Raw genomic sequence first — 69,488 nt, 5'->3', positions numbered from 1 at the left:
TTTTTACTTTTTTATATCAAACATTCCATGCTCTATATCATGTCTATTGAAAAAAAAAATCGTATTCTAAACAAAATCTGTTATTTCTTCTAACATTATTTTACTTTATATACATTCTAAGTATGTTCCAAGAGATGGAGTTCGACACTCCCTTCAACATAAAGAATTCATTGTTGTGCAATGTGCACACTGTCAAATTTTGGTTAAGTGCAAGATTTCTCCCGCTACTAGAGATGACAACAACACTGAGAAATACATTACCACCGGATGGAATGACTTTGTTAAGCATAAGAAACCAAAAGTTGATGACAAAATGGAGTTTGAATTGAATCAGGCTGGAACTGTTCTGCGTGTCAAATTTGTTAACAATGACACAAATAACTAATATGATGTTGTTTCCGGAGTCACGGATTTGTGCTTTAATCTACTATATCAAGCTGTCAACATTCCCTAAATCTACTATATGAAGGATGTGTGTCTTTTGTTGTTACAAATTCAGTTTGTAATATTTTTAATGCTTCTGTCTATGAACAACTTGAATTAATGTTTTGTATTAATGCAATTTCAATTTATGAGTTCATCTTTATTTTAATTTTCCATTTGCGTGTTTATATATTTTTCTCATTTGCGTATTTATAGTTATTGTTTTCAAAAATTTAAAAATTGCATATAATATTCTCACATTTCTATATGTCGTTTATAAATTTTGCAAAGTTATAAGGTAATTTTAACCCGTGCGAAGCACGGGTTCATAACTAGTGAATCATTTCAATGACAGAAATAACTATTTTATCTCCTGAACATAAATCATAAGCATCCCTCAAATATCTTCACCTAAGAAAAGAAAGTCAGTCCAAACGATACCTACTTCCTGAACCTTGAATTTGAAATTTATATGAATGTTGTGATTCAGTGAGAAGGAAAAAGTATGTTATAAAAAGGATTCCTCCACTAGATATTTGGTCAAACAAACACTGGCCTTTTACTATTTCCACCCTCATTGCAGCTACAAAACCAATCATCATAGCCAATCTTCCATTTCTCTTTCTTCTGTTCTTGAATAATGTAATGAATCATTATTATAAATGACAGAAATAACTATTTTATCTCATGAACATAAATCATAAGCATCCCTCAAATATCTTCACCTCAGAAAAAAAAGTCAGTCAAACTATACTAAGTCCTGAACCTTGAATTTAAAATATATATGAATGTTGTGATTCAGTGAGAAGGAAAAAGTATGTTAAAAAAATGATTCCTCCATTGGTCAAACAAACACTGGCCTTTTACTATTTTCACCCTCACTGCAGCTACAAAACCAATCATCATAGCCAATCTTTCATTGCTCTTTATTCTGTTCTTGAATAATGTAATGAATCATTATTATCAATGACAGAAATAACTATTTTATCTGGTGAACATAAATCATAAGCATCCCTCAAATATCTTCACCTCAGGATCCAATGTTGTTTTCAAAGTTCTATACAGTTTAGTAATCCCTCTTCACGGCCATTACACCCTCCTCCGACCATAAATTCACATTAATAATAATAATAATAATAATAATATATAGTAGTTCACAAGTTGAGGAAAAGTTGTCAATACATAGTGCACGTTCAACAAAACAAAAGGATGCTTAACAAAATTTGCTATTACTTAGGTGCACCTTTCCTAAATATTTGGCAACATGATAAACTAGAGTTAATACTCGGTCAGTTCTATGAAAATTAATTCTAAATTAAATTAATTAAATTTGATCAAAATAAAATGTAGAATAAAAATTAATTTTATAATTTTTTTTAGAGGCCCCTATTTTTATGAGACCTTATGCCGTCGCACATGTCGTACATGTGGAAACGACGCCTCTGATCATTGGATTTAAGATGAAGCTGGTGAAAAGATATCTCACTTTGAATCCCGTCCGCTCTACACAATATTAACATATTTTTTAAATTATATTTTTTGAGTCGGTTTTAAACTTATCTTTTTGTTTGTATATAATTATCTTTTTATTCACACTTATTTTTTTAAAAGTATCTCACTTTTTTTTTTTTAAGTTCATCTTTTTGGATCTAAACCTTTAGGAAGTATGACCCCTTCATCAACCTTCCGAGCTTCGGTATTTGATGTAGTAGACTTAGCAACAGGTTGCACTGAATTATGCAAGCAGTAACAATGTTTGTTGTTGTTCTGGTAAAAAACAAAGGGGTTTGTATTATTGATCAAATGGTGTGATTACACTCAGTTCAATCCCAACAACCCTGGGAGTTTAATAAGTCCGAATTCGATCTTCTTACAAAATGAGAATATGGAACTATTTATAGAGCTTCTAGTCTTCTTCTCCAAGCAAGGGTTCCTAAAAATCCGGCCCTTAGCATCTTCTTCGGTGGTATGGCGTGAAAATAGGGATGAGAACCTTGGTCTCCAAGCTATGGCAGTTGCGAGAAGTTTATTTCTTTCTTCTCAAGGTAGCGGTTGATACAAGGAAGGAGAAGATTTTTTCAGTAACACAGAGTCCACCCTTTTTGGCGTTGCCCTAGAGATGCAGGTCGCGCCCTAGCTCTAATCGCCTATTGGGTTTTTTAGGGTTTACTTGATTTTGGGCTTATCGTCCTTTTTACTTTAATTGGGCTCACCGGATATTCACTTAAGCCCATTGCCCAGTCCACAGCCCCCCAAGCACGAGGTCCAAAGGAATGAAGTGCTTGAGTAGGATTCGAATTTTCCCTCTAAAACCTGTAGCGCGGGAAGAACTTCATCACGTTCCTCCCACTTTCTGGCACACGTTCTTGTGCTCCTAAACCATATCTATCAACCGCTTCTCCACTCGCCGATACCACGATGGGATATTTTCTCTATAAAATGGAGCATTTGATAGAACTAACTTGTCACATTCTCACCTGCTCTCTTAAAAGTTTTCCTTCTGCAGTATGTCTCCTAAAAGCCTTCCCTTTGAATGTGGACAATCCCCTGCCTCCCCCGTCATCAAGCGGCTCCGCCGTATGTTGACCCTGAGTACGGAGGACTTAATGGATGATTTTGGTGAATTCTCGGAATTTGTCAAAGAGCTGAACGATTATTGCTGGAGGCTGACCAAGGAGGAGAAGCGTTTTCTTGACAGTGTGCTGCGTCTAGAGAAAGAGTTGAAGGATAGTGCATCCTTTGTGATTGCTGTGGAGAATGTCAAAGAATGCCATGCCGAAGTTACCGAAGCTGTCGACAGCCAGATAGAGATCACGAAAGAGACCATGGGTGTGCAGGAGGAAATCCTAGGGATATGCTTCAACGAGGAGCGTAGAGTGGACGATCGTTTGGCGCTGCTGAACAAGGAGATGAAGCCGCTCGTGAAGAGGAAGAGGGCTCTCCAAGGCGAGATTAGGGACGATGTTGCCAAGCTGATTTCAAGGCGCCATTCTTTGATGGACCTTTTAGACAAGCAGAACGAGCTGAGGGAGGATCTGAAGCCCATTGACGAGAATATGGTGAAGGCGAAGAGGGTGAAACGGGCATTGGAGGAAATGCACCGTATCGCCGTTGCCGATGCTGGTGAATTGGGGAGTTCTACCACGCCATGAAGTCTTTTGTTTGCTCATCTTTCCGTTTTGTGCTTTTCTTTCTAGTATTTGTAATTTGCTTCCGGATTTTGGGATCTTTGTTATTTTTATTCTGTTTCTTTGCTTCCGTTGTATTTCTTTTGTACGAACTTGAATGCTTAAGCAATTTCCTTTACTTATGTGTTGCTCTTCTGTCCTTTCTAGTACCGCCTTCCTCTAAAATCTCCATTAACTTAAACGGGTCAAACATTGACTCCTTGGAAAGATAAAAAATAACGGTTCTCAAGATAGTCAAACCAAAGTAGTTGCGACTGTCCAAGCATTAATTACGACCGTTAATAACGATGTTAGGGTTGGGCAAGATTGGCTATAAATATCAACTGTTGTTCTCATATTTCATCAACTTGTTTTGAATCTTTATTATGGAAAATAACAATGCAAAAAAACCTGTTGTCAGAAGTACTCCGCCTCAGCGGAGGAAGAAAAGAGTTGAGGTTTCAACCTCTCACTCCACTCGCTCCCGAAGGTCTAAGGATGTCAAAAAGGTGGAGGTTATCGTTCTTTCTTCGGATACCTCCGATTCTGGTAGTGGTGATGAGGACTACGTTTCGTTTCTGGAGACCTATGTTCCTCCTGAGCTTCGTGCTTCCTCATCCAGTGAAGAAGGGGGGTCCCGGGTCACCGTGGAATCCAAGATGACTTTCCCTGAGCCTGTGCAAAAGGATTCGGAGTCTGATTGATAGGATTTTAGGATTTCTCTATGTAACCTTGGTTTCTCCTCGCTGTACTTTCCATTTTCTGCTAATAATAAAGATTTTTCTTTCTTGCTTTGAGTAGAATGCATTATTTTATGTCTTGTCCTTCCTTGATTTTTGGCTTTTTCTCGTTTGGCGTTGTATTGGATATCTTTGTCGCGCCCCTAAGGCGAATCAAACTTCAAAGAATGGCGCCACTCTCCCCGCCTGTAGGCGTCGTGTTTAATTATCTGACGATAAATCTTCTAAGGTTTATTCTCGAGATACGCGCTTTGACACGTATTTAATCCGACGACGCGTGCGTTACCTCTTGCTTCAACTTCTGGACTTCGAACAACCGAAAAGGTTTTTCTCTTTAAATATTACCTCTGTTTCCTTCCCTTTGCTTGTTTCTTCTCGCAAATCCGTACTCTTTTTCGCGTATCCTTCTTCGATTCTCCAGCAAGCCTTTGTTCAACGCTACGTGTTAGGACGCTCCCAGCTTTGTCAATTTCTTTGAGGTATTCTTTCTTTTATACCTTATTCCTTTTCGCCGATTTGGCCTGTTTTGCGTAGGAACCCTAGTTTTCTGATTTAGGTTTAGGAAGATGGTTATTTTGAGAGAGTTAGACGATAATGATGGGAGGGTTCCTATTTCTGCTCCTAGTTATCTCGAATGGGCGCAACAAGTTCGCGCCCATTATACTAGGGCTAATGGTGTACTCAATAGCCGAGGATTTTACTCGGAATTATGGGGTTTTGATGTTGGGAGTAGTAGTAGTGATAGTGATAGTGATAGTAGTAGTGTTGATAGTGGTAATGACAGTGATTGCGTCATAATCTCCCCTTCCTCTTTCACAGGAAAGCGGAAGAATCCTTGTCGAGATCTGGTTGTTGCTGGTTATACTCCCGTCACCATGGAAGTTTCTTCAAAGTATACCAACACGGAAATGGTGAGGAGCTTTAGGAAAGCCGTCAAGCTTTCAGACCCCTCTCATGAAGACCTTATTATAACCGAACCCGTCAGAGAGGACGAGTTTGTATTTTCCAAGAATGACAACCCGCCGCATTATTTCTATCTTTATACCGGCGTAATACAACCCCTTAACATTTGGTTACCTTTTACTTCTTTTGAGGCGGAGATATTGAAGGTTCTCAACGTCGCCCCCACCCAACTCCATCCTAATAGTTGGGCCTTTATCAAAGCCTATGAGGTAATGTGTTCTGGCTTCGAATTGGAGCCTTCAATTGGCGTTTTTTTCTCTTTCTACCACATAAAGAACTTGAAGCCGCAAACTTTGGTCTCTCTTAGCAGTCAACCTAACCGTCGCCTTCTGAGTCTATACGCTTCCAACTTCAAGAACTTTAAGGATTCTTTCTTTCGAGTTCGTAGTGCTGAGAAATTTTCTGACTTGATGTATGATGAGGTTGATGATCCTCTATTCCCTTTCTACTGGACTGATAACCCTAGGCTTATCAAGGGTGCTATCTTTGAGGCCTTAAGCGATTTTGAGCAAGATACCGTCAACTTCCTTGACTCCTATGCCCTTATGGATACCGCCGATATCCTTAGGTGTGAGGGTAATAGTGAAGTCCTGACAGAGTATTTACGTAAGTAGCGCATTTGGTATTTTTCTACTTCTGTTCAATGTTGATCTCGCCTCATTATTAACTCTTGTGTTTTTTTTTTTTTTTTGTCTCTTTTTACTTTTGCAGAGAGAATGAGGACTATTTCTAATGAGGAGAGGCTGGCATTCTTGGCTAAGGCTCGCCAGCAAAAGGCCAATCCTGTTGTCGCCGTGACTGATCCACTGAAAAAGCTGCAAGTGGAGGAAGCTGCTATGAAGGAAGGGCGGAGCAAGAAGAAGCATGAGGGGCGTATCCGTGTTGAGATCCCGGGAAAGACGGCCTCTGGAGTAGAGGAGACTGAGGGTGTTGCTCCTCCTCCTCCCAAAAAGCAAAAAGTTGAGAAGATTACTCAGAAGGCTGGGGGCGCTGACAAGGGCAAAGGCGCGGCTTCCAGTTCTTCTCAGCCTCCTGCTCAAGACGCTGAAACCGCTGCGCCCCTTTCCTGGAGCTCCTTCGATCCTTTGGAGTTTATTGAGAGAGGAGTAACTATGGTGGGCGACATGACTCGCTTCACCGACACTTCGACGGAAGACCTAAGGAAGAAGGCCTTAGAGTATGAAGTCAAGGGTACTCTTCTTAATTATCTACTGACAAACCGCCAAGAGCAAGAGGTTCTAGAGGCGAGGCAAAAGGTGAAGCTGGTTGATGATAATCTCGCTGACATTGAGAAGAGGTATTCCGAAACTAAGGCAAAGTTGGAAGGCGACATTAAGAAGCTGAAAGAAGAACGGGAGGGCGAGACAGAGAGACTGAAGAAAGAGTATGAGGAAAAGCTGTCTAAAGTTAAAGAAGGCTATGCCGCTTCGGAGGCCAAACTCAAAGAGAATGCTGCTGCCCAGGCTGAGAGACTCTCCAAGCTATCCGAGGAGAAGGATGAAGCGGTACAGTCTGTAGGGACCTTAGCTGATGAGAAAGCTAGGTTGGAGAATGATGTCACAGAGCTTCAGCTCTATGCCGCCAACCAATATGACGAGGGCTTTTCTTTTGCTATAGAACAGGTTAAGCTTCTTTTTCCGGATCTCGATGCTAAGCGCCTTGGCGAAGCTGATGCAATGAATCAAATTGTTGACGGCAAGCTCGTTCCCTATGTTCCTCCTCAGTGAATGATCTTTTTGTAATGATTTTGTTTCTGCCCTTCTGTGGCTTTTTGTAATTATTTTGTATGCCCTTTTTGTGGCTTTGAACAATTTACCCCTTGGCTGGGTCCTTTATAAATTTCTTTATTTGCCTGATTTCTTCTCTTCATAACTTTATGGATTTGCATTACGTTGAGAGGTAACGCCTTTTGTCGTTCTCGCTTAGGAAACTTTATCCTTGCACCTGCGACATCTTCGATTTTCTATAATAATTGTAAATTGATACAAATAACTTTATACCTGTTGTTTTTTGGTGGTTGCAAATGATTTGGCGTTGTGATGAATCGCCTTGCTTTGGTTATGTATAAGCTTTTTTCTGGCGGCGTCAATAATCTCGCCTTTCTTCACTGTATCTTTTTCTGACGTACCCAACTCGTAAGACTTACAGGTAACGCCAAGGCACTGTAACCCTTGTTTAGTATTTTTTTTTTTTCTGACGTACCCAACTCGTAGGTGACGCCAAGGCATTGTAACCCTTGTTTAATATTTTTTTTTTTTTCTGACGTACCCAACTCGTAGGTGACGCCAAGGCATTGTAACCCTTGTTTAATAAAAAAAATTTTTTCTGACGTACCCAACTCGTAAGACTTACAGGTAACGCCAAGGCACTGTAACCCTTGTTTAGTATTTTTTTTTTTTCTGACGTACCCAACTCGTAGGTGACGCCAAGGCATTGTAACCCTTGTTTAATATTTTTTTTTTTCTGACGTACCCAACTCGTAAGACTTACAGGTAACGCCAAGGCACTGTAACCCTTGTTTAGTATTTTTTTTTTTTCTGACGTACCCAACTCGTAGGTGACGCCAAGGCATTGTAACCCTTGTTTAATAAAAATTTTTTTCTGACGTACCCAACTCGTAAGACTTACAGGTAACGCCAAGGCACTGTAACCCTTGTTTAATAAAAAAATTTTTCTGACGTACCCAACTCGTAAGACTTACAGGTAACGCCAAGGCACTGTAACCCTTGTTTAATAAAAATTTTTTTCTGACGTACCCAACTCGTAGGTGACGCCAAGGCACTGTAACCCTTGTTTTTGGTTCAGCGCTCACATCTGAGTTGATCTTTAATTAAAGATTCAGAGCTCAAGTTTGAGATAACCATTTTTGTTGGTTCAGAGCCCGTAACTTAATCAGGTTGACCTTTATTTGGGATATGCAGGATGATATAAACTACTGGAATTTTGAAATTCAATGAGCCTCGATAAAAACCCCCGTTGAAACAGGGGAAAAGAGTGTCTCATTGTTTTTTATTCATTTATGAAAATGGTTCTTATACATCATTTAAAAATATTGCTAAAAGAAGAGAATGGTTTTACTTATTCTTCCATCGATAAAGTGATGCTCCGTGATTAGCTATAGTAGAACTTTAGGTTTGCTACGTTCCATGTCCTTGGGAGGACTTTTCCTTCCATGGTCTCTAGGCGATATGCTCCTCCTTCGAAAGCTTCTTGCACCCGAAAGGGGCCTTCCCAGTTTGCTGCGAACTTTCCTCCTTTATCCTTTCCCATAGGTCTTTTCAGCACCAGGTCGCCTTCTTGAAAACTCCTTTGTTTGACTCTCGTATTATAACGCCTAGCGGCTCTTTGCTTTATGGCGAATTCCCTGAAATGCGCTCTTTCTCTTCTTTCCTCGATCATGTCTAGGTTCTCTTCCAGAGCTCTGTTGTTCTCTTCCTGTGTCGTGGTTTCTCTGCGCCAACTAGGAGGATTTATTTCCACCGGGATCATCGCGTCCGAACCATAGACCATTGTAAATGGCGCTTCTCCTGTCGAGGATTGGGGATTGGTGTGATACGACCAGAGGATGGGTGAAATGTGGGCTACCCAAGCTTCGCCTTTACTATCTAGCCTTCTTTTTAAGGCTCTTAGTATCACCTTATTTGCTGACTCTGCTTGTCCGTTAGCTTGTGGATGTTCCACTGATATAAAGGTGTTTTTGATTCCTTTGCTTCGACAGAATTCAACGACCTTTTCGCTGGCGAACTGTGTACCGTTGTCGGATACGATGTATTTGGGCAATCCAAATCTGCAGATGATTTTCTTCCAATAAAAGATTTTTACCTGTTCCGCCGAGATGCTGGATACCGGCTCTGCTTCAATCCATTTTGTAAAGTAGTCTACGGCGAGGATGATCCATCGCGCTTGTTTATAGCCAACCGGAAATGGACCAACGATATCTACACCCCACATAAAAAAGGGCCAAGGGGATAATACTGACTTCAGTGGCTCCCCCGGAACGTGATGCAGGTTGGCGTGTCTTTGGCATTTGTCACAGTTTCTTACATACATGGCGGTATCATCATGTATATCTGGCCAATAAAATCCTGCTCTCAATATCTTTCCTGCTAATGCTCTTGAACCGATATGACTACCACATGATCCTTCGTGTACTTCATTCATGATGCGCTTGGCTTCTTCAGTACTGACGCATAAAAGGAGGGGGGACGCGAATCCTCTTTTATATAGCTTATTTCCTACCATTGAATACCATGCCGCCATTTTTCTCAGTTTAAAAGCCTTTTCCCTTTCTTTCGGTAGCTCATCCTTTTGGAGGTACCGGATAATGGGCGATCTCCAGTCTTCTTCTTCTATTACCATCATTACCTCTTCCCCGTTGATGCTGGGAGTTTTTATGGTTTCTTGGATAACGGTTCTATGACTTCCTGGTTTTTTGGTGCTCGCCAGCTTTGACAATAGATCTGCTCTCATGTTTTGTTCGCGGGGAACGTAAACTAATTCGAAGGAATCGAAATGCTTAGCTAGGTTTTGCACCTTCTCCACGTATTTGATTAACTGCGGCTCCTTCGTTTGAAACTTCCCTGACACTTGGTTGGTTACCAGTTGGGAATCACTCATGGCCTTTAGTTCTTTTACCTCCATATCGCTTGCCAACTTCATTCCTGCTATCAAAGCCTCATATTCCGCTTGGTTGTTGCTAGCTTTGAAGGCGAAACGTAGTGATTGTTCTATCATCACGCCATCCGGTCCTTCCAGTACTATTCCGGCTCCACTTCCTCGCACATTGGAGGCCCCGTCAACTGAGAGTGTCCAAAACGCCGTTTTCTCTGTTGTTGGCGGAGTAGACATCTCCAATACAAAATCAGCTAGTCTTTGTGACTTAATGGCCCCTCTAGGTGAGAAGGTGATGTCAAATTCCGATAATTCCACGGACCACGCCACCATCCTTCCTGCCAAGTCTGGCTTTCGGAGGACATTCTTGATAGGGTAATCTGTTTTAACAACTACCTGGTGGCTTTGAAAATACTGCCTTAACTTTCTGGCTGTGACAACTACCGCGAGAGATAACCTCTCTATTCTTTGATACCTAGTTTCTGCTCCCCTTAAGGTTCTACTTACAAAATATATAGGTTTTTCTTCGCCCTCTATTTCTTGAACTAGAGCTGAACTCAAAGCTCTATCCGAGACTGCGAGATATAGGTAAAGGGTGTTACCTGGTAATGGGCGTGTCAAGATGGGCGGTGATGCCAGGAACTCTTTTAGTTGTTTGAAGGCTTCTTCGCATTCTGGTGTCCAGGAAAATCTCTCATTTTTCCTAAGAGATGCGAAGAAGTGGAAACCCTTTTCGCCCGCACATGATAGGAATCTGGATAGTGCGGCTATTCTGCCTGTCAAGGTCTGTACCTCTTTCACGGATGTGGGGCTCCTCATGTCTATGATGGCTTGGCATTTTTCGGGGTTAGCCTCTATTCCTCTGCTGGTGAGCATAAACCCTAAGAATTTTCCGGCTTGTACCCCAAAGGAACACTTTGCTGGGTTTAGTCTCATGTTGTACTTTCTTACTGATCCCATGATGTCCAACAGATCATCATCATGGCGACTTCCCTCGGAAGTTTTTACTACCATGTCGTCGATATATACCTCTAAATTCTTCCCTATTTGCTCAGCAAAAACCCTGTCCATCAACCTTTGGTATGTTGCTCCCGCATTCTTCAGTCCAAAAGGCATGACGTTGTAAAAATAGTTGCAGGTATTCGACATAAAGGCTGTATGGCGGGCGTCGGAAGGGTTCATCTTTATTTGATTGTATCCGGAGTAGGCGTCCATAAAACTCAACATCTTACACCCCGAGGCGCCATCAATTAACCTGTCTATGTTAGGTAGGGGGTATGGGTCTTTGGGACACGCCTTGTTTAAGTCTGTGAAGTCCACGCACATTCTCCACTTCCCGTTGGCCTTTTTCACCATGACGACATTTGCCAACCATGAGGGATATTTTATTTCTTCGATGAATCCTGCTTCCTTTAGTTTCTCTACTTCCTCTGCTATAGCGACTCGCCTTTCTTCTCCCACCTTCCTTTTTCTTTGGGAAACTGGTTTTGTGCTGGGTGATATTGAGAGTTTATGTGTTATCACCCCTTCGTCAATCCCTGGCATATCTGAAGGTTTCCATGCGAATAGGTCAGCGTTATCCTTCAAGATTTTGATGATTCGTCTCCTCTCCTCGCTGGGCAACGCTGTTCCCAAGCTAGTTGTCTGGTGAGGGTAATCGCCAATTTGAACCTGCTCTAGGTCTTCTATAGGGCTTACCCTTCGATCTTGGAATTCCTCCCTTGGATCCATATCTGCGCTCTCTATCATGTTTATGCCGCCTGGAATTGCGGCTTGTCTTCTCTCGAATTTCCCGCTTGCGCCGGAAGTTCGGTGTCGTATTTTTAAGCTGGACTCGTAGCACTTCTTGGCGAGAATCTGATCGCCCCGTACTGTTCCTACTCCCCCATTCTCGAGGGGGTATTTTATTGCTAGGTATAAAGTGGACATGGCCGCCCCTAATGCGTTAAAGGCGGGCCTTCCTATAATAATATTATAGGAGGTAAAAGGAGTTTTAACTACCAGATATCGAACCTTGATAGTTTTGGCGTTGCTGCCTTCTCCAAACGTGGTAAGAAGAGAGGCGTAACCCATTACGTCCACTTGTTCGCCAGAGAACCCAACCAGGGTTCCGGAGTATGGTTGCAATTGCTCTTCTGCTAATTGCATGGCCTTGAAAGCTTCCCAGTACATGATGTCCGCTGAACTTCCCGAATCTATCAGTACTCTTTTTACATCACAGTTCAAAATTTGGACTTGTATCACTAAAGGATCATCGTCATGGGGTGCTACCTCCAAACCATCCTTTGCCGTGAATGCCAAGTCTGGCACGTCTAATGGCTGAGGCTGACTTACGAGGTATATCTCCGAGATGGCTCGGCGTACATACCTTTTTCTTGCTGAGCTTGATTCGCCCCCACCTGAGAATCCTCCCGCTATTGTATTCACGGAGATTCTCCCCTTGGGAGGCTCTCTGCTTGGCCCAGGAGGGTCTCGTGGCTCCTGCCGGGGGACTTTTGGCACGACAACCCGCCCTTGGGCGGCGTCGTCAATAAATTTGCGAAGGTGTCCGCTTTTGATTAGTTCTTCGATTAAATCTCTTAAGCGGAAGCATTTCTCCGTGGAGTGACCTCTACACCTGTGATATGCGCACCAGGCGTTATCGTCCAGCCCCATGGGAATGTTACTGGTTCTCCTTGGGGGGAGGTTTGCCAAACCAGTGGCCAGAATCTCATTTAAAACGTAAACCTTTGAGGCGTTTAATGGCGTGAGGTCTTCATTGGCGGGATGATTCCTGAATTCTCTTCTGGGCGGTTGTCGGTAGGGCTTCCCATGATGCCTCTGCCATGGATCCCCTTGGTGGCCTCCCGATTTTGGTCGTGGGTGTTCGGGCGCTCTAGTGGCACGGCCCACGTATTCCTTCTCCTTAACATCCCTTTGCCTTTTCTCGGCGTTACTTTCTTCGCCCTTTATATAACACTCCGCCCTCTTGTTCACCTCTTGCATTGACGAGGCTGGCTTTTGGGCTAAGGACTCGTTGAAATGTCCCGCTCTTAGCCCATTGTGGAAGGCTGCCACGAACATCTCCTGATTTGGATTTGAGACTTTGATGGTGGCTTCGCTAAATCTGGCGAGGAAGTTACGTAATGACTCGCCATGGTTTTGACGGATGGAGAAAAGACTGGTTGATGTGACTTTCACGTGTTTCGATCCAGCGAACTGGTGAATGAATTTTTTATGAAAGTCAGCATAACTCTCGATTGAGTTTCTTGGAAGGTTCATGTACCAACGCAGGGCGACATCCTTGAAAGTGCCGGCCAGTAATTTACATTTCAGATGCTCCGGAGCGTTGATTATGGCAGTTTGTGTTCCAATTGCCATCAAGTGCTCCCTTGGATCCGTCTTTCCGTCGAAGGTAGGAAGGTGAGGAACCTTGATTGTTTCCACTACTTGGGCATCCCACAAGTGTTGTGCTAAGGGTTGTACGTCCATGACGCCTTCTCCCTCCTCCTCCTCCAAAATCAATTTCGCTCTTTCCTTTTCATTAGTTCTTTCGGCTTCGATGGCTGCAATTTGAGTTTGTAAGCGCCGAATCTCTACGACGGCGGCTTGCAGGGTGTTAACGTTAGAGTTGTCGTGGTTTTCGTGTTCTCCAGCCATGTGAAGATGTTTGATTTTTCGTCTAGTTGCTGTGATAGGCTGGGATCAAATGATTTTACCGCAGCCCCACGGTGGGCGCCAAAATGTTCTGGTAAAAAACAAAGGGGTTTGTATTATTGATCAAATGGTGTGATTACACTCAGTTCAATCCCAACAACCCTGGGAGTTTAATAAGTCCGAATTCGATCTTCTTACAAAATGAGAATATGGAACTATTTATAGAGCTTCTAGTCTTCTTCTCCAAGCAAGGGTTCCTAAAAATCCGGCCCTTAGCATCTTCTTCGGTGGTATGGCGTGAAAATAGGGATGAGAACCTTGGTCTCCAAGCTATGGCAGTTGCGAGAAGTTTATTTCTTTCTTCTCAAGGTAGCGGTTGATACAAGGAAGGAGAAGATTTTTTCAGTAACACAGAGTCCACCCTTTTTGGCGTTGCCCTAGAGATGCAGGTCGCGCCCTAGCTCTAATCGCCTATTGGGTTTTTTAGGGTTTACTTGATTTTGGGCTTATCGTCCTTTTTACTTTAATTGGGCTCACCGGATATTCACTTAAGCCCATTGCCCAGTCCAGTTGTTAAGATTTCCATGGTTCGGAAAAAATGGAGAAAACTTTAGAAAGTCTTCGAGATAGTAAAAATCATAAAGATTCATATTTGATAAAAGATAGTGAAAATAGTACAATGGTGGCTCTTATATAAAGCAATTTAGGTGTTAATTAACTAACCACCTTATATAAAACAAAATTAATTGCATAGAATTTTATTACATGTGGCCCGTTCGAGACCTGCATGAGCCATTTTAAATTTTTATAAATTGTGTTGTCGTCATCATTTTTTCCCGATTTTTGCTATTTACACACTCGCATACTACATTGCAAGGGCATATAATTATAAAATCAGGAGGCGCAAGAAAGACTCGAGAGACGTGAAAAAAAAAAAGAACGACATTAGTATTAAGAATGAGGCCCAAAGTTCAATTTATCTAACAATTCTATCTTTCTTATGCAGGATTCATATCTTCTTATTTTCCTTCCCAATATATTTTTACATGATTACATTCTTTTTTTACTTTGTCATTTGTCATATCAAATTTTTTTACCTTTTCAACACACTTATCTATTCCAAAACACTTCTCTATTCTACTCATACTCAAACTATCATATTAAATATCTACTACTACTCAAACCATTCTATCTCTCTCTCACATATTATCCAAAATTCATCTTACATATCTCTACATTGACAAAGGATAACAACTTGATCAGGTGATACATATCTTCCATTATTTCATCTTATTTTTCACAGTCACTATTTAAATGCTTATTACATTTGTCAATGTTTATTAATCTTCCTCACAACATCCTTTGTAGAGCAGTGTTCATCCCCTTCTTCCATGGCTTCAAGCTCAAAAAGGTTCCATATTTCTTATACTTTTAAGTTCCTCATCCATGTTAATTGATTTTTATAACTCTATAGTATATTAGATCTTTCACAACTTATACATTTGAAATCTAACTTTATTATATCTGTATAAGAAATTACAAACATCTCAGTTTCTTTATAACATTACTACATTTTATAACTTTTTTGTTGTTACAGTATTTATATTAATATCTTATCTATCAAATTTACGAATTCAATGACTAAATCTGATGTGAAACTGTTTCCCAAATTTACATTATTGTTTTTACTTCATATATTCCTGTAACGATTTTTTTCCCTTTCAATTTATAAAACAAAGGACAAATATGCATGCAAGAGAAGAGAAGATGTTTCATACGGTGCTTTATCCAGATAAGGTTCTTATCTTTATCTAAGTGTAACATCCAGTTTGAAATATAATGTTATCAATTTTATTTGATGAAATACTGAAATTTTATTAATCTTTTAATAGCCTCAGATTGAAATACCTGCTACTTTCAAGAAAATATGGTATAAAAAGCTGAAAACACATGAACATGCATGGCTGGTACATCCAGATGGAGAAAAAACTTTGGTTCATTTGAATCTCTACAAGTTTGACTCATATCTGTCCTCGGGAATAATCGTATCACAGAATTTGAACGTTAAAGAACCAACTGAAATAATTTTGGAATATGAAGAAGCTGATAATAGATTTAAAGTAACAGTTATCAAAAATGAAAAAGATGATATCTTGAAGACCATACCAAATGCTGGTGCTGCTGCAGAAAAGTCCAATGCTCAAGCAATAACACAATCAACCTTTAACTCTGCGATAATTAATCCACATTTGCTGGATTTCAATTTTCATGGTGCTTACAAGTGGGAAAAGAAAGTCACAAAAGCAAATGCATGGCGAAAAAAAAACCAACCTTTGGTATGCAAATTTTTTTTATTTCTAATCTTTATAATTCAATTATTTGTCAATGAAATTTTTACTTTTTTATATCAAACATTCCATGCTCTATATCATGTCTATTGAAAAAAAAAATCGTATTCTAAACAAAATCTGTTATTTCTTCTAACATTATTTTACTTTATATACATTCTAAGTATGTTCCAAGAGATGGAGTTCGACACTCCCTTCAACATAAAGAATTCATTGTTGTGCAATGTGCACACTGTCAAATTTTGGTTAAGTGCAAGATTTCTCCCGCTACTAGAGATGACAACAACACTGAGAAATACATTACCACCGGATGGAATGACTTTGTTAAGCATAAGAAACCAAAAGTTGATGACAAAATGGAGTTTGAATTGAATCAGGCTGGAACTGTTCTGCGTGTCAAATTTGTTAACAATGACACAAATAACTAATATGATGTTGTTTCCGGAGTCACGGATTTGTGCTTTAATCTACTATATCAAGCTGTCAACATTCCCTAAATCTACTATATGAAGGATGTGTGTCTTTTGTTGTTACAAATTCAGTTTGTAATATTTTTAATGCTTCTGTCTATGAACAACTTGAATTAATGTTTTGTATTAATGCAATTTCAATTTATGAGTTCATCTTTATTTTAATTTTCCATTTGCGTGTTTATATATTTTTCTCATTTGCGTATTTATAGTTATTGTTTTCAAAAATTTAAAAATTGCATATAATATTCTCACATTTCTATATGTCGTTTATAAATTTTGCAAAGTTATAAGGTAATTTTAACCCGTGCGAAGCACGGGTTCATAACTAGTGAATCATTTCAATGACAGAAATAACTATTTTATCTCCTGAACATAAATCATAAGCATCCCTCAAATATCTTCACCTAAGAAAAGAAAGTCAGTCCAAACGATACCTACTTCCTGAACCTTGAATTTGAAATTTATATGAATGTTGTGATTCAGTGAGAAGGAAAAAGTATGTTATAAAAAGGATTCCTCCACTAGATATTTGGTCAAACAAACACTGGCTTTTTACTATTTCCACCCTCATTGCAGCTACAAAACCAATCATCATAGCCAATCTTCCATTTCTCTTTCTTCTGTTCTTGAATAATGTAATGAATCATTATTATAAATGACAGAAATAACTATTTTATCTCATGAACATAAATCATAAGCATCCCTCAAATATCTTCACCTCAGAAAAAAAAGTCAGTCAAACTATACTAAGTCCTGAACCTTGAATTTAAAATTTATATGAATGTTGTGATTCAGTGAGAAGGAAAAAGTATGTTAAAAAAATGATTCCTCCATTGGTCAAACAAACACTGGCCTTTTACTATTTTCACCCTCACTGCAGCTACAAAACCAATCATCATAGCCAATCTTTCATTGCTCTTTATTCTGTTCTTGAATAATGTAATGAATCATTATTATCAATGACAGAAATAACTATTTTATCTGGTGAACATAAATCATAAGCATCCCTCAAATATCTTCACCTCAGGATCCAATGTTGTTTTCAAAGTTCTATACAGTTTAGTAATCCCTCTTCACGGCCATTACACCCTCCTCCGACCATAAATTCACATTAATAATAATAATAATAATAATAATATATAGTAGTTCACAAGTTGAGGAAAAGTTGTCAATACATAGTGCACGTTCAACAAAACAAAAGGATGCTTAACAAAATTTGCTATTACTTAGGTGCACCTTTCCTAAATATTTGGCAACATGATAAACTAGAGTTAATACTCGGTCAGTTCTATGAAAATTAATTCTAAATTAAATTAATTAAATTTGATCAAAATAAAATGTAGAATAAAAATTAATTTTATAATTTTTTTTAGAGGCCCCTATTTTTATGAGACCTTATGCCGTCGCACATGTCGTACATGTGGAAACGACGCCTCTGATCATTGGATTTAAGATGAAGCTGGTGAAAAGATATCTCACTTTGAATCCCGTCCGCTCTACACAATATTAACATATTTTTTAAATTATATTTTTTGAGTCGGTTTTAAACTTATCTTTTTGTTTGTATATAATTATCTTTTTATTCACACTTATTTTTTTAAAAGTATCTCACTTTTTTTTTTTTTAAGTTCATCTTTTTGGATCTAAACCTTTAGGAAGTATGACCCCTTCATCAACCTTCCGAGCTTCGGTATTTGATGTAGTAGACTTAGCAACAGGTTGCACTGAATTATGCAAGCAGTAACAATGTTTGTTGTTAAGATTTCCATGGTTCGGAAAAAATGGAGAAAACTTTAGAAAGTCTTCGAGATAGTAAAAATCATAAAGATTCATATTTGATAAAAGATAGTGAAAATAGTACAATGGTGGCTCTTATATAAAGCAATTTAGGTGTTAATTAACTAACCACCTTATATAAAACAAAATTAATTGCATAGAATTTTATTACATGTGGCCCGTTCGAGACCTGCATGAGCCATTTTAAATTTTTATAAATTGTGTTGTCGTCATCATTTTTTCCCGATTTTTGCTATTTACACACTCGCATACTACATTGCAAGGGCATATAATTATAAAATCAGGAGGCGCAAGAAAGACTCGAGAGACGTGAAAAAAAAAAGAACGACATTAGTATTAAGAATGAGGCCCAAAGTTCAATTTATCTAACAATTCTATCTTTCTTATGCAGGATTCATATCTTCTTATTTTCCTTCCCAATATATTTTTACATGATTACATTCTTTTTTTACTTTGTCATTTGTCATATCAAATTTTTTTACCTTTTCAACACACTTATCTATTCCAAAACACTTCTCTATTCTACTCATACTCAAACTATCATATTAAATATCTACTACTACTCAAACCATTCTATCTCTCTCTCACATATTATCCAAAATTCATCTTACATATCTCTACATTGACAAAGGATAACAACTTGATCAGGTGATACACATCTTCCATTATTTCATCTTATTTTTCACAGTCACTATTTAAATGCTTATTACATTTGTCAATGTTTATTAATCTTCCTCACAACATCCTTTGTAGAGCAGTGTTCATCCCCTTCTTCCATGGCTTCAAGCTCAAAAAGGTTCCATATTTCTTATACTTTTAAGTTCCTCATCCATGTTAATTGATTTTTATAACTCTATAGTATATTAGATCTTTCACAACTTATACATTTGAAATCTAACTTTATTATATCTGTATAAGAAATTACAAACATCTCAGTTTCTTTATAACATTACTACATTTTATAACTTTTTTGTTGTTACAGTATTTATATTAATATCTTATCTATCAAATTTACGAATTCAATGACTAAATCTGATGTGAAACTATTTCCCAAATTTACATTATTGTTTTTACTTCATATATTCCTGTAACGATTTTTTTCCCTTTCAATTTATAAAACAAAGGACAAATATGCATGCAAGAGAAGAGAAGATGTTTCATACGGTGCTTTATCCAGATAAGGTTCTTATCTTTATCTAAGTGTAACATCCAGTTTGAAATATAATGTTATCAATTTTATTTGATGAAATACTGAAATTTTATTAATCTTTTAATAGCCTCAGATTGAAATACCTGCTACTTTCAAGAAAATATGGTATAAAAAGCTGAAAACACATGAACATGCATGGCTGGTACATCCAGATGGAGAAAAAACTTTGGTTCATTTGAATCTCTACAAGTTTGACTCATATCTGTCCTCGGGAATAATCGTATCACAGAATTTGAACGTTAAAGAACCAACTGAAATAGTTTTGGAATATGAAGAAGCTGATAATAGATTTAAAGTAACAGTTATCAAAAATGAAAAAGATGATATCTTGAAGACCATACCAAATGCTGGTGCTGCTGCAGAAAAGTCCAATGCTCAAGCAATAACACAATCAACCTTTAACTCTGCGATAATTAATCCACATTTGCTGGATTTCAATTTTCATGGTGCTTACAAGTGGGAAAAGAAAGTCACAAAAGCAAATGCATGCCGAAAAAAAAACCAACCTTTGGTATGCAAATTTTTTTTATTTCTAATCTTTATAATTCAATTATTTGTCAATGAAATTTTTACTTTTTTATATCAAACATTCCATGCTCTATATCATGTCTATTGAAAAAAAAATTCGTATTCTAAACAAAATCTGTTATTTCTTCTAACATTATTTTACTTTATATACATTCTAAGTATGTTCCAAGAGATGGAGTTCGACACTCCCTTCAACATAAAGAATTCATTGTTGTGCAATGTGCACACTGTCAAATTTTGGTTAAGTGCAAGATTTCTCCCGCTACTAGAGATGACAACAACACTGAGAAATACATTACCACCGGATGGAATGACTTTGTTAAGCATAAGAAACCAAAAGTTGATGACAAAATGGAGTTTGAATTGAATCAGGCTGGAACTGTTCTGCGTGTCAAATTTGTTAACAATGACACAAATAACTAATATGATGTTGTTTCCGGAGTCACGGATTTGTGCTTTAATCTACTATATCAAGCTGTCAACATTCCCTAAATCTACTATATGAAGGATGTGTGTCTTTTGTTGTTACAAATTCAGTTTGTAATATTTTTAATGCTTCTGTCTATGAACAACTTGAATTAATGTTTTGTATTAATGCAATTTCAATTTATGCGTTCATCTTTATTTTAATTTTCCATTTGCGTGTTTATATATTTTTCTCATTTGCGTATTTATAGTTATTGTTTTCAAAAATTTAAAAATTGCATATAATATTCTCACATTTCTATATGTCGTTTATAAATTTTGCAAAGTTATAAGGTAATTTTAACCCGTGCGAAGCACGGGTTCATAACTAGTGAATCATTTCAATGACAGAAATAACTATTTTATCTCCTGAACATAAATCATAAGCATCCCTCAAATATCTTCACCTAAGAAAAGAAAGTCAGTCCAAACGATACCTACTTCCTGAACCTTGAATTTGAAATTTATATGAATGTTGTGATTCATTGAGAAGGAAAAAGTATGTTATAAAAAGGATTCCTCCACTAGATATTTGGTCAAACAAACACTGACCTTTTACTATTTCCACCCTCATTGCAGCTACAAAACCAATCATCATAGCCAATCTTCCATTGCTCTTTCTTCTGTTCTTGAATAATGTAATGAATCATTATTATAAATGACAGAAATAACTATTTTATCTCATGAACATAAATCATAAGCATCCCTCAAATATCTTCACCTCAGAAAAAAAAGTCAGTCAAACTATACTAAGTCCTGAACCTTGAATTTAAAATTTATATGAATGTTGTGATTCAGTGAGAAGGAAAAAGTATGTTAAAAAAATGATTCCTCCATTGGTCAAACAAACACTGGCCTTTTACTATTTTCACCCTCACTGCAGCTACAAAACCAATCATCATAGCCAATCTTTCATTGCTCTTTATTCTGTTCTTGAATAATGTAATGAATCATTATTATCAATGACAGAAATAACTATTTTATCTGGTGAACATAAATCATAAGCATCCCTCAAATATCTTCACCTCAGGATCCAATGTTGTTTTCAAAGTTCTATACAGTTTAGTAATCCCTCTTCACGGCCATTACACCCTCCTCCGACCATAAATTCACATTATTAATAATAATAATAATAATAATATATAGTAGTTCACAAGTTGAGGAAAAGTTGTCAATACATAGTGCACGTTCAACAAAACAAAAGGATGCTTAACAAAATTTGCTATTACTTAGGTGCACCTTTCCTAAATATTTGGCAACATGATAAACTAGAGTTAATACTCGGTCAGTTCTATGAAAATTAATTCTAAATTAAATTAATTAAATTTGATCAAAATAAAATGTAGAATAAAAATTAATTTTATAATTTTTTTTAGAGGCCCCTATTTTTATGAGACCTTATGCCGTCGCACATGTCGTACATGTGGAAACGACGCCTCTGATCATTGGATTTAAGATGAAGCTGGTGAAAAGATATCTCACTTTGAATCCCGTCCGCTCTACACAATATTAACATATTTTTTAAATTATATTTTTTGAGTCGGTTTTAAACTTATCTTTTTGTTTGTATATAATTATCTTTTTATTCACACTTATTTTTTTAAAAGTATCTCACTTTTTTTTTTTTTTAAGTTCATCTTTTTGGATCTAAACCTTTAGGAAGTATGACCCCTTCATCAACCTTCCGAGCTTCGGTATTTGATGTAGTAGACTTAGCAACAGGTTGCACTGAATTATGCAAGCAGTAACAATGTTTGTTGTTAAGATTTCCATGGTTCGGAGAAAATGGAGAAAACTTTAGAAAGTCTTCGAGATAGTAAAAATCATAAAGATTCATATTTGATAAAAGATAGTGAAAATAGTACAATGGTGGCTCTTATATAAAGCAATTTAGGTGTTAATTAACTAACCACCTTATATAAAACAAAATTAATTGCATAGAATTTTATTACATGTGGCCCATTAGCTCAGTTGGTTCGAGACCTGCATGAGCCATTTTAAATTTTTATAAATTGTGTTGTCGTCATCATTTTTTCCCGATTTTTGCTATTTACACACTCGCATACTACATTGCAAGGGCGTATAATTATAAAATCAGGAGGCGCAAGAAAGACTCGAGAGACGTGAAAAAAAAAAGAACGACATTAGTATTAAGAATGAGGCCCAAAGTTCAATTTATCTAACAATTCTATCTTTCTTATGCAGGATTCATATCTTCTTATTTTCCTTCCCAATATATTTTTACATGATTACATTCTTTTTTTACTTTGTCATTTGTCATATCAAATTTTTTTACCTTTTCAACACACTTATCTATTCCAAAACACTTCTCTATTCTACTCATACTCAAACTATCATATTAAATATCTACTACTACTCAAACTATTCTATCTCTCTCTCACATATTATCCAAAATTCATCTTACATATCTCTACATTGACAAAGGATAACAACTTGATCAGGTGATACATATCTTCCATTATTTCATCTTATTTTTCACAGTCACTATTTAAATGCTTATTACATTTGTCAATGTTTATTAATCTTCCTCACAACATCCTTTGTTGAGCAGTGTTCATCCCCTTCTTCCATGGCTTCAAGCTCAAAAAGGTTCCATATTTCTTATACTTTTAAGTTCCTCATCCATGTTAATTGATTTTTATAACTCTATAGTATATTAGATCTTTCACAACTTATACATTTGAAATCTAACTTTATTATATCTGTATAAGAAATTACAAACATCTCAGTTTCTTTATAACATTACTACATTTTATAACTTTTTTGTTGTTACAGTATTTATATTAATATCTTATCTATCAAATTTACGAATTCAATGACTAAATCTGATGTGAAACTGTTTCCCAAATTTACATTATTGTTTTTACTTCATATATTCCTGTAACGATTTTTTTCCCTTTCAATTTATAAAACAAAGGACAAATATGCATGCAAGAGAAGAGAAGATGTTTCATACGGTGCTTTATCCAGATAAGGTTCTTATCTTTATCTAAGTGTAACATCCAGTTTGAAATATAATGTTATCAATTTTATTTGATGAAATACTGAAATTTTATTAATCTTTTAATAGCCTCAGATTGAAATACCTGCTACTTTCAAGAAAATATGGTATAAAAAGCTGAAAACACATGAACATGCATGGCTGGTACATCCAGATGGAGAAAAAACTTTGGTTCATTTGAATCTCTACAAGTTTGACTCATATCTGTCCTCGGGAATAATCGTATCACAGAATTTGAACGTTAAAGAACCAACTGAAATAATTTTGGAATATGAAGAAGCTGATAATAGATTTAAAGTAACAGTTATCAAAAATGAAAAAGATGATATCTTGAAGACCATACCAAATGCTGGTGCTGCTGCAGAAAAGTCCAATGCTCAAGCAATAACACAATCAACCTTTAACTCTGCGATAATTAATCCACATTTGCTGGATTTCAATTTTCATGGTGCTTACAAGTGGGAAAAGAAAGTCACAAAAGCAAATGCATGGCGAAAAAAAAACCAACCTTTGGTATGCAAATTTTTTTTATTTCTAATCTTTATAATTCAATTATTTGTCAATGAAATTTTTACTTTTTTATATCAAACATTCCATGCTCTATATCATGTCTATTGAAAAAAAAAATCGTATTCTAAACAAAATCTGTTATTTCTTCTAACATTATTTTACTTTATATACATTCTAAGTATGTTCCAAGAGATGGAGTTCGACACTCCCTTCAACATAAAGAATTCATTGTTGTGCAATGTGCACACTGTCAAATTTTGGTTAAGTGCAAGATTTCTCCCGCTACTAGAGATGACAACAACACTGAGAAATACATTACCACCGGATGGAATGACTTTGTTAAGCATAAGAAACCAAAAGTTGATGACAAAATGGAGTTTGAATTGAATCAGGCTGGAACTGTTCTGCGTGTCAAATTTGTTAACAATGACACAAATAACTAATATGATGTTGTTTCCGGAGTCACGGATTTGTGCTTTAATCTACTATATCAAGCTGTCAACATTCCCTAAATCTACTATATGAAGGATGTGTGTCTTTTGTTGTTACAAATTCAGTTTGTAATATTTTTAATGCTTCTGTCTATGAACAACTTGAATTAATGTTTTGTATTAATGCAATTTCAATTTATGAGTTCATCTTTATTTTAATTTTCCATTTGCGTGTTTATATATTTTTCTCATTTGCGTATTTATAGTTATTGTTTTCAAAAATTTAAAAATTGCATATAATATTCTCACATTTCTATATGTCGTTTATAAATTTTGCAAAGTTATAAGGTAATTTTAACCCGTGCGAAGCACGGGTTCATAACTAGTGAATCATTTCAATGACAGAAATAACTATTTTATCTCCTGAACATAAATCATAAGCATCCCTCAAATATCTTCACCTAAGAAAAGAAAGTCAGTCCAAACGATACCTACTTCCTGAACCTTGAATTTGAAATTTATATGAATGTTGTGATTCAGTGAGAAGGAAAAAGTATGTTATAAAAAGGATTCCTCCACTAGATATTTGGTCAAACAAACACTGGCCTTTTACTATTTCCACCCTCATTGCAGCTACAAAACCAATCATCATAGCCAATCTTCCATTGCTCTTTCTTCTGTTCTTGAATAATGTAATGAATCATTATTATAAATGACAGAAATAACTATTTTATCTCATGAACATAAATCATAAGCATCCCTCAAATATCTTCACCTCAGAAAAAAAAAGTCAGTCAAACTATACTAAGTCCTGAACCTTGAATTTAAAATTTATATGAATGTTGTGATTCAGTGAGAAGGAAAAAGTATGTTAAAAAAATGATTCCTCCATTGGTCAAACAAACACTGGCCTTTTACTATTTTCACCCTCACTGCAGCTACAAAACCAATCATCATAGCCAATCTTTCATTGCTCTTTATTCTGTTCTTGAATAATGTAATGAATCATTATTATCAATGACAGAAATAACTATTTTATCTGGTGAACATAAATCATAAGCATCCCTCAAATATCTTCACCTCAGGATCCAATGTTGTTTTCAAAGTTCTATACAGTTTAGTAGTCCCTCTTCACGGCCATTACACCCTCCTCCGACCATAAATTCACATTATTATTAATAATAATAATAATAATAATAATATATAGTAGTTCACAAGTTGAGGAAAAGTTGTCAATACATAGTGCACGTTCAACAAAACAAAAGGATGCTTAACAAAATTTGCTATTACTTAGGTGCACCTTTCCTAAATATTTGGCAACATGATAAACTAGAGTTAATACTCGGTCAGTTCTATGAAAATTAATTCTAAATTAAATTAATTAAATTTGATCAAAATAAAATGTAGAATAAAAATTAATTTTATAATTTTTTTAGAGGCCCCTATTTTTATGAGACCTTATGCCGTCGCACATGTCGTACATGTGGAAACGACGCCTCTGATCATTGGATTTAAGATGAAGCTGGTGAAAAGATATCTCACTTTGAATCCCGTCCGCTCTACACAATATTAACATATTTTTTAAATTATATTTTTTGAGTCGGTTTTAAACTTATCTTTTTGTTTGTATATAATTATCTTTTTATTCACACTTATTTTTTTAAAAGTATCTCACTTTTTTTTTTTTTAAGTTCATCTTTTTGGATCTAAACCTTTAGGAAGTATGACCCCTTCATCAACCTTCCGAGCTTCGGTATTTGATGTAGTAGACTTAGCAACAGGTTGCACTGAATTATGCAAGCAGTAACAATGTTTGTTGTTAAGATTTCCATGGTTCGGAGAAAATGGAGAAAACTTTAGAAAGTCTTCGAGATAGTAAAAATCATAAAGATTCATATTTGATAAAAGATAGTGAAAATAGTACAATGGTGGCTCTTATATAAAGCAATTTAGGTGTTAATTAACTAACCACCTTATATAAAACAAAATTAATTGCATAGAATTTTATTACATGTGGCCCATTAGCTCAGTTGGTTCGAGACCTGCATGAGCCATTTTAAATTTTTATAAATTGTGTTGTCGTCATCCTTTTTTCCCGATTTTTGCTATTTACACACTCGCATACTACATTGCAAGGGCGTATAATTATAAAATCAGGAGGCGCAAGAAAGACTCGAGAGACGTGAAAAAAAGAACGACATTAGTATTAAGAATGAGGCCCAAAGTTCAATTTATCTAACAATTCTATCTTTCAAACAAATTAACCACAATTGTTTATTTTTTATCTATATATAAAAAAGAGATTTAATTCTAATAAAAAAGAGATTTAATTCATATACAATGTCGTTATAAAAAAAATTGAACTTTTAATTAATTAATCATAACAATCAGATATAAAAACAGTTTGACTTAATTATAACTACTTTAAAAACCATACATATTGAAGCTGCTCTGATGTTAACATAGCATTAAAATACTCTAAAAATAAACTAACTACAGAATTATTAGTTCATGCAGTACTAGCTAATATTGGATATTGATGAATGCAATCACCCCATGGTCCCTTCTCATACTCACCAAGTATTGGCCTAATACACTTCAAAACAACACTACAACACTTAGTACCACTTCCAATTCCAAGTTGCAAAATGTTATCCCCTTTCTTCACTTTTTCCTTGGCTTCCAAGTAAGCAAGTTCATACCACAATGATGAAGAAGATTGATTTCCAAACCTATGCAATGTCATCAGAGAAGCTTCAATATCTCTCTCACCAAGTCTCAACCCTTTTCCAACTTCTCTTATCACTCCCTTCCCTGGACATGGCAAACAAAAATGTTGTATCACAGTCTTAAAATCAGGCACATAAATTCCCTCACATTTCATAAACATAAACCTCTTTTTTATCACAGAAACAACATGCCTAAATTTCTCAGAAATCGGTAATATTTTCGAACCCAAAATTGAAATATTTGATCTAAGTGTTTCACCAGTAACATCAATTATATCTCTCTTCAGTGTCACACCAAGTTTTCCATCTGAATCTTCTTCCCTTATAGCACAAAAATAAGCTTTATCATCAAAAGCTCTTAGTGTTCTAAGTGTCCTAAGTAACAAATATTTTGCATTTTTTCTTGCTTCTTTTTTGTTTGAGAGAAGAATTGCAGCACTTCCCATCCTAAAGAGACAGTTAATTAGCAACTTTGATTTTTCTTTACCAGAATACCAACCATTTGATAAAACCTCAGTGCTTAATACAATAGCATTAGAGTTTTTGTGAACTCTTAGAAGATTTTGAGCTAAATCAATACAAAGAGCACTAGCACTACACCCCATACCAGAAACATTATAGGACTTAATGTCACTTCTCATAGCAAATTTGTTAATAACAATGGAAGTTAAAGATGGTGAAGGACAAAAGCCACTACAGTTTAAGATAAGTATGTCTATATCAAAAGGTGAAATTTTTGTTTTTGCAAAAAGATCCTCCATGATAGGGAAAATTACCATGTGAAGTTCTTTGATGGATTCTGAATAATGGGTTTTTGGTGGAATGTAGTGTAGTGAAGGAGGTAAACAAGTTTGTTCACTTAGGCCTGAAGAATGAAGGACTTTTTCCATGAAAGAAATGCTTTCATTGTCAAAACATTCAAACAAAGAAGCATTTTCAATGAATGTTGAGAAAGGTACCCTACAATAGTTTGGTGGTTTAAGACATGAGAAATCAATGAGGTAAATAGGTAAGGGTTTTAAGAGGAAGTGCTTTAGAATGAAAGAAAGAAGGATACAACATAAGAGAAGAAAATGGAACATTGGTTCGTAGTTTTGAAGAAGTAAGATAGCTTCAAAAGATGTTGCTAGTGGGATGATAGAAAGCCATAGGAAATGTGAGAGTTTTAAAAGGAGATGAATTGATAAGAGAGTCAAGATGGAGACATGATTTAGCTTGGAAGTAGCTTCCATTACTATTGCAATAATGGTGCTGACCGAGTTTTAAGGCTTTGGTTCATAAGCTACAATTAAATTCTACTAGTAGATGACTTAAATAGGGATAGAAATTTAACTCATATCCGGTGGGTACGTACCTGTAAATTTTGATGGATATTAATAACATATCAAATGATTTAGCACTTGAACCACTAAGGGCCCGTTTGGCCTAGCTTTTTTTTTGAGCTTATGCAATATAAATTAAGTTTTATATTATTTTATAAGTTCACACTAGTGAAAATTGTCATTTTATAAGTTATTTTATCATAAACTATCCGGACAAACTTATAATAATATATAAAAATTGCATAAGTTGTTATCATAAGCTCTAAATAAGAAGAAAAAAAAAAAAAGTCAGGTCAAACGATACTAAGTCCTGAACCTTGAATTTGAAATTTATATGAATGTTGTGATTCAGGGAGAAGGAAAAAATATGTTAAAAAAAGGATTCCTCCACTAGATATTTGGTCAAACAAACACTGGCCTTTTACTATTTTCACCCTCATTGCAGCTACAAAACCAATCACCATAGTCAATCTTCCAATGCTCTTTCTTTTGTTCTTGAATAATGTAATGAATCATTACTATAAATGACAGAAATAACTATTTTACCTAAGTCCTGAACCTTGAATTTGAAATTTATATGAATGTTGTGATTCAGTGAGAAGGAAAAAGTATGTTAAAAAAAGGATTCCTCCACCAGATATTTGGTCAAACAAACACTGGCTTTTTACTATTTTCACCCTCATTGCAGCTACAAAACCAATCACCTTAGTCAATCTTCCAATGCTCTTTCTTCTGTTCTTGAATAATGTAATGAATCATTACTATAAATGACAGAAATAACTATTTTACCTAAGTCCTGAACCTTGAATTTGAAATTTAAATGAATGTTGTGATTCAGTGAGAAGGAAAAAGTATGTTAAAAAAAGGATTCCTCCACTAGATATTTGGTCAAACAAATACTGGTCTTTTACTATTTACCATTAATAATCATCATAGCCAATCTCTTTCTTCTCTCACGGCCATTACACCCTCCTCCGACCATAAATTCACATTATTAATAATAATAATATATAGTACTCGTAGTTCACAAGTTGAGGAAAAGTTGTTAATACATAGTGCACGTTCAACAAAACAAAAGGATGCTTAACAAAATTTGCTATTACTTAGGTGCACCTTTCCTAAATATTTGGCAACATGATAAAATAGAGTTAATACTCGGTCATAAGAGTTCTATGAAAATTAATTCTAAATTAAATTAATTAAATTTGATCAAAATAAAATGTAGAATAAAAATTAATTTTATAATTTTTTTTAGAGGCCCCTATTTTTATGAGACCTTATGCCGTCGCACATGTCGTACATGTGGAAACGACACCTCTGATCATTGGATTTAAGATGAAGCTGGTGAAAAGATATCTCACTTTGAATCCCGTCCGCTCTACACAATATTAACATATTTTTTAAATTATATTTTTTGAGTCGATTTTAAACTTATCTTTTTGTTTGTATATAGTTATCTTTTTATTCACACTTATTTTTTTTAAAGTATCTCACTTTTTTTTTTTTTAAGTTCATCTTTTTGGAACTAAACCTTTAGGAAGTATGGCCCCTTCATCAACCTTCCTAGCTTCGGTATTTGATGTAGTAGACTTAGCAACAGGTTGCACTGAATTATGCAAGCAGTAACAATGTTTGTTGTTAAGATTTCCATGGTTTGGAGAAAATGGAGAAAACTTTAGAAAGTCTTCGAGATAGTAAAAATCATAAGGATTCATATTTGATAAAAGATAGTGAAAATAGTACAATGGTGACTCTTATATAGAGCAATTTAGGTGTTAACTAACTAACCACCTAATAACAAACTCTAACAAATTAATATAAACTCTAACTAACTAATGAAAACTACTAGCTAATCACCATTATTCTTATCATTTGCACAAGCTTTAGTTAGTTCATATTATCCGAGTGTTTAATTAATATCAATCTGTCATTAATATGAAAACAAAATTAATTGCATAGAATTCAATCACGTGTGGCCCATTAGCTCAGTTGGTTAGAGCGTCGTGCTAATAACGCGAAAGTCGCAGGTTCGAGACCTGCATGGGCCATTCTACTTTTTATTTTGACGCTTTGCCACACTTTACTCTTGCATTATGGATGAGGATTACATGACTTTTTCGCGGAAAGGGATTCTTTATCGCTCAAAACTTGTCTTTCGTCAAGTTCTTATCATACCTCCGCCACCATCGACCATACTTCCGCTTTGCCGCTTTAACCCTCAACTTGCCGTGGACCATTAAACCATCATCATCCTATAGTTTGTTGTCCTTTTTTTTTTCTCTTCTTCTTTATGAATCTTTAAACAAAATTGAATTTGTGGAATTGGATCTTGGAATGGTGTAGATGTCGGTCGGCGTCAGAGGTGAATCAGAGGCAAGACCGACTAGTGGACATCATCGGAACAGTGGAGAAATGTTCAGATTCTTTTAACTTTTTTTTCGCAACAAAAAAAACAAGAAGGGGATGTGTTATGCATTGGTTCATTCGATTGATCAAATGGACGTAATTTATCGAAAAGTCACCATGACTTTCCCACGTTCAATGTCAGTTTTTCAATTTGTACTTTCATAGCGCTTGTATACGTGCCATTTTACCTAGTGTTGCTACATTTTTTATGATGCATCAGTTCTTAAATTTAAAGAGGGAATTAAAAGTATGCAATAAGCTAATGACCAATGACCAATTGGATCTTGGAATGGCGGAGATGTCGGTCGGCGTCAGAGGTGAATCAGGGGCAAGACTGACTAGTGGACATCATCGGAACGGTGGAGAAGATGTTCAGATTCTTGGAATTTGTGTTATGCATTGGTTCATTCGATTGATCAAATGGACGTAAGTTTTTCAATTTGTACTTTCATAGCGCTTGTATACGTGCCATTTTACCTAGTGCTGCTACATTTTTTATGGTGCATCAGTTCTTAAATTTAAAGAGGGAATGACCAATGATGAAGTTTTTCGAGTTTGAGTTTTGTGTATAGAAAAAGTAGGCAACAAAGAGATGATGCCCTCTCATAAGGCTTTATCATACAGGCAAAAATAATATCATTGGCTGAGCCTGTATTAGTATTCCAAAATTTGTCCCACACATTTTCATCCTAATTTTATTTTCAGGAAATTAATTGTTCTACGAATACCATGTAAGTAATTATAAACAGGCCCAGAGGGAGACATTCCTCTAAGCCAAACATAGACTAAACTGTTTCACAATCCAGAGCATTTACAATCTACTTGTGGTAATCCAGTAGCTACAATGGCCATAAGATTGTCAATAAGTTCTTGGTTGATCTTTTCCTTGCAACATATCAATGCTGAATATCTGTTTGTCCAATTCTATAAGGACCGTGGGAGAAAGATAAGCTACAAAAATGCTTCTCGGGATTTTGTGGGCAGCTCTAAATCAGGTTCAAATTCCGTTAGAGGTAAGAAGTACTGATCCACCATATCTTGAGACACCTTTTCCAAAGTTGGAGGATCCCACTGCATATATTTAATTGACAATCAGAGTATGAATTTGGATAATAAATAGTGAGTCAATTAGTCTGTAAAGAAGAAAATGTATTAAGCCAATGAATTCAAAAATCTAAACTAAAATTTTTAAAAATGTAATGCAATCGAATGGTACCTTTGGTGCCATGTCCTTGTCCACAACACGTGCCCTCACTCCCTAAAAGGAATTCAAATCAACTTATATTGAGAAATTCACAATGTTTCAGTTACCAGAAATTCACAATGTTTGTACCTCACAGAAGTCACCAGATATCTGTTTAGATATTGCTTGTAAAGTCATTCGGTACTCACGCAACAAGCACTGGTCAAGGGTCTGAAATCTACCTTCTCGTATCTGTCCCAATTAGATGGAATACATTATAGAAGCTGTTTGTTCTAAGAAAAGAAGAGAGAAAACAGGAATTCAAAGTGCGTAGACATCAGACAAGCAAAAGAAACTCACAGATCTCAAAGAAACCTTCAAGCTCAACGGAGAAGCTTCTTTAAGTCTATTTAGGGTAGAAATGCACCATGCATCTTTTGTTTCACTTGCCACAACTTCCTGGAAATTTAAGAATGATAAGAATAAAAAGGAAACAAATTTTTTTTATCCAAAGGTAAGTCAAAACACATGCAAAAGAAAGGAGGAACACATCCAAGAAAGGCAAGAGTTTCCCACATCACTTTGAACAGATGCAGAGAAATGCTTCTTCCTTAGATAAATTTAGTGTGGTTTGACTTTTTCTTTTCCTCACTTGTGGTTTGACTTAAAATGCTTTCCTTTTTCTTAAATTAGAGCAAATGCTTTCCTATTTTTCATTTGTGCTAAATAAGGGTACTTGTTAGGGAACCAATGGTAGATTTTTTTATTAAAAAGTGCAGCTTTTGAAATTCATATTACATTGAATGCATTGTTTCCAATACAAACTTTGTATTTTTTGTTTCCTTGGATTAACATTGTATCCTGCAATATGGAGAGAATCTTAACAATTTAATTCCAGTTTTCAATTCTTATGCAACATATGAATAATAAATTAAATTCGTAACATGAAACTATGTTGAAGGCCCTTAATTACTTTTTTTAAAAAAATTAAAATCTTACCACTGCATCAACAATCTCTTCAACTGTGTCATGGCAAAAGCATTTATCTACAATTTCAAGCCTGAAAAAAAAAATGATAGTAAAAGAGCCATCTTATTTTGTGAGTCAAAATATAAGATAAGTAACCAAAGAGAACATTCTGACGACTTATTGTTCATCATACTATTTTCTCATCTTGCAGGATTTCAAACAATTGTTTTTTTAAAGGGGTTGCTTTTATTTTATTTGAAGGTGGAAAGAAAGGCTCTTTGAGATACTGGACACTTTAGCTTTTGCCCTTCTCTCTCATATTTTCTCTGTTCTTTGTACTTTTTTTACTTATAGAGAATGAAAGATAAGACAATCCAAACCTTTGTAGAACACTACTACTGTCTGGGTGTACGAGATCACCATACTGTTCTAAAGTGGCTTCTATGACAGACGGGTCATCGGTAACCAATTTCCCCAGCTGTTCTTCGATTAGTGGAAGCTTCTATAGAACAAAACAAACAAAGGTTTTGAAGGTCATATATATCAACTATAGTCTGTTACAATTGAAATAATAAAAAAAACGAAATAGGGTTTACAAAACTAAACTGCAAGTAGCGAATAGTGTGTTGCAAGCCCACAGGCAACCATCTCTACTCCATTGAGCTTTTCCCCTGTCAAAGCCAAGTACTCTCCTGCATTTGATAACAGCCAATGAAACCGAAATACTAACAGAGGAAGTTCATCAATCATATGATATCTAGTTATTAACCCCAAAGATTTCCCATCAATCATTTATGTTAAAAATAAGAGGATGAACCTATTTAACAAATCCTTCATTATTCAATTTAATCTTGTCAATACTTGATGTGATAAATCAGGCTAGAAAATAGCATTGGCACAACAAAACATTTGATATCAATGGAAGTAAGAATTACAGTACAGAAAATGAACATTTATTTTCTTACTGTTTAGGATCCAATAATTCTATAAACTTGTAAAATATGTTTGTGTGTGTGTGTGTGTGTGTGTGAGAGAGAGAGAGAGAGAGAGAGAGAGAGAGAGAGAGAGAGAGATGAAAGAGGGGAGAACAAATAAACTAAAATTTGAAGATGGACACCATGTTAATGCACAACTATTGCAAGCTAAGTAAAGTAGCAAACAAGATTCCACCATAAGTAACCACCAATCTTAAGCCACCCCACCCCTGATTATAGCCAAGTATAATAAGGGAGAAGAAAATCAGAACAAGGATAAGGTATCGTAATGAACAGAATAAAATGAACAAAACAATAATAGAAACTAGGAATGTAGCAAAACTGTCCAAACCCTTTGCATATCGAATAATATATGACTGTAAGGTAAACAACCTTATATAGCGCCAAAGAAAGCAGAGGGAATGAAAGTTGAAACTGTAATTTAAGAAGAAGATGAGGCATGCATATTCACAGAATAATACCTAAGTGACCAGGTAGACGTGAAAGGTAAAAAGATGCTACAGCATCAGGATGGAATCCAATAAGAACTTCAGGGGTAGCAAAAACCTGCAAAATAGTGATAAGTTGTTATAGGTAAGTTAGCATATGAAACCAAATGTTATGCAATGCATATCTCTCTCCGAAAATGAAGACAAACTCGTTAAAGCAGGACAGGATAGAATTACAACTAAGACATTCAACTTGTTACCTAATCGCCACCTTAAATTCCAATTTATAATTGTTTGTTCCACCACCATTTCCTATTTATGATTTGTTTGATATAATACTAGAATACTGTCTAGAACTAATGGCACCATTCAAATATGGTGCAGAAAGGAGAAATGATCTACACGTTGAAATAGAATGCTAAACTTACCAAGAGCACAACCATGATGTTTTCCGGATCAATGCAATTATATTAGAGATATAGGTCAATGGTTTAGCTTAGCCTAGTTTATGCCTTATGTTATATATATATAAGGAAGTTTCTATAATACTACTACTACTAGTACATACAGTTTTGTCTGTTGCAACTCGGAATGTACCAGGGATTGAAATTCCTGCCCCACCACCCATGGTAATGCCATTGAGAAGAGCTACCTGCACAAGTATAAATGAATTTTGATAGGAAACAGCAGATATGATATGAGTATACAATTAAATGAATGAACATTGGAAATAGTGTACTGACATGTGGCTTCAAATAAGTAGCTATGAGGTATATAAAACTATATATTGTTCTAAAAAATTGTTTGCAGGCTTCCAAGTTCCCTGCAGCATATAGAAAAGGAAAAGTTAGAAAAAGTGTATGGAAAATACAAGGTAGTAGAATTGATCATATAAATTTCACAAAAGAAAACTCTTGATATATATATTTGACCACCATGTTTGATAAAACGGTAAAGCGCGACAATATCTCCACCAGCTGCGAATGCCCGGGGGGAACTGCCCTTAAGAAAATTGAAAATGGCATATAAGTTTAAAATGATTATAAACATAAGCAGACTCGATGACAGTAAGCATAGGATATGATAGGATGTGATGTATCCAGAAAATGTTGTTACCTTGAGCATGACAAAGCCTATATCATGGTTATCCTCCCAATTTTTATAAAGTTGATGCAGTCTTGCCGCCTGAAAGATCTTAATAAACAAACACGTCACCCATACTATGCCCCGTTTGGATAAACATAAATCACTTTATTTTTAAGTCAATGAATTAACTAGGAATCAATCAATTTTAGTGAGAGCAGAAGCAAAGGTAGAGTTTAATTTGCAGCAGCTTATAATAAATAAATAAATAAATAAATAAATAAATAAGAAAGAAGAGTGAGTGACCATGGAGGTGTTGATGGCATTGAGAGCGGAGGGTCTATTGAGAAGAGCGAATCTGGAGTATCCATTTCCTTTAACCAAAACCTGTTCTTGTTGTTGTTGTTGAACATCGACGACGGAGGATGAGGAAGATCGGCTTTGTTGTTGTAACAGCCACCGCCACACTGCCCTTCTTCTACATTGCATCGCCATCCTTTTTAATTTCTAATAATTTCTGATTCATCGATACACTTCTTCTCCTAATTTATTCTTTTTTTTAAAATAACTTTTCTTCTAAATTATTAAAAGTAAAGCAACACATTTATTTTTCTTACTCAATTGAAGCAAGACATGAAATTTGACAATAAGTTCACTTAAACATACAAATAATAATCATTGTAATTTTTTTTTTTTGGTTACATTATAATCATTGTAATTAAAAATAACAATAATAATTACAATTACAATTTTAAGATAAAGATTATTGATTTTGGGCCAAATTAAAGACATGAGTAAGCCAATGTTTTCTCCTCAATGAGTTCTTGGGCCGTTTTATCCAACTTTTCCCTTGATAATTCATCTATCTTCGGCCCTGTCAAAGTATCAAATAAATATATTTTTTAAACAAATTATTAACCATTTGCTAGAACTAGAAAAACAAAAATGAAGAATTTAAACATAAAATCCAACGTGGTATATAGTGTCTAAGAAAAAACAATGTATATTACCTTGTACAATATTTCATTCTCCTTTGTCACATGTAACAGGAAAAGAGTAAATGAGGCCAGATTGAATACCATAAGACCCATCACAATACACTCCCATGGATACCCATGTTCCCTGAAATAGATCATTCAAATCTAACAATAATAATTCAATAAAGCACAAAACATAAGTGAAATTAATTGTACTTTAGATAAATTAATTTAAAAATTTATAACCAACCTTTGGTGTACCTAGAACCCAATCATGTATATGATCACAAGCAGCACTTGCTGCTGATAATGCACTAGACAGCTTGTTTGCTTTGATAATTGCACCCCCACACTGCTCAACAGTTGTGATGAACTCACTATTTAGCCTAAGCTAAATGGAAAAGAAAAAAAATCACTTAATTTCATAATGAAGGAAATTTCTCTTTGCATATGCTTGAAATATTTTGAGCATACTTTTTTTTATTAACTATCTAGTTTTCAGAGGAAGGAGTGTAATCTAGAGTTCGGCCGCAAAGTAAGTAAAGTTTAGTCAAGAATTGTTCCTATCAAGAATCGAACTGAAGTGATTAATGAGTTTCCCCTATGATGAATCGTTCGAGAGAATCCGAGTTCAATTCCTAGTGGAAACAAATCTTGCTTAGACTTTACTTACCTCACAACCAAAACCTAGATTACGGGGGGATCATTCTCCCGGGAACCAGAGGTTTAATTAAAAAAATAAATAATTGTTGAGATGGTTTGAAATTAAGGTACCAATTATCATCAGCAACTAATTCTCTGACAGGCTTGTGTCCATTACTTGTTGCCACGGTTGCATGGTTAACGTCTGGATATTGAGTGGAGGAGTGATTACCCCAAATGATGACATTTTTCACATCACTAACATGAACATTTAGTTTCTCAGAGATTTGGCCTAGTGCTCTATTGTGATCAAGTCTAGTAAGACATGTTATATTTTTCTCAGGGATTGATGGAGCAAATTCTTTCAATATTAGAGCATTTGTGTTTGCTGGATTGGCAACCACTAGCACCTGCATTCAGAAATAATTGGAATTCAAGAATACAAGAGGGACTAAAACAATTCACTATTTACCTAACAATTTAGTAACCAATTATTTAAGTCTTAGGGATTAAATTTTGTAACTTAGAGGGGCTAACTATAAAGAAGATGAGAAATTGTTTCTAACTTTACAATCTAAAGCAGCATGCTCCTCCAATGTTGAAGCTTGAGCCTTGTAAATTGAAACATTCTTAGACATTACATCTTTTCTTTCCATTCCTTCCTTCCTTGGGGATCCACCAAGCATAAGAGCTATGTTAACATCCTTGCAAGCTTCAACAACATCCGCAGTAGCAAAGACCCCTATATTGCGTTTATATTCACAAATAATATTACAGTTCAAGTTAATTTTCATACATGTCGGTGTAAAAACATTTATACCATCAACAAGTCATAATCATTTGGGTAAACGATCATTTACCCCCCTGCAAAATAAGCAAATTTTCATTTACCCCCTGTGCAGATTTTTTTTTGTTTACCCCCTTGCAAAACATTGATTCCCTCATTTTGCCCCCTGGGTGTACAACAAGACATATGACTGTGCACATATGCTGACGTGGCTTATACACGTGGAAAAAAATCATCTACATATTTTTTTAAAATTCCACGTCAGATAATATATTATTTTAAAAATAAAAAAAAAAAACGTATCTTTTTTTTATTTTGCACCAAAAATAAAGATTTATTCCAAGATTTACTACCAAATAAAATTTATTTTTAAATTAAAAATTTTAAAGATTTATTTTCAAATCTTTTTTAATTAAAAAAAAAATCGAATCGTTATTTTTTAAAAACAAAACTTTACTTTTTTCTGCATAAATTTTAAATTTTTTTTCCTAAAATTAAAAAAAAAAACGAATTTTTTGTTATTTTGCACCAAAAATAAAGATTTACTCCCAAATAAAATTTATTTTTAAATTAAAAATTTTATAGATCTATTTTCAAATCTTTTTTAATTAAAAAAAAAATAGAATCTTTATTTTTTAAAAACAAAACTTTACTTTTTTCTGCATATTTTTACTTTACTTCTTCTTCATAGTTCAGGCTTCGCCGAAAATTGTTTGCTTCCACCGTCGTGATCGTATTCATCGTCGTCTTCTTCAATCGCCGGAGTCCTCTTCTACTTCGTTATCTCTAGTTCTAGGGCAAATAGTTTTGGTAGAAGATGAAAACTGAAACTTCTTTTTCTATTATTTTTACGGTACCTTTTTTTTTTTAATTCAAAAATATTAACATAAAATGGTTTTGTTTTTATAAAATAAAGATTCTATTTTTCTTTAATGAAAAAAGATTTGAAAATAAATCTTTAAAATTTTTATTTTAAAAATAAATTTTATTTGGGAGTAAGTCTTGGAGTAAATCTTTATTTTTGTTGCAAAATAAAAAAAAATGTTTTTTTTTTATTTTTGGAAAAAAAAAACCGTTTTTTTTATTTTAGGAATTTCTTTTTTAAAAAATAATATATTATCTGACGTGGAATTTTTTAAAAAAATATAAATGATTTTTTTTCACGTGTACAAGCCACGTCAACATATGTGCATAGTTACATGTCCTGCTGTACACCCAGGGGGCAAAATGAGGGAATCTATGTTTTAAAGGTACATGTCAATAAAGTTTAAACTTTAAATATAATGCTTCAATCAAATTTTAATAAAATACATGCACTCATATAAATAACTTAAGAAATTGTAAAAATTTGACCTATTGATTTTTAAATTTGTTCCAATACAAAAAAAAGTTTCGTAGCGCGTAATTCATTAAAATGCGTTAGAAGACCATCTCTCAATGTTCTTCTCACAGCACACAAATATTCTCCATGTTTCATATATTTCATCTTCCATTTTTCTCGGATCATTATCGGCAGTTGTACAATGGGGACACAGATCTGTGGGTGGCTGTGAATGTTGATTGATGAGACCTGGTGAGAGTGATCAATGATAGCTGTGAAGGGTAATGTAGGAATACAAGGAAATTATGCAGTTGTAACCCAACAAAGGTGAAAAATTGATTTTGTGTTAAACGTAGAAGCTACGATTTGTAGCTTTTGGTAGAATCGCGTTAAGAAGACAGAATTTATGAAGAGAAAACCAAACATACTCAAAGAAGACTAGAATTGTGTTGACAGAGCAAAACATGAGTTTGAGCTGTGGGAACGCCAACCCAGACACACGCTAAGTGATAGTTGAATCTTTCTTCAAGTTCATGTTTTGTCAATATGTCATATGGATTCAATTATCTGCCTGAAATTGAAAGTTCTAGGATTATTTATTGCTTTTGTTTTGCAGCAATTTGGTGACATTTAAGTTTTACTGTTGTGCTGAACTTTGGTTATTTGTATATTGCTTCATCCTCAGTTTAACACTTTCCTCTAATTTTATTTTTGCTGTAGAAATCTGACGGGTCGCAAAAGAACTGACTTTATCGGTCATGCCAGCCGTGAAGGTCGCTTATGGGAAGTAATCATGGGCAATAAAATACATTGACTCTGAGTGAACTGTGGTCATTGTATAGATTGTGTGTTTTCGTTTATTAGTAGTTTCTTCAATGGTGATGGATGAGACCATTTTGTTTGCATCCAACAAGTTTGGTACATTATGTCCTTTTATGTGATTTTTTACTTTTATGAGCTCGGTCCTAAACAAATTAGTAATCACTAATCAGTATGCTTAGAGAATGAAAAAAAAAGGGAAGTATAGTGGCAGATCCTCTCAATTACTTGAGATTGAGGAACGAAGTAAAATCTTGGCCTTTGATTAAAAAATTTAAAAATATAGAAATTAGATTTTAAGGGTGCAGTCGTGTAGTCTTTTGACAAGCTTGTTTCCTTAAAAAAAATTATTTATTGTTAAAATTATTAAAATAAATTTATGCTTAATAAAAATATATTTCACTTATGCACTATAAACTTAGTATTATATTTATTGAATAAATAACATCTAATTTATATCATCTAATACATAAGAGTTATAGAATAAATTTTAAAAGTGAATTTTTTTGCACTGCTAGTAGTACAATAATGTTCTGCTGCATAGTTCATGTGGCATACTACATAAAAAAGTCGATGGTTCAATACTAAATTAAATCCAACACCAAGTTGAATACGAATTATAATCAGTCAATTCCTAAAAGTAACTTAGAATAAAACATTAAATAAAAACAACTTAGAATCTAATAATGCATTTTCTAACCTATATTTGCAAGAGCTTGGGTTCGAACCTGAGACACTCTATTTATTCACCTTTTAGGTGAATTTTTTAGCCACCAGACTACTTGAAGAAAAAAAAAACTTAGAATCTAATAATGCATTTGTGAACCCATTTGATCTTGCATACTGTTGGAGGGAAAATAATACATTCCTTCAGACTGGTGCAATGAACCAACACCGGGAGGCAGAACACAATTCTGATCAATAGGCGTTGGAGCTGAGTTACTATCTTCCAATGTAATGTCATGAATGCTTGATCTTTTCCTCTCTTTATGTTTATTCGCTTCATTCTTGCGAAGAAAGTACTTTTGAGCATGACTTGCTACTTGTGTTGGTGATCTTGTCTTAACATAGTGTCTTGAAATGAGTTTCCATTCCCCTTTTTTGTATTTCTTAAGCCCAGAAAGAAACGACCTGTCACATCAAACATATGTAATATTTAAGATCATAAACCATGAAAAAAAATCTTTGTATTCCTTATTAATAATATATTTACCGTTCAAAAAAGAAAAATCAGAAACCATGAAACAAAAATATGTTAGTTCAATCACATATCACAAAAAATAATTATAGTTCAATCTTTAACATACTTATGTTCTTCTTCGGTCCATGGTTTTCCTTTCCTCTTCTTCTGCTTCTCGTTATCACCATGTCTAGACATTCTACTGCCACTATTCACATCCAGGTCATCAGGATAGTTTGGAAGTTCAACCCGACCCGATTCAATTTCCAAAATATCATGGACCAAATCCTCGTAGTGATCCTTCACTTGTGCTGCTGACTTATCGGGAACGTGTCCGGCAATTTCCTCCCACCGGTTAGATGAATGCTTCGGCACAGTAATTAGAGCTTTCTCGAAAAGCTTGTTGTCTTCACGAGTCCACTGAGTTGGCCATAGTGTTCTGGCAGCGGCGGCAGCCATGTCAATTGTCTTCTGATGCATTGTTCGTTGTTGTGGTTTTCTTAGTTGAATTAAAGGCGAGGTAGTTATTGTTAAGATAATAAGTTGTTGGACTTTATATTATTGGGCCCATTAGGTTTATAGTCCACTAGGTTTTGCTATATAATCTCTTGTAACTCTATTTTATTAAGCTAATGCAATTCTAATATTATGTAACCCTAGTTGCCTCCTTTGTTATTCTCTTAGTTTGTATCTTTGATTCTAACATGGCATCAAGAGCATGGTTCGATCCTCCTTGAGCGTATTATTGTTATTCCGTTGCCGAGTTTCCAAAAGTTTGGGAACGTATCTTAGTTTTCAATTTGGGTTTGTTCATTGGTTGTAGCTATTTGTCTGATTGTTTTGGTTCCGAGACAAGTTGAAAAATCGCAAGTATCGTATATAGTGGAAGTGGATTTTGTGCTGGTGTAGTTGGGTTCCAATTAGAGCATGATCAATTTTATGTTGTTATGCTTCCGCCGAAAGAGAGAAACACGGGTTGGTGTTGTTTGGATCTAAAAGGATGCATCTTGTTTACGTCTCTGAAAAAAATTGTGAAGGTAACATTGTTTTATTTGCTTGCTTCCATAAGCATGTGATACAATTGAAGACCCCTGTTGTTCAATTATTTTCATTGGCTAATTGAAATCAAAGGCAACAAGTGTCGTCCAGTTTCTTGGTTTGGTTTGGTAATGTTGTTATTGGGTTACTATTAATTTTCTTTGGGTTTTGGAACTTACGGTGCTACTGTTTTGCTGGCTTTTGGAATTTAATTGGATTGGATGGAATTTGTTCAATTGATTTGGTGTTTGAGTTAGTAAAAAAAAAAAAAATCAGTTTGCTTTGTTGGGTTGTTTGTTTGTTGTGATTTTGTTTCGTTTGGTTCAGTTTGATTTCGTTTGGTTTGGTTTCATTTGAATTTGTTTGGATTAATTTGATTGTTTGGTGAGTTAGTACTCACAATTTGATCGTTTGGTGAGCCACATGCTCATAATTTGATTGTTTGGTGAGTTAAGTGCTCACAATTTGGTTTCTTCTGATTGATTGTCTCTCTATTGAATTATTTTCTCCTGATTGATTGTCCCCCTTTGATTGGTATTCTCCATCATTGGCTTCTTCCGTATATTTGGTTCTTATCTTTGATTGTCTCTCTATTGATTCTTCTGATTGATTGCATTCTCCTTCTATTGTTTCTTCTAATTGATTGCATTGCACTTCTCTCTGTCAATTCTTCTGTTTGATTGCTTCTCTCCGATGATTTCTTTCATCTGATTGTTTCTTTTTAATGATTTCTTCTATTGCTTCTCATTGATGATGTTTGTCTGATGCTTCTCCCTGTTGGTTTCTTTTGTTTGATTGCTTCTCTCTCTCTCTGATGACTTCTCTTCTGTTGGATTGCTCCCCTTTGTTCTTCTATTTTGGTTGCTTATCTCCCTATTGACTGATTTGGTTCTTCTTTATGTTGGTTTGGATTAGTTTGATTTGATTGGTTCAGTTCCCATTTGGTTTGGTTATGGGTCTATGGCTCATTTGGTTTTGTTCGATTTAAATTGGTTTGGTTCAGTTTGGATTGGAACAATTTGGTTTGGTAAAGTTTGGATTTGTTGGATTGGTTAGCTTTGACTGAATTTGATGATGAAGTGGTTTGATTTGGTTTGTCTCTCTCTATGATGATCTATTTGGATGCTTCTATCTGGTGGGTTGGTTTATTTTCTGGGTTAACTTGTAACAAGCTTAAAGCTTAGTAAACTTTAGCTTGAGGGGTAGTGTTAGAAGTTTATATTATTTGGTATGTTTTTAGTATTTTATTTGACAAACTCACAATGTTATGTATCGTGAGTTTGAGGGTAGGTGTTAAGATAATAAGTTGTTGGACTTTATATTATTGGGCCCATTAGGTTTATAGTCCACTAGGTTTTGCTATATAATCTCTTGTAACTCTATTTTATTAAGCTAATGCAATTCTAATATTATGTAACCCTAGTTGCCTCCTTTGTTATTCTCTTAGTTTGTATCTTTGATTCTAACAGTTATGTTGTGTTTTGTGTTTGGATAGTTTAAGAATAACGCGCTTAATATATTTATAGTAGGAAAAAAAAATTAAAAACAAACAAGATATTTGGTGTATCTTGGTTTTATTTTGTAGTTTTTTATAATTACAATCACAATTACAATTAATCATATCATCATTCTATTTTTATTTTTTTTCTGAGGATCATTTGAGTATTGATGAAACAAATCAATTCTAAGATTCGTGTCTTTTTTATTTTTAGAATTTGATAACGATGTAATGACTGTACCAAAATATTCTATACCATTATTTAGGATCAATTTGATGTGTAAGAAATATGGCATCATGTGTTTTTTCTTTACACAATCGTATCATGTTTTTTTTTTTTATATATATATCATGGTTATCCTCCCAATTTTTATAAAGTTGATGCAGTCTTGCCGCCTGAAAGATCTTAATAAACACACACGTCACCCATACTATGCCCCGTTTGGATAAACATAAATCAGTTTATTTTTAAGTCAATGAATTAACTAGGAATCAATCAATTTTAGTGAGAGCAGAAGCAAAGGTAGAGTTTAATTTGCAGCAGCTTATAATAAATAAATAAATAAATAAATAGCATATAAAGTGTTAATTAATCTAAGAAAGAAGAATGAATTAACCATGGAGGTGTTGATGGCATTGAGAGCGGAGGGTCTGTTGAGAAGAGTGAATCTGGAGTATCCATTTCCTTTAACCAAAACCTCTTGTTGTTGTTGAAGATGTTCATCGACGACGACGGAGGAAGAGGAAGAGGAAGAGGAAGATCGGCTTTGTTGTTGTTGTTGTAACAGCCACCGCCACAGTGCCCTTCTTCTACATTGCATCGCCATCCTTCTATTTTATTTCTAACTCACTAAGCAAAGGGTATACACTTCTTCTCCTAATTTATTCTTTTTTTTAAAAATAACTTCTCTTCTAAATTATTAAAAGTAAAGCAACACATTTATTTTTCTTACTCAACTGAAGCAAGACATGAAATTTCACAATAACTTCACTTAAACATTTTTTTTTTTTTTAAGTGTCTGTATTCACTTAAACATTTTGGTTACACATTCACTTAAACATTTTAATTAAAAAATAACAATAATAATTACAATTACAATTCTAAGATACAGATTATTTATTTTGGGCCAAATTAAAGGCATGAGTAAGCCAATGTTTTCTCCTCAATCAGTTCTTGGGCCGTTTTATCCAACTTTTCCCTTGACAATTCATCTATCTTCAGCCCTGTCAAAGTATCAAATAAATACATTTTTTAAACAAATTATTAACCATTTGCTAGAACTAGAAAAACAAAAATGAAGAATTTTAAACATAAAATCCAATGTGGTATATAGTGTCTAAGAAAAAACAATGTATATTACCTTGTACAATATTCCATTCTCCTTTGTCACATGTAACAGGAAAAGAGTAAATGAGGCCAGATTGAATACCATAAGACCCATCACAATACACTCCCATGGATACCCATCTTCCCTGAAATAGATCATTCAAATCTAACAATAATAATTCAATAAAGCACAAAACATAAGTGAAATTAATTTAGAAATTTATAACCAACCTTTGGTGTACCTAGAACCCAATCATGTATATGATCACAAGCAGCACTTGCTGCTGATAATGCACTAGACAGCTTCCTTGCTTTGATAATTGCACCCCCACGCTGCTGAACAGTTGCGATGAACTCACTATTTAGCCTAAGCCAAATGGAAAAGAAAAAAATCACTTAATTTCATAATGAAGGAAATTTCTCTTTGCATATGCTTGAAATATTTTGAGCATACTTTTTTTTTTTGTTAACTATCTAGTTTTCAGAGAAAGGAATGTAATTTAGAGTTCGGCCGCAAAGTAAGTAAAGTTTAGTCAAGAATTGTTCCTATCAAGAATCGAACTGAAGTGATTAATGAGTTCCCCCTAGAATGAATCGTTCGAGAGAATCCGAGTTCAATTCCTAGTGGAAACAAATCTTGGCTAGACTTTACTTACCTCACAACCAAAACCTAGATTACCGGGGGGGTCATTCTCCCGGGAACCAGAAGATTAATTTTTAAAAAAAAAATTGTTGAGTTGGTTTGAAATTAAGGTACCAATTATCATCAGCAACTAATTCTCTAACAGGCTTGTGTCCATTACTTGTTGCCACGGTTGCATGGTTAACGTCAGGATATTGAGTTGAGGAGTGATTACCCCAAATGATGACATTTTTCACATCACTAACATGAACATTTAGTTTCTCAGAGATTTGGCCTAGTGCTCTATTGTGATCAAGTCTAGTAAGACATGTTATATTTTTCTCAGGGATTGATGGAGCAAATTCTTTCAATATTAGAGCATTTGTGTTTGCTGGATTGGCAACCACTAGCACCTGCATTCAGAAATAATTGGAATTCAAGAATACAAGAGGGACTAAAACAATTCACTATTTACCTAACAATTTAGTAACCAATTATTTAAGTCTTAGGGATTAAATTTTGTAACTTAGAGGGGCTAACTATAAAGAAGATGAGAAAGTGTTTCTAACTTTACAATCTGAAGCAGCATGCTCCTCCAATGCTGAAGCTTGAGCCTTGTAAATTGAAACATTCTTAGACATTACATCTTTTCTTTCCATTCCTTCCTTCCTTGGGGATCCACCAAGCATAACAGCTATGTTAACATCCTTGCAAGCTTCAACAACATCCGTAGTAGCAACGACGCCTATAATGTGTTTATATTCACAAATAATATTACGGTTCAAGTTAATTTTCATACATGTCGGTGTAAAAAAATTTATACCATCAACAAGTCATTATTATTTATATTTACATGTGTGACTTTAAAAGTAGTTATGATAAAAGTCAAATTATTTTTTTATTTGCGGTTATGATTGATTGACATTGTAAAAATCGTGACATAGACATTGTATATCCAATTATCCATCAAGAAAACCATGATGGAATATGTTTAATTGTGCTTAGTTCAACATTAATTAAGTTAAAAAAAAACATGCCTCTAAGAAGTGGGAAAGCACCATCAATGAGTTCCATCTTCACCCCTTTAAGGGCCTCTAATCCTGGTTCAATATCAAGCATATGAAGAATTACAGGTTGATTTGGACCTAGCATCATCCCTCTTGCAATCATTGGAACAAGAGCATAACCAATTTGTCCTGTTTTTTAATCAATTCAAAATTTAAAGGTACGTGTCAATAAAGTTTAAACTTTAAATATACTGCTTCAATCAAATTTTAATAAAATACATGCACTCATATAAATAACTTAAGAAATTGTAAAAATTTGCCCTATTGATTTTTAAATTTGTTCCGATACAAAAAAAAGTTTCGCATTGCTGAAGAATCGAGGCTAATGTTAGTTTATAACTACCAACAATACTTCTCAACCCAACAAGACACATTTTGCAAAGTATAAATCAATATGAGTTTAGACAATATCGAAAGCATATAATAGCTCAGAAATATGTGACCGGTAATATAGAACTAAGAACAGAAAAAATATATGAAATAAATTAATCATGCCTGCAGCACCAGTGACCAATACTTTGACTGGTTCCTTATCAACTTTGAGAAGATCACACATGTACCTAACGATCTTCCAAAATAAAAAAGTACAAAGTAAAACAAGAACAGATTTTTTAAGGACCGTATTGTCCATAATTTCCAAAGCAAACATTTCTATGTTCATTTTCTGTTATGATCCTAAGGAAACTATGTAGTTAATCATGTTTTTATATAGGAACTTTTTAACATGAATTTGAAATTAAAGAATCTATGATGACATTACTCTTTAGCACAAGGCAATGATCATATACCAGAACCATGTCCGCACGAAATATAAGTACACGTACCTTAACAACAAAGAAAAGAACATTTTATGGAATGGAAAGTTGTTTTTACCCCTGTGATCTTTAAAGTTAATAATCATTCACATTGAGAGTTATAACGAAAGAAAAAAAAATTGGTACATAAAAATATTATTTTTCAGAAAACTCTTGCTTAAAATTAGGGATGGTAATTAAGCTCATGTACTTTAAAAAAAATACTCACGATGAATAGGATAAAAATTTGAACTACGAATATGGACACGAGTACCAGTAGTTATCCACACCCACACAATTATTTATGTGTATATATTTAATTATATATAAATATTAAATTAAATTAACTTTATTTCAAATAGATTAATTTATACATAATGAATATAAAATCTATTCACACTATCATCTAATAGTACTATTGTATCTTTTGGCACGCATATTAAAATAAAAACTTAAAAAATATATATAATATCTAATTTTTTTTCCATCGTTCACATATGTGTTGTAGTGAAAAAAAAATTTCTTCTCTATTCATCAGTTCTTTCTATATAATGAACTTACACTGCATATTTTTTTTATGGTAGAAATTTAAGATGTATCAACCGAAATATACTACCAAATAACACAATATTAATAACAAAAATTACACATAAAATAGAACATAAAACGATCGACCTATTAAATATTGGTTTTATATATTTGAGCCAGTTTACAAAAAGTAAAGGAATAGTTCATGTGAAAATTTTGACATTGGGCCGAAAAAGAAATACCCAAGGTAGTCTTACAAGATGGAGAATTCTCCGAAACTTCGGAATGTATTTTTCAAAAAAAAAAATCCTTTTAAAATAATATTCTACATTAGAAAAAGTTGAAAAAAAAATTTCTAAACTTTTTATGCATGGACAAAAAATTCGTTTCGGAGGAAGGGAGGGGGGAGGGAGGGAATTGTTTTTACAAGATAGGTGAATTTATTTTTCCTTAAACCTCTTGCATAAATACTCCGCTGAAGTTCTAAAATTCAAAGCATGTTTTGCACTTCAGAGTATAGAACACGAGCACTTCTTATATATGGTATGACACGTGGTTAGTGGTCAATTAGTCTTGATAGATGGTCTCCTTTGGCTCCGGTGAATCCGTTGTCTCGGTCGGGTTTATAAATATTTCGTTTTATTCTTCCTCTAATTGGCATCATTCTTCTCCTCTCTCAACCAATTTTTTTTATCATTTATTTATCTTCTTGTCAGTTCTTTTCAAAAGTTTATGAGTAAATGACCATATGATCTGTCGTTGACCAGTCATGATGTTATCATGTTGTTCTTTAATGATGATGTATGAGAATGCTATGTTGATAAATGATGAGATTGTTGGAACACAATCATTCAGAATATTATGATTTATCAAAGAAAATCCCATGATCACACAAATGAAATTTCTCTTTGGTAGGTGGACATATTAAGGTGGTGATTCTACCACCTTTTTTGAGAGTGAACAAGCTAATTAAAATTAATTAGCCGATTGAAAATGAACAAGCTATTTGGAATTCTCCTATATTTAATTTGTGCTTTATCTTTTTTTTGTATTTTGGTACTTTTAATAGTATTAATTAGAGGTATATTTCTAAAATTGTATCTAGTAATTTGATATGAAAACTTATATTTAAAGTTTTTTTTTTCTTTTCAAAATAGTACTATACTCTATTTAGCAATGAACATATGTTTTGCAATGAAAGATTTTGTTGGACTTGGACATGTCCAGAAAGCGATTGCAATTTATAAAAACAAGGGAATTATAAACTCACAAACATGTTTCCTGAAAAGAAAGTTATGGTTAAGTAAAGGTAGGAGGAAAATAGTGTTGGAATTATTCCAACACTCATGTATGTGATGATGGAAAGACTAGTCACCAACCAATCAAGCGGACACTGTTTTAGTGGGAAATTTATATTTCCTATCATGTAAAAATGATTGTGGGTGTATGGGAATGGATTAGCAAAAAGAGATATAAAAAGGAAAGGGGAAAAAAAACAAAATTGTAATGTAATAATGACTCTAAATATACAGTTAAAGTTTTATAAAAACTCAAGGATATTTTGGTAATTTCCATTTTTTAGGGGTGACCATGGCCTACCCCAATGTGAGTTTTTGGAATTTGAATTTTCCATTCTTTTTTTTAAAATTTTTTTTTAATTGATATATATATATAATATAGTTCAATTGGCGTTCAATAAATTCATGGATTTAGTGTTGGATTACTCACACCACCATAATTCTAACATTGCATTGGAAAAATTTTGCAAGTCTTAGATCGGATTTGTATTCTATTTAGTGGTTAATTTGTAATTTTGAGTTATTTCTTCTTTTTGATAAATCTGTGGTTTTCGATGTATTTGTTGATTTCAACTTGGATGCTTTGTTTGAAAAAACAAAGTTTTTGCATTGAAGACTATTTTTTATTGCAGCTTTTTTTTCCTGCATATAATGCAGAACTTTTGGAGCGTTTTAGTTAAGCGTAATGAGTGGACAACTGATACTGGTGTAAAAAAGGGAGGTAACAGCTACATGTTACTGAGTACATTATTTCTAAGTGTCTTATAAGTTGTCTAACTTCAAATGAGAGTAATTTTATTCTTTCAATTTCATTATTTTATGACTCGATAGATGGAGGGTCACTTCAACAGTTTTAGAATGGACAATGAGTTATGAAGAAAGTTAAGATGAAAAAAAGAAGAATTTTCAGGGATAAATTGAAAGAACATAATAAGTTGTGAATCAAATGAATCACTTGATGTTTAGTTAAATATTTTATAGATTATTACTTCTATACTTTGAGAAATTAAATTTATTTAATATTATGTCATAAAAGATACTATTCCTTTTGAAGAACAATTAACCTATTTAACCTTTTGTTTGAATTCATAGGTAGCTTATTCTATTGTATTTCTTTTTCGTGCATTTTCAAGTTGTCTTGGAAAAACTCAAGTTGTGTTTGTTTTGTATTTATTTTAATTTCATCTGTTCTCTATTCATCATCTCATTGTTGTTGATACTACTCTTTGAAACGTATAATATGGATTTATGCTGTTGATTTTTCTCCATATATCATGTTTGTCTATTAATTGTTTGTATATTCATAATTGGTTTCCCTTTTGTTATTATTTGTGCACAATAGTATATTGAATATATTATGTAGGTTTATATATGTATTATTCAATCAAATAAAAAATGTGTTGCTACCACAAAATCCAAAATATTCACCCGTGTAATACCTGTGCATCGATCGCACGGGTAAAATATCTAGTTATTTATTAGTTTGCCAATGTTTTTAAATTTAGCCTTTTCCCATAAAAAAAATGATAAAAATGATAAAAAAATGAGGAGCTGCTCAACCTCATTTCAGAACATACTTGCTGGCAGGAGTTGAATTTTGAGTATGAAGAAACAACACTCAATTTATGTTTGGTTTCACATTGGGCTGACATGGAATTAAGTTTCAGCCCAACCCTTACACTTCTTAATAATCACACATAATATAGAATTATTTTGTTTCTATATAGAAATAGACATTAAGTAAGAAAAAAAAATAGTGTTTTTTAAGAATAAGGGTACTCAATTTATTGTCATAATTTGCTCGCAAATTAATTTAGTCAATGACATAAAAAAAATAGTTTCTCAAATTTTATAATAGAGAGAAGTTAGTCCATGTATTAATTTTGTCTCGATCATTGTAACAAAAAGATTAATTTATACTAATAAAAAATATAAGAGACTAATCATATTATTTTTGTTAGAAATTAAATTGGGCCACGAGAGCTAACAGGATGAGACTCATTTCATTAGGTGGAATACTATAAAAGAATAAACTTCGGTGTTTCGTGCTTCAAGTTTGGCTAAATAGTCCGAACAAGCGTTGCCTTCTTTAAAAGTGAACTTCTAAATAAAAGTTATATGGTTGTAGAAAAATAAATTTCCTTTCTTTAAACTCAAAGTCTCTCGAACATCGGACACTTTACTTATTCACCTTTAAGGTGGATTTTTTAGCCAATAGACTACTTAAAAAAAGGAAAATGCTAAACAGTGCCCCCGAGGCACTAGTTAAGCATGTTAAAATAGAAATTTTGTCTCGAAATACATGCATTCAATGCCTCAAAAGTATAAAAAGTTGTCTTTTCAGTATAAATTTTTTTTTATTTTCTTTTTAGGTATGCTTAACAAGTGTCCTGGGAGCACTGTTTAGCATGACAAAAAAACACTTAAAGTCTTCATGAGATGCTGAGTCATTTTTTGTCCATGATGTTAATATTATCATGATTGTAAATATTTTGTAAAATGATTATTCACCAAAAAGCAAAATTGTGTAAAATGTTTTATATAAAAAGGGACATATCGACATATTGATATAGATGCAGAGTCAACATCTATGTCAGCCTTTTCTTCATCGTAACAATTTCGCTCTCCTTCTCTTTATCTACCCACTGTCCTACTCATTTTGTTTGGACTCTCATGCTATACCTCTTTCCACCGTATGACCATTTCCCAAATTATATATGCACTTTCATAGCTAACCCTTCTAACATGCAAATGCTTAAGAGTTAATTATGCAGTGTTGCTTTAATGATCTTAAATTGGTTTACTATCGAGTTATGTAAAGCTAAGTCTAACTCTCAATTTTAAGATTGTATCAGATCCTGTTTCACGATTAGCTGGGTCACCTACTATTAATAGTATTGGTTGCGAGGGATGTGTTAAAAAGTCTCACATCGGTTGTGAGATGGTTTGAATATGTATTTATAAAGTATAAACAATTAACATCTTATAAGACGATTTTATTTGGTTGAGTTAGGTCTAGTTTTCAATTATAAAAATGCTTTTATGAACTAATCTACAATGTTTGACTGTAGACCGATATTTTATGCAAAGAGCTCTCTTAAACCCTAGCTTATTCTTTTTGTTCATCGACCAAGGAGGGGTGGTTTTAGGGTCAATTTTTTATCCAAAATCACCCCTCTAAATTGTTTTTGCTTTTCTTTTCATTTAAATAAGTGATTATTCACATAGATCTGCTTCTTTGTTTTTTGCTTTTTAAGTTTGTGGTCGTCTTGTGCGGCGTTTGTTTGTGATCGTCTTGTGCGGCGTTGTGTTTATCGTCGTCTTGTGCGGCGTTTGTTGATTTTTCATTTTAGCTAGTATGGTGTTTCGTTGATTCAAATTGACATATCTACATCAACTCATTACAGATCTGATGAAGACTTGGACGTCAACGTTGCAGATCCGGGAGTATGAATATTTCAGTTACTTTTATTTTGTCATATTTGTAGGCACTTTCATGATGTCGTTGTATACTATTAACTTAGGTGCTGCAAGTTTGTTTTTAGATTCACCTTTTTCAGTTTTTAGCAATCCTGATTTTATAATGATCTATGCATTTTCAATTTGAATGAATGAATACATTATTTTTTAGTAAAAAAAAAAAGTGCTTTTATGAAATTTTTTAAAAATTCATTTACTTTATTAAACTGTTAATTATGTTGTCATATTTTAATGATGTATTATCAATTTGGCCTTGTATTTAATCACTTATTTGGAGAGAATCTAAGAGCATCCACAATGGAGCTCCCCAAATTTGAGTATTTAACTGGGTCTCATGTGATAATACATGTATTACTAAAAAAACTTGGTCTCACGTTTTGCCTCTTCCTCTCATCCTCTCTTCTAACCCTAGCCGTCACAACTTTTTCTTAATCTTTAGAGAGGGGTGATTCTAGGCCAGTTTTGACCTAGAATCACCCCTCCAAATTGTTTTTTTCCTTCTTGTTTTAAATAAGTGTGATTTTCACATATTTGTTTGTTTTGATTTTCCGTCTTTGTACGGTATATTTGTGTTTTCCCGTCTTTGTGCGGTGTATTTGTGTTTTCCCGTCTTTGTGCGGTGTTTGTTTTTTCAGGTTGAAGGATTATTTTCGATCTAGTGCAAACCCAATCAATGTCGACTTTTGTGTCATCAACGCTACAGATCTGGAGGTATGGACATTCCAGACACTTCAATATAGTCATATTCGTAGGCTTATGTAATTTGCCGTTTTATGCTATTAACACGGATACTGTGAGTTTGTTCGCAGATTTATCCTTTTTGTTTTTAGCGAATTTGAATTTGTATTGCATCGATGTACTCTATCAATTTGAATGAATGAATATCGTTTGTTTTTTGTCAAAAAAAAAAAAAAAAACTGGGTCTCATGTGTACATATCACTCATTTATTATTTTTTAATAATAATACCTAATAAGTATTCAATCCCTCCAACACAACACCTCTTAAAAAGTTCTAAATCAGTCCCACTAATAACTCTCTATCTCTTCAATAATACTACATTTTTATAAGTAGGTCCCACAAAAATATATTATAATGAGGAGAGAAATGGTACCTATTTGAGAAGCAGTAACTATTAGATACTCAATGAGTTTTGCTCCAATGATAGTACCTAATAAGTACCTATATAAGTACCTAATAGGTACTACCATTGGAGATGGTCTAAGCTAGTATTTTTAATGCACTTACATGAATTAAAATTAAATTGTGTTTCAATTAAAAGAGTGTTCTAATCAAATTAGTCATCTACTTTGATCAAACGGGATTGTTATCCCCTAGATTAATATCGATGTAATTTTCTTCGTTTTTTCGAGCTTAGGCTCTCATCATTATAAAAAAAAAATCTGGTAGCTAGGTAACATACTTTTCCCTATCAATATGATTACTGTACACATTGACTAGTCCATTATTTATAACTAAATTATTAGACTCAAGTAGTTAATAATATACTTCAATTAAAGATAAATTATTTGAGAAAAATTGAATTCAATTTGTCATGACTCCAAAATATTATTGGACAAAATTTATCTAGCCAAAGTCTGAACTATCATATCATATTTTTCTCCTACAAACAAAAGGGTTAAAAACCAAGTAACAAAACATCATTTTCTGTGTTCTCAAAGAAATCTAATCTAACAACATTGTAAGATGAAACGTGCGATTCAGCACACGGAAGGTTCCTTATATAACTAATTTCCACATAAACGTACATATGAGTACCACCATTTAACTTTGGCTCCACCATTTTAACCATCTATGTTTTTGATTAATTTCCCCTAAGTAACATTTTTTAGCTTGTATTTATTATTTAAATACACCTCTCCGATTAAATTGGTTACTAAAACATCCGGGTCAAAACCTCAAATGGTTAATGATTTTCCTCTAAGATAAATTATTTGAGAGAATCTGAATTCAATTTCTGATGGGAACAATTTACTTACCTTGTAGCTGAATTTTGGATTATCGAAACTCCATTCCCTTAGAACCAGAGGATTAAAAAATAAAAAATAAAAATTGGTTTACTCTGTACCAAAAAAAAGTTTTGAACTCAAAGGAATTAATTATCATCAATATTATAGCATATATAAGGCCCGAACTAGATAATCAAAATGACAAAATATGAAGATCACCTAATTAAACTAAGCCAACCCTAATTTAATTTGACACCATATATATGCAGACAAATTTAAAATAGTAAAATTGGTAGCACAAAGAAATGGGAAATTGTGAATAATGACAAAAGGAAACCCAACTTACTTAACTTATTCCTTATTCCTTTTCTTCTATACTGTTTACTTAATTTGTTCTCTCCTTATTTCTGTTGCAATTAGGTGATTTAATTTAATTAATCTTTAAATTCACACCTTCATCGGTGAATATGTCATCTTGTCCCTGCCTGTTTAAAAATGTGCATAAAAGAACAAAAGAATACAACACAGTGTCGGTGGGCAATCTAGAGGGAAAAATTAAACTGAGTCTATGACCCATCCAAATTAAATTAAATTAAATTAGTTTATGTTTGAGACACAAGTTTTACATCATTTAAAATTTATCAACTAATGTATTCAAGAAAATTCGAATTCTATTTTTAATGAAAATAATTTTTAATCAGACTTTACTTACTTTATAATCGAATTCAGAATTGTCAAGGTTCATTTTTCTGAGGATCAGAGACTTAACTCTAACACAAAAACTGATCAATCAAGATTCAAACTAAATTACTATATTACAAGTGTTATTACACTCAATGTGTGTATTGAATCCACGTGATTATTATTATTTAAGAAAACGGTGGTAAATTTGGCTTGCATGGTGTGTTTTGGGGCAAAGAGGGCCCAGTAATTGACTATTAAGAATTTATATGAATTGACTCTTAATGTGGAAGACAATCACTCTTAAAGACACCACAATATTCAAACCACGTCTACACAACACAAGCTGCTCTATTAATGACTTTTTGTTTCTTTGACATGTTCAACATCTCTCTCTCTTCTACTGCATTTGCACTATATCTAAGGTTTCTCAGTTTAATTCTTGTGAAGTTTCTTTTGAATTATACTTCAAAAATGGTATCAAATGTAATATATTGTACACATGATATAATCAAGACCTATATATTATTAGCTCTAGTTCAGTGTACTTGAGAGAGAATAATATGTAACTAGTAAGTACTATAATATATATATTTTAATTTATTTTGGGTACATTAAGTACAATTATAAAGTTGACATGAAACCATTCTGTTAATTTGTAGCAAGAGTTAAATATATATGTAGCTTGGCATGCATGGCCAGTGTCCACTATATATGTGAACATGCATGATATAATACTGAACTGAACCATATTTTTGTACAAAATCAAGTGCAGAGCCAGAGATGCATACAATACAAATAGCTTAATCATAAAAGGTAAAGGCAAGTCAACCAAAACACATTAATCTTTCATGCCTTTTATCATTGGACGTTGTGCATAATTTAGTAAAGTTTTTTAGTACAGTATTTTTTATATTTATTTAAAACTTGTATGTTTTTTAAAGATGATCTAACTTTAAAATTGTACTGTAATTAGTTTCTAGCTTGTTCATTTTTTTTTATCTCATTTGTTTTACAAAGGATTTTAACCAGGAGAAGGTGGATTCGAATTTGTCAAGTAAAGTCTCGATAATAGTGGTCAACCATGATTTCAAATTGCGGACCACAACCGTACCACACAAATTGGGACTATAATAGCATCTACAATATATTGTTGTTGTGGCGGCCTCCACATTGTATTACACTATAATTCATGTGGTGTGATATTCAATCACGTGTACAAATTGCATTGTAACTGCATCTGATTATTTTAGAAATTGTATAGCCTCATCAATCTTACTTCTATCTTGTTCGTTGGAACTTCTCATAAACAAAAAAAAAAAACTCCAAAGCCCTTATCTAATTGAGTTTGAACAGATTTTTTTACATTTTAAGTCTCTCACAACTATGCATGTCAAACATCTCTCAATGAATATATGTGGAGTAAACTAAAATATTTTTATGGTGAAATAACATAAAATTATTTCACATAGCAATGCGCATCACAAAGTCTACAATGACAGCTATCACAACTATCGCATTTATGCAACTGCAATTCAAAACTATGACATATTTTTCGGTTAAAATTAGTCATCGACAAAGTCAATAGATACTTCGCTCCAACCATTGATTTTTTAAAAACATTTGAAATGCATTCAACTATGCTAGCTAGGTAGAAAAATGAATGAATATTAGAACAACCATCCGTACGTAATGGTTAATTATTTGATGCATAATATAAAGTGTGTGAGTTAAGAAGAACAATCACATGGTGTTGAAACTTTAATGCAAATACATACACACTAAGGCATTAACACTGAAATAATGAAACAGAAGCAGTTGCACTTGTTATACAAAGTCATTTTCAAATGTTCAAAAACATAATAAATTGAGTGTGTGGGTTTGGAAAAGTAAGAAAGCGAAAATTCAATTAAGCAAGAATACATACATATAATAAAAATCGACCTAGCTATATGAAAATAATCATGACGATCATCTGACCTGGGGCACCACTGATCATCAAACAGACCAAACTCAAAACAGATTGTGGGTCCTATAAATTTAATGTCTCTCCTCTCTGAATATTATTAACCCTCCCTGCCCTTCTCACCCGTTTCCACTGTCCTTGTTTTATTACTCTATCCAATCTAACCACAAAATTTTTAGATTCATCGAATAATAATGATACTCTCTCCGAACTAAAGAGAGTATACTATAAATCATATGTATTAATTATTTGATTAATTTAAAAAGTAAAATTTTATTTATAATTGTGGTCAATTGTAGTATTATTTTTCTTTCTTTTCTCTAGTTAAATATTATTTATATATTGCTAATTAATCAATAACTGCTACTACCTATATAGCCTGCTATACTACCCAGCACAATACTTATCTTATGCTGCTTTTCCCTCTTACTTATTTTCAGCCCTAAACCAGGGCAGTTGGGTCTTTTGAAAATGGGCCACATAAAAAAAAAAATTATATATAAGCTAATGAAATTAGCTCATATAAAATCTCGCATTCACATTCACCCAATTTTTATGTTGATAATCGTTGAATTCAGATTATACTGTTCAAATTTTAAGATTAGAATTTTCATTTTTTAAAAAATTATGAAAAAATTGTTTGAAATATACTTTATCCAATATTGATTTATTTTAAAAAGTACACAAATTGGTTTAAAATTTGCATCGTTTGATTTTACCAAACAATCACCATAGTGGTGACTATATAAGTGAGAGATTTTGGTGACCGTCGGAATTCTTAATCTCTAAATAAGTTAATGGGATCATATAAACTCCATTACTCAAAATATAATGAGTTTCCTATTAATTAATAAGTAAAACTAATTAAGTGCATTTTCGGCACACTATGAAATCATAGGAGTCTAAGATTAACAGTCAGTTTAGCGATATCACAATGATATTGTGATTTTGGTGAAGTCAAAAATGTAACCTCTAAAGGAAAAAAAATCACAAAAAATACTACATTAGGCACTCACAATAATTTCAAACATATTCATAATTATTCTCAATTTATACATAATTAATATTACAATATTATAGCTTTAGATTAAGATCTAGAATTCACTACCGGCTTTAAGTCGAACAAACACAAAGGCCCAATTCAACAAAGCTTTCATTGAGCCTCGTGTATCCGCTTTGGCTCATTACAACTCATTTAATTCGTAATGCCTATCAACGACTATTCCATTTTGACATTGATGTGCCTCAATCATAACGGCTTTACACATCAACGTTTCAATGGCTCCAAAATATCGCCTATATATGCAAACCCTTCACCACAATTTCAAGGACACACTATATCCATTTTAAACTTCTCTCCCACATTCTCACTGGCTTGAGAGTATACCCCTAACTCATATTCGACTGTTGCTATTATGATAGTGCTCTCTTTAATATGAGGGTTTTTATTTTAGCAAAGCAATATAATTCACTCCTTTTTGACACTTTAATGATACATCTACATCATGGAGGAAATTCATACATACTATATAAGAAGTAAAAGAGAGAGAAAAAAAAAGTATGATGCATAATACACTAGGAAAGAAGATGCTATAGCAAAAACAATTGGAAGTGAAGGAAATAGGTAATTAAAAGACATGAGAAAATTATTTCACTGGTGCTTTTGCTTGACCTTTGTAAATTAGTTTATTTTTTTGAATTGAAAACATTTGGTTATTAATTTGAGTAAATTGAAAAATTAAAAGGAGCGCAAACGCAATTTAACATAATTTAAAGGCTAACTATGTAAAATGAATGTAACATAAATGAACCAATTTGAAAAATAAATAAATTAAAGGACCACTTCTAAATATGGTCAAACTTAAAAGACAAATAAATGTATGTAATTTTGTCTAAAGAGAACTATAAAAGTGTAACCAAAACATTGGACTCGAAAGAACTCGTGTTTGATTTCTATTGAAAACAATTTTTTATCAGATTTTACTTATCTTACGATCAAATTCTAAATTATCGGGACTCCATTCCTCTAGAAACCAAAGAGTTAATACCAAGGGCTAAATATTTATACTCTGATGAAGCCCACATTATCTTTCGATAATTTGGAGATATATATTGCAAAAAAACCTTATACAGTACTATTATTTTTTTTGAACGAGAACTATACTAATTTGAATTAAGAGTTACATGAGTTAACGAAATTAAAACATCAAAGTTCTAATAAAAAAAAATAGAACTCTTATATATTTAGATATGCCTAACTTCCTAACACCGTTCAACAAGAGATAGGATTCTTTCATGTTAATTTAGGTAAAAAAAATATTTTAAGTCATTAATTTAGGTGAAGAGAGAAAAGAAAAAGAAGATAAAAGTACATTGAAAGTGAAGATTTAAAAAATTGAGAAACATAAAAAAAATTAAATGGAAAAAATCCATCCTCATTCAACACATATTTTCTCTGGATCTCCTTACTCACATCACTCACCTATCAAATCTATCACATTAATTATTATTTCTATATTTAGTGCTCTTAAAAACATAGATTAGATGTATTGATATCTAGATCATAAAAAATAATAACATAATAACTAAAACATTAACATTTGTTTTATCAAAAAAAAACATTAACATTTGTTTATCAATTATATTTGTACTTATATTCAGGGGCGGAGCCCTTCATGGACTGGACAGGACCATGGCCCGCCCCAGAATTTTTAAATTTTTTTCATAGGTATACTATTTTGCGGCGGTTATAAACCCCCGCTAAATAGTTTATGTAGTTTGTTATATTTTATTTTGCGGGGGTTTTAAACCATAAAATCCAGTATTCTTTAACAGGTTTGCATTTTGCGGGGGTTTCAAACCCCCGCAATTATTACGTCCCAGAATTCAAAAGATTCAAATATACTTTATAATTTATTTTTTTAAGCATCCCTTCTAATGTTTTATTGTTTAATAATTTATAGATGTCTTAAAATGTGTAATTTATTTTGTCGAAGTATTTAAGTATATTTTTTTGGAGAAAAAAGTACTCAAATTTTTATTTAAAATAGAGTTTGTGCATAAAAATTCATGTTTGATCAATCTTTTATTAAAGAAATTTAAATTTTTGTTAGAGAGATGCATATAATATTATAAACATAAATACAAAAACTAATTAAAAAGTATGAAGTTTACACATTTGATATAAAATATATTTCATAATATATTTTTAAAATTTATTTAATAAACATGTTAATGATCCACCTTTTGACTATTTTTGAGATATCCATACTGAAGGGATTTAAGAGGAGTTTTTCATGAATTTAATCCTCTTAGCGGAACAATCCCGATGAACGGATCTTGATTAAACCATTAATCACAAATCAAAGAACACAAAACCACAAGTTTACGTGTTTACCTCTTGAAGTGCAGAACCTTTGAAGTAGAAACTGTTTCTGATCACGAGCAAAGCAAAGAAGCGATGCATCTACTCAATCCACACGAACAGAACTTCTCCGATGACCGGTGCTAGCCAATTCCACCAGAGATTCAGAGAGAATAGGGTTTAGAGAGCGGCGGCTAGGTTTCATTTTGTGAATTAGGTTAAGCTTTTTAAACTTCATCACAAGGGTTCTATTTATAGAACCACTTGTGTGGTCATCAAGCCAAGCACTGCACCGTACCTTACGGTGGACCGCATTTCTCTATTTTCATAAATTAAATAATAAGTCATACTTAATTATTTAATTACTAATAAGTCCTACTTATTATTTTATAAATAAGTTTTACTTATTTATTTCTCTCATCTATCTGTCCTTTTTGTGTGACCCTATAGGTTCTCGTAACGTTGGCAATAATATTAAATCACATATTTAATATTATAAACAGTGAGCAGTATCTAGCAACACATCACTGCTACCCAAGTGACGAGAATGTCATGTGATCTGACGAAACCTTTTCGTGATAACGATCGTGTGTATAATTACCCCTTTGCCCTTATATCTATATTGAACACAAGGCATAGATCGTGTCACCCTTGTATGGTTCAATATTTTATTTCTTGATCCCAGAATATACTGAGCAACGAATAAGCTCAATATCTCATATTGACTTAGTTCGGCGTGGCCACGCATTTTATCAGTCATATTCCATCAAGAGGCCTACAGATATTGCTCCTGTTATGTAGGAGGGGCAAATTCCATCTAGGTCACTCATGTCCCTCAGCATGATTTGTGGAGTACCCATCAACCGACTTTATAGTCATCCTGTTACGGACAATGTTTGAACGGCAACTAAGCACTCTACTCCACATCTAGGGTCCATAGTGGTTTCAGGTCGAAGGGTGGTATACACCATTATCACTATGAGAATAACTTATGACACTTTTCATAACATACTATGTAGTATTCTCATGGCGGGTCAATCCAATATAAATATTACTTCTAATATTTATATCTATGTGAAGACTTGATATCTCATATCCATGACTCGTGAGATAAGGTCATCAGTCTACTCACATAATAGTCTCTATGTTTTATCGTTATCCCACATCACAGTAAAACTTGACTATGGATACTTTAAGAATAGCGTCCTTATATTTAATGGAGTCTCACTATTAAGTCACACTTAATGTTCCATTAATTAGACTAGCTATTCTAAGGACTTTATTAGTTTCAAATAAACATAATAAAGAAATGCCTTATTATATATATTAAATATATAAATCAAAGTCATGATACAAAAGACGATTCTATCAAAATAGATTGGGTTTTAGGGCTTACTCCAACACATACTAGACAGACTCTCAATATGATATGTCTTTTTTTTTGTAATTTCTTTTGCATATTCAATTTATATTTGTAGCGGCCCGCCCCAATTTTTCGGGCTTGCTCCGCCACTGCTTATATTTTCAAACAGCTTTGTCTTATTATATGCACAAGTAAAATATGACAACCTTTCATCTTACGCAATTTCTTTTAATCATTAGATCAATATGTATCATCATTGAATTAATATATCACATCACATATTATTTGATCCAATAATAAAACATATAAATTTAATAAAAAAATTTATCTCACTTGTACATCATAAATTTCGCATTCTTAATATTCTCTTCATATATCTCTTCTCAACTCATCATCAATATATCACAAAATATGACACCATTCTCCATATTTATCTCAAAATATCTATATGATGTATGTGTTTATCAAACATTTTTCTTTGTTTATTTTTAAAAAGTGGGTGGTGTAAAATTAAGATAGGAAAAAAAATGAAAATATAATATAAATTTACACAAAGGTGAAAAGGTAATTTCCTAGTCCAAGCATATCCAGAGTACAGATCAGTATCACCCACCAATTACCCACTGTCTGCAGAAGCCGCCTCATAAGCTGATGAGTTTCCCTCAAACTCACACAACATAACACATTTTCACTCACTCATTCACCTAGAATGTGAGAGAGAGAGTCACAAGAGTAACTTTCCTATTGGTTAAGAGATATGAGGAAGTAGACAAAAAAGAGTTCAGCTTTTTTAGAGTGAAAGTAAGATCTTTTAAGTGCACATCCATTTTAGCTTAGCAGAGTTAAAATAAAGAAAGTGAGACTCTCTCTCTCTCTCTGAGACCTAAAATATAGACTTAATCTACACGCCATTGCATTACATTACACTGTTGTTGTTGTTATCTCTGAATCAATCAAACCAAATCAGATAAAGCCTCTCTCCCCAACCATAACTTTTCTGCATATTAGGTTAGGGCTATTTCCAAAAAACACAATACACTTTTATATATTTCATTTCATTATTTTCCCTTTTAATAACTCACTCATTTTTTAATAATTCGCAGGTATTTTTTTTGCAAGAGAAACATGTTGGACTATGAATGGGGTAACCCAACAAACATCATGCTTACAGGAAATGAAGACAATTCCTCCGCCGCAGCTTCCGATCAAGCTCAGCGTCAAATCTTCGACCACTATGCTTCTCAAGCCATGTTATCCGACAACTACCTAAACGGGCCTGGGCCGACAATCAACACAAACACTGGTGAATTTACCCACCATCACCATCAGCAGCAGCAACATCACTTTAGCCCACAAGCCCAACAGCAGCAACATCAAATTCACCACTCTTTTTTCGACCCACGCGCTTTCCATGGCGCGTCTTCAACTGGTTCTTACCCTCCACCACAACCTCAACCTCCTTCTATGCTCTCTCTAGACCCTCTATCTGGTCATCATGGAGGACATGGGTCTGGATTCCTTCTCGTGCCCAAGTCTGAGGATCTTAATAGACCCATGGACTTTGTCGGCTCGAGAATTGGACTCAACCTTGGCGGCCGGACTTACTTTTCGTCTTCTGAAGACGACTTTGTCAGCCGCCTTTATCGTCGGTCTAGACAGCCTGAACCGGGTTCATTGGGTTCGTCCAACTCCCCGAGGTGTCAGGCTGAAGGATGCAATGCTGATCTGTCTCAGGCGAAGCACTACCACCGCCGTCATAAGGTTTGTGAGTTTCACTCCAAGGCTGCCACCGTCATAGCCGCTGGGTTGACTCAACGATTCTGCCAGCAATGCAGCAGGTTTTGGCCGTCGATTTTTACTTGTTTACCTTTAAATGACATGATTGCCCCTTTAACAACCCAATCATTGAGCTGAATTCCGCTTATTACAAAGCCTTACTCTAAGGGCATTTTCGTCTTTTTCTATTCTCCTTCTTTTGTCTTTGTTTCTCTTACACTTAATGGTGCAATTAAACAAGAATGACTTTCTAAACTTGTTTAATTTTTTTCAAAAAGACAGAAATATCCTTGAACTCAAGGAATTGGTCTTGTGATAGATAGGCTTGAAATTTTGAAGTGTGTTTCTAATTAAGTCTCGGCTAGTCGAGTTTTAATTCTCCAGATGCCCACAATTTCTGTCAACTCGATCTATACAAATCTTTGTTTTGACTTTAATTTGTTCTAAATCTAAGTTAGCTCCGGCTAATAAACATTTAAATTGATCTTTGAATTAGTCGGTTTTGAACGGAATACAAAATTTAAAAAGATGTGTTTTAACATGCATTAAAGCACTAACCATGAAAACAGCGATGTTGGGGGATAGGGAGAAAGTTGAGAGTCGAGAAAGACTAAAGTGCCCTTGGGAGGAACGTTGACAATGATTGAGTTGACCGTACATGGGGAAATCCCGAGGGCATTTGTGTCCCTTAAAATACATATGTGTTTGTTTTCTTTTCAGTTTTGCTACTTACGTACTGCATTGTTTTGCTGCTTTTAGTTAGTACCATTCAAAACAAACAGCTATCTAACTACATTATGTCTCAAAAAATATATATTATTATTTATAATAAAAAATTTTATATTTAATTATTTTAAAGTGAATTTAAATTTTAAATTAATTTTACATCCAAGATAACTCAATTTACCAAATTTAAAATATTGTTATTTATTTTTTATTGCAGGTTCCATCTTCTTTCTGAGTTCGATAATGGAAAACGTAGCTGCAGAAAGAGATTGGCAGATCATAATCGTCGAAGGAGAAAAACTCAGCACCCAAATACTCAAGATATTAACAAATCTTCAGAAAATGCTGCTACAAGTAATTCTTTAATTAAAATCTTTCCTCTTCTATATAATTAATTAATCGTAAACTAAATAAAGTATTCATTCCTTATTTTACCTCATAATTGAGAACTAAAAATGTAGTAGAAACAAAATGCATGTCTTAATTAGCTATCTATTTTACTTAACCAATAATAGAGTTACTTAACATAATCATGATTATTGTTGTAAAAAAAAAAACATAATCATGATTATTGTGTACATGTTTTATTTTTTAATTATGTGTTACTTATTTTGGAAGGGTCCCCGCCGGAGTCGGGAACTCAAACTACATCATCGGTGACGGTGGCCGTTTCTCCACCGGATTATTTTCGACAAAAGTCTTACCAAAGCTCAAGCCCTTCAACAACATCAAACTCATTGTTTTTCTCCAGCGGGTAGTGTGCACGCACGCAAGCAATATTGTGTAGCTAGTAGTAACTAGGAGCATGCATCCCTGTTTAATTTGCATGGCTAATTAATTAATATATATTTTAATTAATATAATTCCAAGAAGAAATTAATTAATGGAGGAGCGTCACTGGCAACAACAATAATACTTATGTAATAGTTAAGTGAAGTCCCACTTGTAACCTTTCTCCCAAAATTAATTTCAAATTAAGTATTGTGTTGTAACAAGGGTAAGTTAATTTTACTTTTACCAAATTTAGAATTGTTGTGTATGTTATGTGTTTTTTTTTAATTATTACATGTTACTGTATGATTTTATTTTAAACAGGATTTGTGTCGTGATGGAATGGGTGTGGTTGGACTTGGCATCCAGTTAGGAATCTTTAGACCATCTGAACATTGAGATTTCAACATTCAAATTTTATATTAAATAAAAAAAAATTATCTTAATAATTTGCACCATAATTTTCTTTTGTTGCTACATTTCCAAATATGGATCTGATGGAAATGATGTGTTTTTGTGGAAAATTGCTTTTAGTATTTAATTTATTAAGTGTTATGACAATGAATAAATTTTTATTTGAAGTTAAATGAGTGTGTTTTATACTATTTAAATGTCGGGAAAGTGTCACTATTGTACTAAATTGCACTACATTTTTTTTTAGAGTTTTCTATCTAATTTTTTTTTGAACACCCCAAGAACCCAACCCATTAATAACCGAGTTGGTTTGGTTCGAGTTTAATAATGAAATTGTGAGTTTGATGATCAACTCAACACAATAAATATTGAACAGTTTAAATAATAGGTTAAGCCAAACTCGGTCCACCCCAACCCGTGTACACCCATACATAATTCAGCAGTTTGTGCACCGAATTTAGATTGGTGTCATGATACGTACATATTAGAGAAAATCTATTGACGATGGAAAATATGAAATTTCTTTCTAGTTTCCTCCTAACATAATCATTGGCACAATTGAACATAAATTTTATGTTTTTCCTTCTAAGTTTCCCCTTTAATTTTATGTAGTTAACTCATTTTATAAAGATGTTAGTTCATGATCTACACTTACATGTAAAGATATCTTTTACAAAAAAAATTATTTAAACTTTGAAATCATTTAAGTCATTGAGTCCAAACTTATACTCCCTCGTCCCTTATTATAAGTCTCTATTGAGGTTTTTCACGCATATTAAAAAAAAGTTGGTAGTGTAATTAATATGTACTTTTTAAGTGTTACAATTACTAGATTGTCCTTGTAAAAAAATGTATTTGTAGTTAACTTTTCGGATTTCAATATAAAGTAGAGTTATGTTTGAAAAAGTAGTAATAAATGTGTCTAATAATTTGAAAATAGGCTTATAATTAGGGACTTATAATTAGAGACGGAGAGAGTACATATAATAAAAAATAAAAAATAAAAGTAATTGAAAATGAATAGTGAATTGTTGGTTAGGTGCTATGTTTGGGTAGTAGTAACAAATGGAAGTGTGAAATACAGAGTGTTCTACTATATTTATGATATGGTCGGAATTAACTGCAGTGAAAAAAAAAAGGTACTGCAATAGTTATGGTAAAGCGTAGAAGAGAAAAATGGCCCCCTCAATTTGGATTTACCCGGAAATAGTAGCTGTCTGTTTGGGGTCTCAGAGTGTGTAGTGGCAGCAAAGGAGTGTTCAGGCCCTAGCTAGCTATTAACATTCATTTTTAGGGGCAATGAATTATTTTCCTTTTGTCTTGTACTCAATTTTTTCCTGAAAAATAGAGTGATCATGTATGTGAATTTTTGTATAATAATGAAAGAAAATTGAGATTCCAATATATATTTTTAAAAAATTAATTTATACTATCTAGCTAGCTAGCTGGGTGGGAACATTTAAATTGGAATCCCAAGCCGTCAAGCTGTCTCCTATGTGGAAGCTATATAGCTGTACTACTAATACCAGTAATATTAACCTGCAGATGCTCTCTCTCTCTCTATCAAGCATACATACATGTAACATATATGTGTGGTGTGTGGCCATTCCTTGTTAAAGTACCTACCGGTTGTGGTCTAACAAATAACCCAAACATAAAGTCGAATCATATCTTACTATCTCAATCCTAAATTATTAATGTCTCTTATATAACAAAATCCAAAAATAAATGTAACATAAAAAAATCAAGAATAACTAGAGGTTTTTACTAATGTATCTATTGACAAAAGTTTTTGTTAAAAGCTAACAAAGAATTGATATAACTGTTAAGAAATTTGAATTCTCTAAACAAGTGTAATTATGGATTCAATTTTTGACTTGTATGTATGAAAAATATTAGTTAAGAAGAAAAAACTCACTTCTGATTTGAAGTGTGAAAACTCTTTCAAATAATAGCTATTAGAGAAGAGATAGATCTTACGTAGGGTTGGGAATAGTTCAGGCGGCCTATAGGGGCCTTCGGCCTGTATAAGCCTGGCCTGGCCTGGCCTGGTTATTAAAAATGTCAGGCTTAGGCTTTGAAAATGGTCTGTTTACATAAATAGGTCAGGCTTAGGCTTCTAAAAAGGCCGACGAAGCCTGATAGGCCGGCCTGTTTAGAATAATTATTATTTATATCTTATAAAAAAAAATTATTTATATAAATACAAAATATCAGAGAAAATATTTTTTTTTAACAAAACAGAGAAAATATATTTGTTTTTATATTTCACGCATATAAATTAAAACTAGAAACCCTACCTCCATTCCATCTCTCATTCTCTCGAGCAAGTAGCAACTCATCCTATATTTTGGTTGTTGGCTTGTTGCTGACTACACTTAGCAAACAGTTTGTATTATGACGACTTTGTCATAATCGTATTTGTTATTTTAGTAGTTTTTAATTATTGTGTTAATCATATCATTAGCTTTTTCTTAATGTTGTAGAAATTATAAAAATTCAAATGTGAACTTTTTAAGGTCTGTTTAGCCTATTTAAAAAGACTATATAAAGAAGCTTTAATGTAACACAGGCTTTTAAATAGGCTATAAGGCCAGGCCAGACTTTTAAAAGGCTCAGGCTAGGCCAAAAAAAATAACATTTGATAGGCCGCAAGCCAGGCTCAGGCCTGAAGAAAAATCGTAGGCCAGGCTCAGGCCTATCAAGGTCTGGTCTGGCCTGTTCCCAACCCTAATCTTACGTAAGCCAAAGGCTATTTAAAGAGCTTCTATTTCACCAACAGCATAATATCTACACATTCATTGACCCGACCACAGTCAATCAATCTATTGTTCTGGTTCTATAGAGTCTAACCCGAAAAGAGAAGACTCCTTGTTTTAAGTCTGGTCCAAGTGTGAGAATGCTTCTCTAAAAAGAAACTAATCAAGATAAAACTAATTCCATTAATTAGCAGATCTGATATAATCCCCAAATTCATCTCTCATTAGCGAAAGCTACCTACCTAGTTTGTGTTTCACGAATTTTCTAGCACCACAATATTTTTTTGGCCAAATAATCTAATAATTAAAATTTTAAATTTTAAAATAAATAAATGAGAATATCATAATTCAAACCTCGTCCTTGCATACAAGTGAGTTATGCTCACGGATAAACTACTAATAATGTTTATGTCTGATCAGTTTGGCCATTTATTACAGCAATGTTTGCCTAATTTGGTACTATGAAGCTTCGTAGAAAAATTGATTCACATGCAAAAGATTAATAATCAGTATATTTGTCGAGTCTGATTACAGCTTTAAACATTTGTCACGACACAAAGTATTAAGTACAAGAACGCATGATAGTGATATCTCACATTTTTGTTCCATTATTAAAAAAAAATAAAACAGCAAATACTTGGATGAAGTAAAATAAATTAGAGACCTAAAGGAAAGTGCTTTGTTGGCCCACTATAGCTTTGTTGGAAGATTCATGGGAAGGAGGCTATCCCCTATTTTGTGTTGTGTGAGAATGAGAACCCCAAACCAAGCAATCAATCCACTTCAAACGTATATACGAATACTAGCTTTTAATAATAACAACAAACGGAAAGGAAATAACATATGACAAGATATTATTACAAGCTTTGAGACTTTGAAATT

At 33.6% G+C, this 69,488-nt stretch overlaps 7 protein-coding genes, 1 non-coding gene and 1 pseudogene across 10 annotated transcripts; 3 read left to right on the top strand and 6 right to left on the bottom strand.

The window, feature by feature from the left end:
* Positions 1–9,171: 9,171 nt before the first annotated feature.
* Positions 9,172–12,559, bottom strand: LOC123886965. The gene is made up of 2 exons (XM_045936226.1): positions 11,603–12,559; positions 9,172–9,231 (listed from the first exon to the last, which is right to left on the bottom strand). Exons 1-2 carry the CDS (start codon positions 12,557–12,559, stop codon positions 9,172–9,174), a joined length of 1,017 nt encoding a protein of 338 aa, XP_045792182.1.
* A 6,730-nt stretch (positions 12,560–19,289) lies between these two features.
* LOC123886964 lies at positions 19,290–20,395 on the top strand. Its single transcript, XM_045936225.1, has 3 exons — positions 19,290–19,340; positions 19,436–19,879; positions 20,056–20,395. The coding sequence occupies exons 1-3, from the start codon at positions 19,290–19,292 to the stop codon at positions 20,317–20,319; spliced, it is 759 nt and encodes a 252-aa protein (XP_045792181.1). The 3' UTR covers positions 20,320–20,395.
* A 6,438-nt stretch (positions 20,396–26,833) lies between these two features.
* LOC123886963 (3-ketoacyl-CoA synthase 5-like) lies at positions 26,834–28,285 on the bottom strand. The gene has a single exon (XM_045936224.1). The coding sequence runs from the start codon at positions 28,283–28,285 to the stop codon at positions 26,834–26,836; it is 1,452 nt and encodes a 483-aa protein (XP_045792180.1).
* Positions 28,286–30,349: 2,064 nt separating this feature from the next.
* TRNAI-AAU lies at positions 30,350–30,423 on the top strand. The gene has a single exon. It is a non-coding gene; the product is annotated as a tRNA-Ile (tRNA).
* Positions 30,424–31,374: 951 nt separating this feature from the next.
* On the bottom strand, positions 31,375–36,053 carry LOC123884258 (3-hydroxyisobutyryl-CoA hydrolase-like protein 1, mitochondrial). 2 transcript variants are annotated; one of them, XM_045933325.1, is made up of 13 exons: positions 35,746–36,053; positions 35,473–35,550; positions 35,292–35,358; positions 35,100–35,179; positions 34,925–35,008; positions 34,390–34,474; positions 33,540–33,625; positions 33,314–33,435; positions 32,964–33,024; positions 32,325–32,423; positions 32,115–32,216; positions 31,998–32,039; positions 31,375–31,852 (listed from the first exon to the last, which is right to left on the bottom strand). In XM_045933325.1, exons 1-13 carry the CDS (start codon positions 35,932–35,934, stop codon positions 31,733–31,735), a joined length of 1,215 nt encoding a protein of 404 aa, XP_045789281.1. In that variant the 5' UTR covers positions 35,935–36,053; the 3' UTR covers positions 31,375–31,732. The 2 variants fall into 2 exon arrangements, with proteins under 2 accessions (XP_045789281.1, XP_045789282.1); XM_045933326.1 differs by having other exon boundaries at positions 35,473–35,541; positions 35,746–36,050.
* Positions 36,054–36,142: 89 nt separating this feature from the next.
* On the bottom strand, positions 36,143–39,338 carry LOC123886962 (annotated as a pseudogene).
* Positions 39,339–40,481: 1,143 nt separating this feature from the next.
* Positions 40,482–42,497, bottom strand: LOC123884260 (transcription factor SRM1-like). Its single transcript, XM_045933329.1, has 2 exons — positions 41,293–42,497; positions 40,482–41,116 (listed from the first exon to the last, which is right to left on the bottom strand). The coding sequence occupies exons 1-2, from the start codon at positions 41,643–41,645 to the stop codon at positions 40,792–40,794; spliced, it is 678 nt and encodes a 225-aa protein (XP_045789285.1). The 5' UTR covers positions 41,646–42,497; the 3' UTR covers positions 40,482–40,791.
* A 2,147-nt stretch (positions 42,498–44,644) lies between these two features.
* LOC123884259 (malate dehydrogenase, cytoplasmic-like) lies at positions 44,645–47,408 on the bottom strand. 2 transcript variants are annotated; one of them, XM_045933327.1, is made up of 7 exons: positions 47,213–47,407; positions 46,688–46,846; positions 46,220–46,395; positions 45,786–46,063; positions 45,260–45,395; positions 45,063–45,174; positions 44,645–44,925 (listed from the first exon to the last, which is right to left on the bottom strand). In XM_045933327.1, the coding sequence occupies exons 1-7, from the start codon at positions 47,376–47,378 to the stop codon at positions 44,834–44,836; spliced, it is 1,119 nt and encodes a 372-aa protein (XP_045789283.1). In that variant the 5' UTR covers positions 47,379–47,407; the 3' UTR covers positions 44,645–44,833. The 2 variants fall into 2 exon arrangements, with proteins under 2 accessions (XP_045789283.1, XP_045789284.1); XM_045933328.1 differs by lacking the exon at positions 44,645–44,925 and having other exon boundaries at positions 45,121–45,194; positions 47,213–47,408.
* A 15,382-nt stretch (positions 47,409–62,790) lies between these two features.
* On the top strand, positions 62,791–65,654 carry LOC123887135 (squamosa promoter-binding-like protein 8). Its single transcript, XM_045936424.1, has 4 exons — positions 62,791–63,168; positions 63,264–63,998; positions 64,880–65,016; positions 65,281–65,654. Exons 2-4 carry the CDS (start codon positions 63,286–63,288, stop codon positions 65,418–65,420), a joined length of 990 nt encoding a protein of 329 aa, XP_045792380.1. The 5' UTR covers positions 62,791–63,168; positions 63,264–63,285; the 3' UTR covers positions 65,421–65,654.
* Positions 65,655–69,488: the final 3,834 nt, after the last annotated feature.

This window comes from Trifolium pratense, linkage group LG5 (genome assembly GCF_020283565.1).
Source record: "Trifolium pratense cultivar HEN17-A07 linkage group LG5, ARS_RC_1.1, whole genome shotgun sequence".
Taxonomy (NCBI): domain Eukaryota; kingdom Viridiplantae; phylum Streptophyta; class Magnoliopsida; order Fabales; family Fabaceae; genus Trifolium; species Trifolium pratense.
The sequence above is the reverse complement of the archived record's forward strand: the minus strand, read 5'-3'. Positions and strand labels throughout refer to the sequence as shown.

Bases quoted from the DNA above. Each gene is read 5' to 3' on its own strand.
- LOC123886965 (XM_045936226.1), bottom strand. From the start codon at position 12,559: ATGGGGCTGGACGATAACGCCTGGTGCGCATATCACAGGTGTAGAGGT. The intron at 9,232-11,602 runs GTAAGCCCTATA...TGTGGGGTGTAG, and splicing joins AGGAATTCCAAGATCGAAGG to ATATCGTTGGTCCATTTCCG.
- LOC123886964 (XM_045936225.1), top strand. From the start codon at position 19,290: ATGCATGCAAGAGAAGAGAAGATGTTTCATACGGTGCTTTATCCAGAT. The intron at 19,341-19,435 runs GTTCTTATCTTT...ATCTTTTAATAG, and splicing joins CGGTGCTTTATCCAGATAAG to CCTCAGATTGAAATACCTGC. The intron at 19,880-20,055 runs GTATGCAAATTT...ATACATTCTAAG, and splicing joins GAAAAAAAAACCAACCTTTG to TATGTTCCAAGAGATGGAGT.
- LOC123886963 (XM_045936224.1), bottom strand. From the start codon at position 28,285: ATGGAAGCTACTTCCAAGCTAAATCATGTCTCCATCTTGACTCTCTTA.
- LOC123884258 (XM_045933325.1), bottom strand. From the start codon at position 35,934: ATGGCGATGCAATGTAGAAGAAGGGCAGTGTGGCGGTGGCTGTTACAA. The intron at 33,436-33,539 runs GTTTAGTTTTGT...TTTGTTCTATAG, and splicing joins CACACTATTCGCTACTTGCA to AAGCTTCCACTAATCGAAGA. The intron at 32,217-32,324 runs GTGAGTTTCTTT...TAATTGGGACAG, and splicing joins TGAAGGTTTCTTTGAGATCT to ATACGAGAAGGTAGATTTCA.
- LOC123884260 (XM_045933329.1), bottom strand. From the start codon at position 41,645: ATGCATCAGAAGACAATTGACATGGCTGCCGCCGCTGCCAGAACACTA. The intron at 41,117-41,292 runs GTATGTTAAAGA...TTGATGTGACAG, and splicing joins TGGACCGAAGAAGAACATAA to GTCGTTTCTTTCTGGGCTTA.
- LOC123884259 (XM_045933327.1), bottom strand. From the start codon at position 47,378: ATGAACATAGAAATGTTTGCTTTGGAAATTATGGACAATACGGTCCTT. The intron at 46,847-47,212 runs GCATGATTAATT...ATTAAAAAACAG, and splicing joins ATTGGTCACTGGTGCTGCAG to GACAAATTGGTTATGCTCTT. The intron at 46,064-46,219 runs GTTAGAAACACT...TTCTGAATGCAG, and splicing joins ATGCTGCTTCAGATTGTAAA to GTGCTAGTGGTTGCCAATCC.
- LOC123887135 (XM_045936424.1), top strand. From the start codon at position 63,286: ATGTTGGACTATGAATGGGGTAACCCAACAAACATCATGCTTACAGGA. The intron at 63,999-64,879 runs GTTTTGGCCGTC...TTTTTATTGCAG, and splicing joins TTCTGCCAGCAATGCAGCAG to GTTCCATCTTCTTTCTGAGT. The intron at 65,017-65,280 runs GTAATTCTTTAA...TTATTTTGGAAG, and splicing joins TTCAGAAAATGCTGCTACAA to GGTCCCCGCCGGAGTCGGGA.